We start from the raw sequence: 72089 nt of genomic DNA, 5'->3' as shown, positions 1-72089 counted from the left end.
GTCCCCAGAGCAATTCCCTTGAATCTATCTTTTCCTGGACGATGCGCTTCAGAGCATTGCATTCACTGGTAGGATGATGGATGAATCTGTGATAGTGGAAATATCTTGAATGTAACATCTCTTGATTAGTTGGTGGACGCCATACCTAGGGCAGTTGGACCACCCTCTCTCGTACCCAAATTTCCAGTAACTCCAGGACTCTTCTGATAGGCAATGAGAAGCGTGGATATTCTGGGTCTGGCTTCTCTCGCATCAGCGGTTTCTATGGTGGGAGTTCTAGCAGGCTTTGGTATAGAGATATTTTTGAAGGAGGAGTTGACACTTGAGAGATCATTGATTCATGAGTGGGGCGTTTATTTATACTGTATTGATGAAGGGTAATTTCTCTTGAGGGATCTGTGTCAGTGGCAGCAACACGAGGTGTCTGGGATGGATATTGTTCGTTTCCATGGGCGTCTTGGCAGATTTCCCCCTCTTCAGGTGCCTCCCTCTTAAGTAAAGAAGTCGTGGCCGCGGACTGTTGGACAACTCTTTGAACCTCTGTGAGGGTTTGGAGATAAATATTTTTCAACAAAGCTTCATAGGCCGGATCTTTACCCTTCTCATGTAGACACTGCGGCACACCTGGAAAGTCTCATTCCTTGGTCTTGTGAAACTGTCTTGGCTCTCTGTCGTTGGAAGAATCCAATTGGTTGTTCCTCTTCTGCTCTTGTATAACATGGCCACGTGATCCATCTGTATCTTCATTGGGAAGTACATGCATTGGCCAAAGGTTGAACGTCCTTCGTATCATTCTGAAAATTGGTGAAATCTTTCTGATAGGTACTCGATGATTCTTTCCACAATCGACTTATCATACTCTTCAGGATACGAAGTGTTTCATTTTTCCGCTTGATAATATCAACTTGGTTTGCAGCCATATCCTCTAGCATTTTTATCATACCCTCCATGGTGGATGGCTTCCAGCTATTCACTTCTCCTGAAAGGTTTGAATGACCCGAATATATATGGAAGTTGGAATCTTTGGTTGAAATGGGATTTAGTTAATGATTGAATTAGGCCTAAGACCAATTGGGGTATAAATGAAATTGAGAATTGAATTTGCAACCGAGAGATTTAATCTCCCACTGTGGTCGCCAATTGTTTGTGGGTAAAAACTGTTTCTGCTGGTTTTGGTGTGTGGATGAGAAACAAATCTAAACCTAAAACAAATGCACTGAACGAGAGTACTTTAGATTCGAGAGATCAATCTGAACAATCCTGGCCTAAACCAAGAAATGGTTGTTCCAGTCTTGCTTCGGTCACAAAGTGAAGGAGAAGGGTTGGTCTTATGGGGGGAAGCGAAAAAGGTGTTGAGACCAGAATGGTTAATTCTGAAGGTGTGGCTATTTTATGACTTGTATCAGAATTTGGAACTGGCTTGCGGAATGAAAGCTATCAGTTCTTTTGTATTTTTCTAGATACTGTGTTGTTGTTCTAACCAAAAACTTGTTTTTTGTTGAAATAGGTAAAACCTATTTATACAAGTCATATTGAACGCACCCTGATCTCGTAGAAAGTGGGAGTGATTGAGTAATGGAGAAATGGGGTTATGTGTAAATGCCAGAAACCACGTTCCCACTATGGAGGAAACTGGCTAGTTTACACCCGCTACTTCTTGCCGCCACTAACTGCCATGCTTTCTGGCACTTTCTTATAATGGGCGTATTGCACGCTGTAAACCGTCAGACCAATACCCTGATGAGCATCCCCTAGTTTGGGACATATTTGATGTCTCGAGTGTTTTCGTGGAAAACGTGTAGCAGATTGCTGTGTGTGGCAAGTCAAAGTCAGGATACTTTCCACGAGAAAATAACATGTGATGATATTAGGCTTGTCTTGACTGGTCGCCTAAAACTTGCCGCAGGCCTGTCAATTCTGTGTCGAATTTGGAAGGCTGAGATTGTGACCTGTGAGAAAGGGTGGTCGTTGATTATAGCTACATTCCATTGGCATCTGATAATATAAAAATGGCGTCATTGGCATATGCCGATGTATGATGGCATATTTAACGCATGCCAGTGGCATAGTGGCGGCTGGCGTAGCCGCGACAACTATCTTGGCATATTGGTGTTAGACCCAAATGTGGCTCTGGAAACATTGGCCCCTGTTGCTATATCAAACTTAGGGCCTTAGGAGAATTATTTGGCTTGGTTGGCGTGGCAACCTTAGCTAAATTAGGGTTCAGCATATCGAAACCCTAATTAGCGCGTGTGGCGTGGCCGCGATACAGTGGCGTTTTCATGCAATTGGTGCCATGGCCACATTAAAGGAATTATGGCGGGCCATAATATGGGTATAACCACAGGCGCAAGGATGGTCATGGGTGATTATAGTATGGCGCCGTTTTTAGGGTTTGTCGGGTCCCACATGGATCGTGGCATGTTGTGGGGGCCAAAGTGGCGTAATTTGGGTCACAATTGGAAATTAGGTTTTCGACTAATGCCATTAAAGCAAAGTCGTGTTTCTGATTAGGCCTGTTATGGCGCTGTCCACGAACAAAAGGTTGGGTAGCACGTAGGCGCGCTATTTATGGCATGCTGACACGTTCGGCATGTTGTTGCGGCAGAGTGGCACGTTTGGCATGTTTGGCATGCCAATTAGCGTATTGGCGCGGCGTGGCATGTTTGGCATGCCACTAGCACGCCGGAGCGGAATGGCACTGTTGATGGTGGATTTTAGTTCAGGGATGAAATTGTAAAACCAAATTTATGCGCTGACATCCTGCAAAGGATAATGCCACTGATAAGTGATGAATACTTCTTCACTTTACTAATTCACCTAGAATGGAGCATGTGGCAGCAATCCCAGTATTATGTGAATTAAATACACAAAATTCATCCAGGTTGGAGCATGTAGCAACAATCCCATATACCCTGTGAATTTATAGCATTATTAATTAATGCGCGATTAGCCTTGTATTTCATGTGTTGTTCCCGCACAACTCTCATTATTGATACGGCATGACGACTGAGTGTTGCTCTCAGTAGAGTAACACGAATCTCCAAGTGTCAATAATGAGGCATGCACGAAATACCCGTACAGGCGACATCTCTTGGTGTGTTATACTAGCCCTATTGAGCATACATCTCTCGGTGTGTTATACTAGCCCGATTGATCATATTCGAATCTGGACTGTCCATATCAGTCTCAGAAACAATCACGACCACGAAAATTGGCCGCATGATTTAACCACCCTAGACGATCCTCAGCAGGAGTAGGCTATCACCACAATGACCACCAGTGGGCCCGTTTATGCCCTGGTCGGTCGAACACATGCCATACTCCCAAAAGCCACCAAATAACAGCCTGGAAAAGGGTGGTCGAATTGGTATGGAGCAGCTTGGAGGAATCTCATACGAGCAAGACCGCCAACGGCAGTCTCAAAACCAGCCACGACCGTCCAACTTCGCCGGCATGATTGGACGGCGTGGATTATCCAATGACCGGTCAGACAAGTTTGTCCTGCACACCGCGCGAGCCCCCTCTCTACCTACCTGGTCGACCATCTCCTGACCTAGCCATAGAGAAACGTGTGTTTGCCCAAAGTATGGCCGACGTGATGTTCAAAGGTCGCGGGAAATTCCTCTAAGGTCTTAAATCGATCACGACCATCCAACTTCACCGGCATGTTTGGATGGCTTAGATCAGGCATGTAGCCGTCGAACAGGAATCACCATGTTCACCACCGGCCCAACGTTGGCCCCGCATGATCGGCCTCCCCAAAGGAGGAACATTGCATTCAAAACCGATTGGTTGAAGTTGCACGGGCGTGAACTGTGTAAAACCCTAATTAGGGTTTGCGGCATGTTACATGTGTCGCAAATTGATCACGAGCGTTCATCTTCGCAAGCTTGGACGGAGGGTGTAGATGTAGATTTAAAAGGGCCCGAGCATGTCAATATGATCACTTGGGCCCGTCTACATGCATGACCGATCGGCCAAGACCGACATGGCTGGACGCCTCGGTTCGTGTTCCCAAAATGAGCATGACGCGCGGATTCCCATACCTTTGCGGCATGGGATTTCTGTTGCAAACCGATCTCGACCACTCAACTTTATCGGAAAAATTGATTGGCTTAGATCACATCTTCATGGGACAGTGAGGTACGGACATGTACACCGGAAAGCCGTCTACACGCATGCCCGGTCGGTCTTGTCAAAAACGTCTCCCATGCTTGGATTCGACCAAGCTGACGAGTGATGCTTGCGCACCTCTTCAAAACCCTAAAATTTCATCAACGGTCGCATATGAGCGTCATATATCATCTCGTCCGTCTAACTCTACCAGCTTGGTTAGGTAGCCGAGGCTAGGAGTTAAATGGCCAATAAAGTGTCGTGGTGGTCACCATCCGTCACTCTACCACATCATGTGATCGGTCAAGGGAGGGATTGCCTATGCAGCCTCCAAACGATCACTTGAAGGTAGCTATGTATGCAGCTGTTTTAAGACGCTTAATCCGCGGCTTACTCCGATAAGCTTTAAAACAGCGACGCTTCATGCATATTGAATATATTCAACGCATTACATGCATAGAATACACACGATATTTCTTAAATATCGATTTCCCAAATAACTTAGTTATTTAACCTAGCACTGTATGCTACTTTCTGTGGGTCCCACGACCCACACAATCGAGACATCAAGCATGTCACAAACTGGGGGATACATGCTGGGGTATTGGTCTGGCGGTTTACAGCGTGCAACGCGCCATCACAAGAACGTGTCAGGAAGACATGGACGGTTAGTGATGATGGGATAAGTGGGCAAAGACTGATCGTGTGACACTAACATGACTCCACTACTCCATCAATCCACTTCCTCCACTTTCCACGAGAGACGAGGGTTGTGCTTTATGACTTGTATAAATAGGTTCTCCTCCCTGTTTCCACAAGAGACAAGGACAGAAATCAAGTGTTGATACAACGTATTCAAACACCCAGAGCTGATTGCTTACATTATTGCAATCCAGTTCGATATTCTGATACAAATCATAAACAACCAACATCTTCACAATCTCAACACCTTCTTCGCTTTCCTCCCTAAGATCAACCCCATCTCCTTCACTTTGTGACCGAAGCAAGTCTGGAACGGCCATTTCTTGGTTTAGGCCAGAATTGTACAGATTGATCTCTCGAATCAGAAAGCACTACCGTGCAGTGCATTTGTTTAGGGTTTAGATTCGTTTCTCATCCACACACACCCAAATTTACCGAAAACCGCAGAAACAGTTTTCACCCATAAATAATTGGCGACCACAGTGGGATCTCTCGGTTGTGAAGTCAATTTCTTCAATACCAATTCAATTTTACTGATTTCGAAAATGGTAGATCTTAGGTCTGGATCAGCAACCAATCCTGACCGTATTAGCGCTGACAACACTCTCGGTGTTGATATCCCAATCAGTGGTGTCACCGTGCAGCCAGTCAATACCATCCATGTATCTCGTGGAATTACTTCATATACTACCAGCACCAGCGGAGCAGGAGCAGATATTCCATTGGGCATGACACCTCCTATCACCAGAGCCAGAGCAGCCGCAAACCCTAGAATCTCTTCAAGTGTAACGCCTCCAGCTGTCACCAGAGCAACTGCCACTCCTCCATCGGGACGAGGAGCTGGAGGAGCTAGAGGAGGAAAACCCCCTATTACCATGGTGGATTTGATGGAGAGACAAGAAGTTCTCGCTAGGACCCAAACGGATATGCCTACAACTCAGAAAGAGGTACTCACTTTTCTTAAGACATTAACTGATCGATTTCCACAAGAGACGCGACATCCCCTGGATCCAACAAGAAACGCATTCAACGCACCCGGAGAAGGTACTTCAGCGGCAGGGGCCTACATGGACCTGATCAAAGAAGCGATAAATGGCATACTCGATCTCCTCATCAAGATGACATCAGATATGAGCGGTCCTGTCATGGAGACTCCTACACCGTGGACTGATCCTCACAACGATCCTCCTCAAGTCAATAGTTTCACTATGAACCAGAGGCCGGTGGATTAGGAAGCGGCTTCAGTGGAAAGTTTATGCGAACTTTTACACCTCTCGAAGAATCAGCGGGCGGAGATGTTTGCTGCAATCAACCAGAGAAAGGTCACAATTGTGCCATACCTGTTACCGCACGCATCAAGGATTCAGAGTTCAAGAGGGCCCTTATCGACACAGGAGCGTCTTCGAATGTGATTGATCTCAAGACTCTCAGGACAGCTAAGGTTCGCCTGGGAAAGATCGTACGGAAGCCTACTACAATGACAGACTTCGAGGGAAACCAAACCAACACGTACGGGTATGTCAACCTGAATTTATTTCTAGGGCCCGTCCAGTTAAAGGTGAAATTCGAAATCATAGAAAGAGAGCCAGACTACCACATGATATTGGGGAGACCAAGGCTTCATGACAGTAGGATTGTCCCTTCGACATATCACCAGTGCCTGAAGACTATGCTGAATAAAGAAGTCGTTCGTATCCCTGCATCGCTGTCTCCCTATGCACCGATATGTGGAGTGGAATTATTTGAACCAAGATAAGCTCCGCAGGAAGGATCATACAAAGTTCATTGCATCCCACTCCCCACGTGGGAGTCAATTCAGGAGGAGGACCGACTCGCATCATTGAGGGCTAAGCCCCACGATGCATCTTTGCTGACAAGGAGTTCTTCTTCATCCGGTGAAGCCGCAACCCACGCTCACGCTAAGAGGGAACAAACTTTTGTGGAAAGTCGTGACCAGAAAAGGAAAACTGTATATTGACGCCGCCGCTGTTAGCAATGAGCAGGAGAGACTGTTACCCAGTCTCCCCGTCCAACGGAATGCTACAACAACGACGATCCACAGGAAGAGGTGCTGGATGCTTCACCACAGCTGCAAGACGGCACCAACTCCATAACTGATGAGCTCGAAATCGTTAACATCGGGAATGAGTAATCTCCTAGGCCTATCTCCACCAGCTCAACCTAGTGTACGGATGAACGCACTAAGCTTGTACAACTTCTCAAAGAATACCAGGACATATTCGCTTGGACGTATGAAGAAATTCCCGGTCCAGATGAAAAATTGGTCACCCACCATCTACATGTCATACCTGGAGCCAAGATGATCAAGAAATCTCCGAGGAAATTCAGGCACTAGTCAGAAGAGCAAATCAAGACTGAGATTCATAAGTTGCTTGTTGCTGGCTTCCTTAAGCTCATCCATCATCCGACCTGGTTGGCTAATGTGGTCCCGGTAAAAAGAAAAACGGATAGATCAGGTGTTGCGTGGATTTCAGAGACTTGAACAAATGCTTCCCCAAAGACGATTTTCCTCTACCTAACACTGCATGTTAGTAGACTCCATCAGCGGACACGACATGTTCTTCTTCATGGATGGATATAGCGGGTACAATCAGATAAGGATGTACGAGCATGACGCAAGTAAGACAGCTTTTCGAACTCCTCTCGGAAATTTTTATTATACTGTAATGCCATTTGGTTTAAAGAATGCCGGTGCAACGTATCAACGCTCTATGACGGCAATCTTCCACTGGAGCCGATACCTCAAGGGATCAGCCTCAAGAAGATAACGATGTATGCGCGTCATGTCGAGAAAGATTCGGGCGAATCACGCTATCAGACGATGGTGCATGTCTATCGTGCTATGTTGGAGAATCTGCGCTTTTGGTCATCCTCTGGACTCCATGAAGTTGTTGAATGCTCATCTACAACAGCATCTGCCCTGCTAGAAAGAACCAGGTTTGCCAGTAATTAAGAGCCTCATGATGTTCGTTACTCATCATATATCTCGCCAACAGGCAATACAACCTTCAGTTCCGTAAGTCGTTTCGCTGAAGCAGCAAGAGGAAAGCCACCGAGATACAACATCATGCGCGTCCAAAATTGCCAACTTCAACTCTAGTACCACATGCACGACTGCCACAATGATGAAACAACGTCCAAGATATTCCATATCTGGATCAGAGGTAACTACATCAATGAGAGACGCTTTCAGAATTTGTCTCCCGTAGAAGAAGTAATTGCATTACCAAAGGAGTATGACCGGGGACTGCTTAGCACTGCCCATCTCAAAGATGGTGAATTTAGAGAGATGCAAGCACGCTATCATTATGATTCCAAGATGTCCAAAGACGAGGATATACTCAAGTGAGCAGACGTAAAGACGGCCTCATGAACCTAGCGTGACAACATCTATCAAGTCGAAAGCTCAGTAGATACTCGTGGGCAGGGGACTATCTTCCTCTTCTCTATTCCATGAAGAAACATCAAGAAAGCCATCGGTTCCAGCTTCTCCCTCTAATAACGAGACGATCTCTACCATTGTATGAAGGGTTCCAAGTTCGTGCAAGTTGCCACCACGCCTCTCCCTGCCAGTCTCTTCTGATCACAGCTGTTGCCAAGAACCCTTGTTGCTCGTCGATTGATGTCATCCAGAGCTTCACCATATCAACGACCACTACGTACAAAAGTCAAGAACTTCTTCAACACAAGAGAGATGGTAAATCATCGCAAGTGGAAACCAAACTGAAGAAGAAGCCGCTTTAACGCTCTCCAGAAGAAGCCGCTTCAATGCCCTCTCTCTAGAAGAAACTGCTTCAACGCTCTCCAGGACCTGCTCGCTCCAGAAGCTGCTTCAACGCTCTCCAGGACCTGCTCGCTCCAGAAGCTGCTTCAACGCTCTCCAGGACCTGCTCGCTCCAGAAGCTGCTTCAACGCTCTCCGGGACCTGCTCGCTCCAGAAGATGCTTCAACGCTCTCCGCATGACCCACAGTCACATTTGAGCGCACAGGGTTCATATTTGAGCAAAGCAAGCATGCGGTGGGTCTCACGTTCTAGCGAAGAAGGAAGCAAGGCCGATGTTTGGTCAAGGAAGCAAGGCCGGTATTTGGTCAAGATAGCAAAGTCGGTGTTTGGTCGAAGTAGCAAGGATGACACTCGAGCAAGCACATCAACCGTACGGGCAAAGCAGGCACATGACAGGGCCGACGTTTGAAACATGTACACGGTGTACCCATATTTGATCGAAGCATGCACAACTGCCCATGTTCGAAGCAAGCATGCTCACATCGGGTCCCACGTTCGACCGAAGCAGACACGCAGTGGACCCACGTTTAACCGAAGCAGGCACGCAGTGGACCCACGTTTAACCTAAGCAGGCACACCAAGCCCACGTTCGATCAAGCAGGCGCATGATGAGTCCCACGGTTGAGCAAAGTAAGTGGGCCCACATGCCTATCAAACAGGTGCAACAGGGTGACGTTTGGTCGAAGCATATACATGGTGGGGTCCACATTCTTCCAAGGTTACATGCACGGTTTTCTATGGGAAGAGAAGCATACAAGTTCTATTCCCTTCTTGGCTCAAATACCCGAAGGAGGAAACCGGTCCCACCAAGGTCGTGGTCGCACCTGGCGTACTCACACGGACGATTGCCAACACGGCCGGCCAGAGTCCCTCCAGGTAAGCTCCCTTCATCTCGTTTTTCTCACGTGTATTTCTCACCATCTCATGCCTACCCCACAATAATGCAACCATTATGTGCTAGGCAGGGGATTAATGTTGATGGTGGATTTTAGTTCAGGGCTGAAATTGTAAAACCAAATTTATGCGTTGACATCCTGCAAAGGATAAAGCCACTTATAAGTGATGAATACTTCTTCACTTTACTAATTCACCTAGAATGGCATGTGGCAACAATCCCAGTATTCTGTGAATCAAAATATACAAAATTCATCCAGGTTGGAGCATGTAGCAACAATCCCATATACCCCGTGAATTTATAGCATTATTAATTAATGCGCGATTAGCCTTGTATTTCCTGTGTTGTTCCAACATAACTCTCATTATTGGTACGACATGACGACTAAGTGTTGCTCTCAGTAGAGTAACACGAATCTCCAAGTGTCAATAATGAGGCACGCACGAAATACCCGTACAGGCTACATCTCTCGGTGTGTTATACTCGCCCGATTGAGCATACATCTCTCGGTGTGTTATACTAGCCCAATTGAGCATATTCGAATCTGGACTGTCCATATCAGTCTCAGAAACAATCACGACCACGCAAATTGGCCGCATGATTAACCAGCCTAGACGATCCTCAACAGGAGCAGGCTATCACCACAATGACTACCAGTGGGCCCGTTTATGTCCTGGTCGGTCGAACGCATGCCATACTCCCAAAAGCCACCAAATACCAGCCTGGAAAAGAGTGATCGAATTGGTATGGAGCAGCTTGGAGGAAGATCATACGAGCAAGACCTCCAACGACAGTCCCAAAACCATCCACGGCCGTCCAACTTCGCCGGCATGATTGGACGTCGTGGATTATCCCATGACCGGTCAGACAAGCTTGTCCTTCACACCGGCGGGCCCCCTCTAAACCTGCCTGGTCGACCATCTCCTGGCCTAGCCATAGAGCAACATTCGTTTGCCCAAAGTATGGCCGGCGTGATGCTCAAAGGTCACGGGAAATTCCACTAAGGTCTTAATCGATCACGACCATCCAACTTCACCGGCATTTTTGGATGGCTTAGATCAGACCTATAGTCGTCGAACAGGTATCACCATGTTCACCACCGGACCAATGTGGGCCCCACATGATCGGCCTCCCCAAAGGAGGAGCATTACATGCAAAACCAATTGGTTGAAGTTGCACGGGCGTGAACTGTGTAAAACCCTAATTAGGGTTTGCGGCATGTTACAAGTGTCGCAAATTGATCACGAGCGTCCATCTTCGCAAGCTTGGACGGAGGGTGTATATATAGATTTAAAAGGGACCGAGCATGTCAACATGATCACCGTGGGCCCGTCTACATGCATGACCGATCGGCCAAGATCGGCCATGGCCGGACGCCTCGGTTCGAGCGCCCAAAGTGAGCATGACACGCAGATTCCCATTTCTTTGCGGCATGGGATTTATGTTGCAAACCGATCTCGACCGCTCAACTTTATCGGACAAATTGATTGGCTTAAATCATATCTTCACGGGACAATGAGGTACGGACGTGTACACCGGCAATCCGTCTACACGCATGCCCGGTCGGTCTTGTCAAAAACGTCTCCCATGCTTGTATTCGACCAAGATGAAGAGTGATGCTTGCGCACCTCTTCAAAACCCTAAAATTTCATCATCGGTCGCAGATGAGCATCATATATCATCTCGTCCGTCTAACTCTACCAGCTTGGTTAGGTAGCCCAGGCTAGGAGTTAAATGGCCAATAAAGTGTCTTGTTGATCACCATCCGTCACTCTACCATATCATGTGATCGGTCAAGGGAGGGCTTGCCTATGCAGCCTCCAAACGATCACTTGAAGGTAGCTATGCATGCAGCTATTTTAAGACGCTTAATCCACGACTTACTCCGATAAGCTTTAAAACAGCGACGCTTCATGCATATTGAATATATTCGATGCATTACATGCATATTGAATATATTCGATGCATTACATGCATAGAATACACACTATATTTCATAAATATCGATTTCCCAAATAACTAGGTTATTTAACCTAGCACTGTATGCTACTTTCTGTGGGTCCCACGATCCACACAATCGAGACATCAAGCATGTCACAAACTGGGGTATTGGTCTGGCGGTTTACAGCGTGCAGCGTGCAACGCTCCATCACAAGAACGTGTCAGGAAGACATGGACGGTTAGTGATGATGGGAGAAGTGGGCAAAGACTGATCGTGTGACACTAACATGACTCCACTACTCCATCACTCCACTTACTCCACTTCCTACGAGAGACGAGGGTTGTGCTTTATGACTTGTATAAATAGGTTCTCCACCCTATTTCCACAAGAGACAAGGACAAAAATCAAGTGTTGATACAACGTATTCAAACACCCAGAGCTGATTGCTTACATTATTGCAAGCCAGTTCGATATTCTGATACAAGTCATAAACAGCCAACACTTTCACAATCTTAACACCTTCTTCGATTCCCTCTTTAAGATCAACCCCATCTCCTTCACTTTGTGACCGAAGCAAGTCTGGAACGACCATTTCTTGGTTTAGGACATAATTGTACAGATTGATCTCTCGAATCAGAAAGCACTCCCATGCAGTGCATTTGTTTAGGGTTTAGATTCGTTTCTCATCCACACACACCCAAATTTACCAAAAACCGCAGAAACAGTTTTCACCCATAAACAGGCACATTTGGCATGCCATTAGCATGTTGGCGCGGTTTTTGGAAAGCCAATTGGCTTTGTGACCATCTGGCGCCATTTTCCTTTTTTAACACTGTGGCAGGTTTAGAGCGACCTGATTGGTCAATCGAAAGAGGGGACGGCCAAGCATGGGCGTGGACACACATCCACCGCGCGTGGCGGATTTAAAACGACCTGATTGGTCGATGGGAAATAGGGCCGGCAAGTATGGGCCCATCCATAGCTCATGTGCGTGTGGCGGGTTTAAGGCGAGCTGATTGGTCGACAGGAAACAGGGGCTAGTCGGGCAGCATGGTGTGCGTCCACTTGCAAGCGGCGCCGGCTGGCCTATGGCATGACCACACCTCCTTTTGTTGCTGCTCCTATTCCGCGGCTCCTTGTTTTCTGATTTTGGGTAGGATTTTGCACCCACTAATCCATGGCGGATTAATTGCGTAGTTTACCTAAGCTTGGTTTCGACCAACGGAGTCTAATATGCTGCGCAGGCGCAAAACCCTAATTTTTACAAATCAGGTTAATATTTGAATCTTGTGAATGTTGATGGTGGTTTTTAGCTTAGGGTTAAAATCATAAAACTGCACATCTGACATGACGTCACTATGACCACTAGCGCATTTATTGAATCATTCAACATGCCTACGTAAGAATTACCAGGGTACCTTTTTTTTATATACGTGTGTCATGTTCCACGACAGAACCCATAGTATTTTCCGACATCACCTTCGTATATGCCAAACCCTAATTCTCATACCACCGTGCCAATGGAAAACCATGCAAGCCACGTCTCCGCGCCAAGGCATGTCAGCACGCCAGCCGCACCACCGTTCCAATGACAAACCATGCCAGTCACGTCACCGTGCCAAGGCATGCCAGACGCACCACCGTGACCATGCTAGCCACGTCTCCGCGCCAAGGCATGCCAGCCGCACCACCGTGGCAATGGCAAACCATGCCAGCCACGTCTCCGCGCCAAGGCACGCCAGCATGCCAGCCGCACCACCATGCCAGCCACGCCTTCATACCAAAGCCATGGCGTCCCTAAACCATGCCGTTGGCTGCCAAAACGAAGGGTTGCAACGATCAACGGCCACCCTTCCATCTGAGACGCAGATCTTAGCCGTCCAAGGTCACTAACCAACGGATGGTAACCTTTGGCCCAACGCCAAAAACCTAGTTTAGGCCACGCCTAAACCGCTCCAAGGAATGCCGACCATGCCACATGAGCCAATAGCATGCCGTTCCATCCACCTTGTCGTGCCTAAACCATGCCATGTCGGCCTTTCCTTTACGGCTGCCAAAAGGAAGGGTTGCAACAATCAACGGCCACCCTTCCATCTGAGACGCATATCTTACCCGTCCAAGGTCACCAACCAATGCATGGTAACCTTTGGCCCAACGCCAAAACCCTAGTTTTGGCCACGCCTAAACTGCGCCAAGGCATGCCGACCATGCCACATGTGCCAATGGCATGCCGTGCCAGCCACCTTGCCGCGCCTAAACCTTGCTATGTCGGCCTTCCCTTTACGGCTGCCAAAACAAAGGGTTGCAACGATCAACGACCACCCTTCCATCTGAGACACAGATCTTAGCCGTCCAAGGTCACCAACCAACGCATGGTAACCTTTGGTCCAACTCCAAACCCTAGTTTTGGCCACGCCTAAACCGCGCCAAGGCATGCCGACCATGCCACATATGCCAATGGCATGCCGTGCCAGCCACCTTGCCGCGCCTAAACCATGCCATGCCGGCCTTCCTTTTACGGCTGCCAAAATGAAGGGTTGCAACGATCAACGGTCACCCTTCCATCTGAGACGCAGATCTTAGCCGTCCAAGGTCACCAACCAACGCATGGTAACCTTTGACCCAATGCCAAAAGCCTAGTTTTGGTCGCGCCTAAACCACGCCAAGGCATGCCAACCATGCCACATGTGCCAATGGCATGCCGTGCCAACCACATCTCCACGCCAGGGTATGCCAACCATGCCACATGTGCCAATGGCATGTTGTGCCAGCCACATCTCTGCGACAAGGCATGCCAACCATACCAGTCGCACTACTGTGCCAAAACCATGCCATCCTTTCCTTCACGACGTTGGCTTCCAAAACGAAGGGTTGCAACAATCGACATCCACCTTTCCATCTAAGATGCGGATCTTAGCCGTCGAAGGTTACTAGCTAACGCATGGAAACCTTTGGCCCGACGCTAAGCCCTAATTTAGTCGCGCCCAAACAATACCAAAACCCTAGTTTTTGGCCGCACCTAAACTATGCCAAAATCCTAGCTTGGCCATGCCTAACCATGCCGTCCATGCTTTCATGCCACTGGCTACCAAACGAAAGGTTGCAATAATCAACGACTACCCTTCCTCTCAAGATGCAAAATCTCGACCGTCGAAGGTCACCACCGAGCCGGCAAGTCTCCCAAGCTCAACTTGCCAAACAACAGCAACATGCTACATGTTTTCCACGAAAACACTCGAGACATCAACACATGTCACAAACTGGGGGATGCTCATTGGGGTATTGGTTTGGCGGTTTACAGCGTGCGGCGTACACTATGTCCGTTACAAGACAGTTTCATAAGGATGAGGCGGTTAGTAAATACAGGGAGTATGATGAAACGCTTTCCTTCATTATGGAACATCAATTCCAGGCGTTACCGGTTACCACCTCCTCCCATTTACTCATTTGTTTCCATTTCTTACGAGACCAGAGTACGTTTCACTTCGACTTGTATAAATAGGTCTTACCTATTTCCACCGAATAACAGGTTCTGGTCAGGAGCATACAACACCGAGAAAACATTTTGCTAGCTTTTCCATCTGTTATCTTCCCACTTTATGATACAAGTCGTCAAACAACTACTCTTCCGGAATCAACTATTCTGGTCTCAACATTCTCTTTCCCCAAAACCAACCCTTCTCCTCCACTTTGTGACCGAAGCAAGTCTGGAACGACCATTTCTTGGTTTAGGCCGGATTTGTACAGATTGATCTCTCAAATCTAAAGTACTTCCTTGCAGTACATTGTTTAAGGTTTAAACTTGTTTCTCACCCACACACCCGAAATTACCGAAATCAGCAGAAACCGTTTTCACTTTCAAACAGTGAATTATCACAAAATTGATTGAATCATGTGTGTTGACACAGAGTTCTTTAAGTTTATTGTCAGAGAGCAGTATGCTTTCTGATTAAATACTTTTATGCATAAACCTTAACTTTGATATTTTCGGGAAATTTGTGCTACTCTGCCACGAGTGAACACAAATTGTCATGCCATATAAATATTAAGGGTTCGGTCGGGGAACATAGCACAGAAAGTATTCAAAGAAACTTATATTAATTGAATAATACAGGCAAGGTGACGAAATTTATAGAATATTTGGGATTGTTGCTACATGCACCATTCTGGATAAATTTCATGCGGAAATATTGAGTTACTCAATAAATCCGCCAGTGGAGAGGTTGAACACTCATCACTTTTACATGGGTCTGTCTCTTTTCAGAGTGACGATATATTAAATGCAAAGTTTTACAAATTTAGCCCTGAACTAAAAACCACCATCAACAAGCCCAATTTTCGACATCTTAGTTTATTCATCATGGTTGTGGAGGTTTTGCCACTAATGATAAAGAGAACAACTTCCATGAAATTGATTGTTGGCTTCAAGCCTTCTTCAGATGCAGTTTTGATTATCATCTATAATTTGCAGATGATCTTATTGCCTTTATTGATGATAATGATGACACAATATCTAATTTAAATAATATCATTATAGCTTTTGATCTCATTTCTGATTTAAAGGTAAATTATATATAAAAAAATGCATTGGTGGCAGAAGATGATGCTGAAAATGGTAATAAATGTTGAAAAAGCGGGGGTCTAACAACCACACCCAATATTCCGTTTAGGCAATCTGTATAGACTAACTTAAATATATTTCCAAGAGAATCAACTAGAGATTCAGACTCAATCAAGGAAAATACATCCAAGAGTTATATCTCAATTTCTCAAATCAATCTGCAATCGATCAGATATAAATCTGTGAGCCGGATTAATACGAGACATAACTTGAACGGTACCAAAGACCAATGTTCAAGTGTTAATCAATTTATATCGACAACCAAAAGTTGTATTATCTAATTGATTGAACTACGCACAACCTGTGATATTTCAATTACATAAAAATATAATGTCGAAAAGAACACAGATACCAGAAATTTTGTTAACGAGGAAACCACAAATACAGAAAAGTCCCGGGACCTAGTCCAGATTTGAACACCACACTGTATTAAGCCGCTACAGACTCTAGGCTACTACAAGTTAACTTCGGACTGGAATGTATTTGAGCTCTATCCAATCTAACACTGATTAAGGTACAATCACGTTCCTTACGCCTCTTGAACCAAGCCAGATTCTGCACACTTGATTCCCTTAGCTGATCTCATCCAAAATTAAGAGTTGCTACGACCCAAAGTCGAAGACTTGGTAAACAAATTTGTCTCACACAGAAAAGTCTATTGAATAGATAAATCTATCCCCCACAAAAATACCTACGAGTTTTCGTTCCATCTTTTAATAAATCAAGGTGAACATGAACCAATTGATACACCAGACTTATATTCCTGAAGAACGTTCTAATAATATCAATCACCTCACAATGATCTTAATCGTATAGTAGCGAAACAAGATATTGTGTAATCACAAACGATGAGACAAAGATGTTTGTGACTACTTTTTATCTTACCTATCGGAGATTAAATCTCGAGAAAATCTTAGAGAAGATAGTACTCAATACGATAAAACAAAGTAAGATCAGAACACCCAATTAACTACAGAGAAAATAGTTGGGTTTGGCTTCAGAATCCCAATGAAGTCTTCAAGTCGTTAACTTATAAGGGTTTTAGGAAAAACCTAGGTTAAAGGAGAATCGACTCTAGTCGCAACTAGTATCACACCGGAGGTATGGGGATTAGGTTTCCCAGTTGCTAGAGTTCTCCCTTATATAGTCTTCAAATCAGGGTTTGCAATCAATGTTACCTTGGTAACAAAGCATTCAATATTCACCGTTAGATGAAAACCTGATTAGACTCAAGCTAATATCTTTCAACCGTTAGATCGAACTTAACTTGTTATACACAAATGAAATGTGTTTTCATTTAGATATGAGTAATTGTGCCTAAACGTGTACATATAGTTGGCACAAAAATAGTTAACCAAAGTTAGCCATGTGAACACTTTCATATCAACCTTGTTCATCTTAATCACAACTAGTTCAAATGACTCAAATGAAACTAGTTTTAGAGTTGTTCAATTGTTTATATTCTCATATAAGTATACAAGATACAATTGAAGCAAAATCGATTTTGGTTCACTCGAATAAATTCATGAACATCATATCCATGGTTTGCAAAAGATTGCATTCCTTATTTTATAAACGTATTTGTTCATTGACAAACCGATTTTATAACTTAACCCACTCAAGTATGCAAACGGGTACGCATAACTAAGTATCCGGACTTAGTCTGGGTTCTCCAATATACGAACGGGCATGCATACTGTCGTACATAATCAAACTCAGTCGAATTCACGGACTTGAACTTTTAAGCCGGTACGCATACGGGTATGCATACTAAGTTCTCGGACTTCAACTATCAAACCAGTACGCATACGAGTATGCATACTATGGTTCCCGGACATGGAATAACTTGCAACAGTTAGCATACAAGTACGCATATTATGATGTATCCAATCAATGGTTAATCTTCTAAACTCCATGTTAATTATTGAAACATTCTTGGAAGATGGGAATAGCTGTCTCACACAAACTATTAGCTTCAAAGTAATTTTCAAGTGATCAATAGATCAATACGAAACATTCTGAGTCTACATCAAATGACCGTCTCACATGAATCATGTAAGATGTTACCAGGCGATTTTCACATGATCATCTTTTGACTTTCGTCAAGGATAAAGATGAACTTGGTTAAAGCGATAGCTTACCAACACATATTTCGATAAATATGTAAGCGAGTTTATTTTGGGGTAAAAACTCTGCTGTTTTTGGAAAATTTGGGTGTGTTGATGAGAAACGAATTCAAACCCTAAACAAATGTACTCACATGAGTACTTTTAGATTCGAGAGATCAATCTGTAATACTCTGGCCTAAACCAAGAAATGGTTGTTCCAGATTCAATTCGGTCACAAAGTGAAGGAGAAGGGGTTGATCTCAGGGAGGGAAGCGAAGAAGGTGTTTGAGATCAGAATGTTGAATTTTGAAGGTATGGATGTTTTATGACTTGTATCATAATGTAAAACTCGCTTGCAGAATGTAAGATATCAGTTCTCGGTGTTTTCTGGATACTTGTGTTGATCACTTCTGTTTTTTGCCTAAATAGGTTAAAACTTATTTATGCAAGTCATGATTGAGCGCACACCTTGATCTCGTAGGAAGTGGGGGCAGTTAAGTAGTGGAGAAGTGAGGATTGTGTAAAAGTGGCACCTATCGTGTCTCCATCATGGGGAGGACCGGTCAGCCTTGCTCCCACTACTCCTTTACTTTTATTAACCGTCTGCATTTCCTGATACCTTCTCGTAATGGGCGCGTTGCACGCCGCACGCCGTAAACCACCATACCAATACCCCAGTAAGTATCCCCCAGTTTGTGACATCTTTGATGTCTCGAGTAAGCGGGCCAAGTCGTGTGACTTGCCGCTTAAAGCAGCACATAGTTCTTTTAGGTCAAATGACAAAAATATTTTGTGGAATCAATATTTATAAATATTGTTTTGTAGTCGATGCATATAAAGCATCTCTTTTAAACAAGCAGATGAAAATGATCGATGTTCATGAAGCATCGTTGTTTCAAAGCTCGTCTGAGTTAGTCGCGGAGCTTAGTGTCTTAAAAGGAGCGTGACCGCCCTCTTTCAGGGAGTTGGTAGGAGATACGAACGCATCCCAGGGAGTGGTCGATCAGTCCCTATAGAGAGTGGAGACTGGTATACATTCTAAAATTCTATCGGTCGATCCAGGTTAGATCTGGACCGCTTAAATCGGCTAGCCAAGTTGAGTGGATGAGACTATTAGCGGCAGTTAACGACTGTTGTTGAATCATACAAGTAGCGTGAATGGCCACTTTTTAGTGATCGTTTGGGAACCCTATGAACAAGCCATGACTTTGACGATCGTTCCTTGTGAAGAAGGGATGGCAGGTGATCGCGGCATTACCCTGTCGGCCTCCTGAAAATAAATCTAGACCATCCGACTAGGCTAGCGAAGTTGGATGGACGAGATAATTTGTGGAAGTTGTTTATTTCCACTGATTCAAATTAGGGTTTAGAAGCCGTGTGACCAACCCTATTTTGGCTAAATGATTTGGATGTTTGTCGCTGATTTGGACAAGTCGATTTAGTACACATAAATATGGGTTGCCGACGAGCATGTCATCACCTCATTGGCCACCTGAAATTAGATCTATGTCGTACAACTAGGCTGGCGAAGATGGACGACCGTGATCGATTTGTGGCAGTTGTGTAATGTCGGTGACTCAATTTAGGGTTTAAAGAACACGCGGTCACCCTATTTTGGGCAAGCGGTTTGACGCGCTCCTGGATTGCTATGTGTAGTTCGACCGACCAGGGTTGAAGGCGAATCTCCGATGATCATAATTATACCTCTTTGATCGTTTGAAAGAAGATCTAAACCATCCAACTAGGCCGGCTAAGTTGGACGGATGTGATGAGTTTGAGACCATTATGGTCGGTCTTAGTTCGTTGAGCTTCTTTTTTAATAACGCAACTAGCCTAGTTATGGCTAGCGATTAGGGATGTTGCGTGTGAACTAAAGGGATTCCGATCAGCTGGGGTGTTAGTGGGCCCGCCGATAGAAACCATGGAGATTGCCTAGTTCCGCTGGGAAAAGGTTAAGCTTGTTGAATCGACTGGCCAAATCGTGTGGCCGTGATTTCTTTTTAAGACTGACATGGACAATCTAGGTTTTCCTTGAGGAATTTAAGCGCGTCGATCGTGCTAACTTTTTAATTAAAATCACGTTGACACGGAAATCTCTTTATCATAGAGTGGTGCAGCTCGCGTGAGTGTTTTCATGCAGATCTCAATACTGACATTTCGGGAGACTCGTGCTACTGCGTTGCGAGTGAACACTAATCGTCATGTCATGCCAATATTGAGAGTTCAGCTGGGGAACATAGCATAGGAAAATACTAGACGGGTAATGCATTAGTGAATAATGTCGGTGAAAGATAAAATTCATAGAATATTTGGGATTGGTGTTGTATGCACAATTCTGAGTGAATTATATATATATATATACAAATTTATTGAATTTATCAATACATATGTGAGAGAAGAGGTTTATGCACTCACCACTTTCAGATGGCTTATGTTCCTTTGCAGGATGACAACGCATTAAAAACAGGGCTTCACAATTTTGACCCTGAACCGAAAACCACCATCAACATTAAGTCCCCTGCTTAGCACGTAATGGTGACGCTATTGCTGGGTAAGCAATTCATGGTGATATAAAAAACGCAAAACAGAGAAGAAAGGTGAGGTTTACCAAGAGGAGTCTGATCGATCACCAACAATAGGTCCTTGCGGCGGACGACAACGGACCGATCATTGTGTGTCAGCGGGCGTGGCTGCCTTTCTCCGTGTTCGAACCAAAAAGGGAATCCTTCCTTCATTAGGACTCTGCAAAGTGTGTGGGTATAAAAGGGCGTCGAGCCTTCCCCTCTTTTTTATTTGCTCATCCTTCTTCCGTCTGTAGCAGCTGGTGTTCGTCCATTTCCGCTTTTAGCAACTCCATTCCAATCGTCCACCAGCAGCAAGGTAAGAGTTTCTTCATTCTTTTCTCTTCTTTTACCCTTTGCGAGCATGAACTCCAACCGCTTGTGTTTCTCCCATAGTTTTGGAATTTTGTTCAATTCTGAATGAATCTCCTTTTGTTGATAGCATTAAAGCGAGGATAATCATCGTTAGTAGAGGTGATAACAACAACAGGATCATAGTAGGGTCAGCAGAAGCGTTTGTGGTAAGTGCCGATGCTCGTTACTCTTCCTTTTTTTTTTTTTTTTTTTTTTGCAAAAACCTATCTTTAGGTTGTGACCGTGGGTGTAATACTCACGGTAATGTTTTTGTTCGAAGGGCGTGACTCCCTACTCGATCGGCTGTAGGCGCAACCCAGCCGTGGGGGCATATCCCGCGGCTAAAGCAAAATTTGTGCGGCCTCTTCCATCGTTCTTGCTAGTTTGTTATCCACATAATTTCCATCTTTGAGCTTCGACTATTAGTGATTATATCAAATTCGATAAGAAGTTATGTGCATTATTCCTCTTTTAGCATGAAGTAGTGACTTTTTTCCGTTTTGCTTCATTATAGTTATTTGAAAGTGAACGTAAGGAATTCTCGTTAAGATGTCACCTGGAAATATTTCTGTCGCTAAGCTGAGACGTGTTAATAACTCCAAAGCTATGTGAAACATAAATGATAAGCTTTTCGCCGTGCCTTATCCGAATGTTAGAACTCATCACGGTCATAAGATAACCCTCCTCACAGGTTCAGAGAATGAAGAGGCTCCTCTGTCAGTTTCTCTAGTGTGTGTGATGAAGTTCTGTCTTCAAAAAAAAATATTTCCCAGCTTCTCATATTGATTTCAAAATTTGCCATAATCCGTTGCGCTCTTATGAAAGATGGATGAGGCATATGTTGGGCAATGAGCACATCAAAAATTACCTGACCAAAGCACAAGTTGTTGAAGCTGTCATGGCGTATACAACACTTCGCATTAGGAAAGATGCCGCAGGTTTGATCACTTTTATCTCTCGATGGTGTCCTTCCACACACACGGCCATATGTAGGTGGGGAGAAATGACCATCACTTTAGAAAGTGTGGTGGTTTTGCTGAGTCTTCCAGTTACAGGGAATCTTGATTTCAAGTTGTCTAATGAAGAAGAAGTGATGTTCTCCACTTTAGTTAAGAAAGCGGAAGGATATAATCAGAAGGAAAATGACGAGAAATGTTTCTATACTTGGTGGGTGTCTGAATGGTTTGGCTATGAAACCGAAAACGGGTCAGGTGTTGGATGATGTACTCAGCGTTGCCGCGTTTTTATCCTTGTGGCTGTCTAGAGATGTTTTTGATGATGGCTCGGGTAAGAATACTATAAGACGGAAGCTCGTTATGTTTGCTATTAAGCTGGCGCAAGGCGCAGTCCTCCCTCTAGGCAGGTTGTTCCATGGGTCTTTGTATTCTCACCTGGATTCCTTGGCAGGCGGATATGCATGCTTCCAAGTTCCAACGAATATATGAAGGTAGAGTCGCACGTTCCCATCGCTTTTCTTCAAGCATGCTTATGGGATCACTTTAAAGGTTATGCTTCTAATCCTGCAACTTCGTTCTCCAGTATATATGGGGGTTCCAGAGTACTGTGTTCGCAAAAGAGGCATCCAAAGCCTGGGTTGAATCTTATTGACTTCTTCGACATCGTATATGCCATATATTTTCTTCCGTGGGTGCCGGTTCATTCTTCTGTAGTTCAGCCAAAAACCTTTGTCGTCGTTTCTGATATAGTGTTGCACACTGAATAAAAGGATATGAGTCTTGAAGAGACTATATTTATGCGAAGCTGCACGCCAGGATATATTCCATCTTTCTTTAATGAATCCTTTATTATGGTTCCGTATAACATTGACAGGGCCGCTCGTCAGATGGGATTTGATCAGGAAATCCCGTTTTGTCTCCCCACAACGCCTTCAGTGGATCTTTTGGCATCTGTTTTCGATACTATCATCTTCGTAACAAAGAAGAGCCTACCATTCTTTCTCCCAAGAAGAAAACCGGTGGTGACTGATAAGTACAAGGAATTCTAGAAAGAAGAGCTCTTATCTTTTCAAAAATTCGTGGAACAAGTTGTGACAGTTCCGCGCGACAAGTCTTCTTCTGAAACTTTGAAACAACATAAGCTGTTGAAGCCGCTTCCTTCGGGAAAACGGACTAAGGCTAGTATTTCTCGCAGTCCCCGGGAGAAAGAGGCGAGGTCGAAGAGGCGTGCAAGCGGCAATCGAACGACTTCAAAAAGCTCCGGTAATTTTTAATTCTTCCAATATGCAGGTACATACGTGATTCCTCTTAACCAACCGATCTTAGTTATTTTGAAGCAACCTCACTAAACATCTCCCTTCTTTAAAATTAGGGTTTCGGGAATGTGAACGCTTTTGCTAGACTCGCACGTAGTCACAACATGGCGTCCCTAGAAGAGAAATCCGGCGATACTGAGTCTCTCGAAGATGAAGATGAGGCTGAAGATGAAGAAGGTTCAGAATCCGGCAGTGATGAAATAAGTACTTCTAAGCGTAGTAGAGAATCTAACTGTTCCAGCAAGCCGGAAGATGAAATGGTACGTCTTCTACATATTTTCTGAAAAATGCTTCGTTCTTTGACGTGAAATAAACATTAACCAGTGATATTGCAGGACGAAACTGTAATGGAAAACAATCTTGAGGTGGAGAAGGATGATGATGCAGGGAATATTGCCTCCCCTTATGATGAGAATGGAGATGATGCGTCCATGGCTGTAGATGTAACTGCCTCCAAAGAACCTCCCGGAAATGGTACATACATAGTTGTGCATTCCGTTGTAGGAGCCACTTTTGATCCCCCTTTTGACGTCCCTTTCATAGACCATGTGCTGGTTGGAGGATTTAGCGTGTCGGCTAGGTATGCGGAGTTGTACACCAGGATATGGAAGAAGCATGGTCACATTGCCACTTTTAAGAAGATTAAGAGTCGTTTTTCACTGGTTAAACATATCGAAGAAGCTCTATCTTCCATTCATGACATGTGCAGCACAACTGGGTGCGTCGTTTCTGAGGAAATAGTTCAAACTGGGAGTTCTAACGGGATATGTTTGTGAACTTTGAGTTTAACGCCTCCTGGTTCTGTAAAGGATTTTCCAAAATCCAAAAGCTGCAGACTGAAATGGCTAAAGTACCTTCCGCGGATTTTATTAACCACCAAGAGGCAGAAGTTGAGAAGTTATCCCAGGAGTGGAGGTTGAAACAGGCTGCTCTCCAAAATATGAAGGAAGATTTCGCCAAGAAGAATGAGCCATTGTTGGACGATTCCCCTTGAATGCTTTTACTTCATGAACTTTCTTTTCTTAGGTTTTTTTTTTAAAAGGCAAAAGACGCCTCTTTTATAGTTTTGATTTTCTGGTTATAAACTAGTAGGTGATTGCTCTATAAGGATTTTTGAATTGATTTACTCTTAAAATGATTTTGTGAGTAATTTTCTAGAAGTGATAATATTTGGATGAACTAACAAGTTAGAATGCAAATAGCGCAACCTTTTTGGAGAAATTGTGAATGTTACATGAAAAAGGGAAATATTAGAGTAATATGGTATTTTTAGAATAATTGTATTATTGGCTCTATTCTCAACATGAGTTGATGCATGTGTCCTCTGTGAATTTCAAAACAATTGGTTGTGTATTGTTGTTTTGCGAAACTTACTTGTTCACGAGACCCAAAAATTGGCTTTCCTGGAGAATTGCTCTGAATTCAGGTTATGACGCGCCTCTCAACAATGGGAAGTCTCCAGCCAATTTGTTTTTGTTGACTGCACGTGTTGACTTGTAGATAAATGGAGGATCTCCAGTTCATAAACGTAACTCTCCAGAGTTAATCTTTTTTTGGACAATGTGCTTCATGTCGTTGCATTCACTGGTAGGATGATGGATGAACCTGTGGTAGTGGCAATACCTCGAATCTGTCATTTCTCTATCAGTTGGCGAGCGCCACGCAGGAGGTAGTTCAATTACTCTGTCTCGTACCCAATCTTCAAGCAACTCCAGGACTTTCCTCATTGGAAACAGGAAGCGCGGGTACCCTGAGTCTGGTTTTTCTCGTGTTAGTGGTTGTTGTCGTGAGAAATCTTGTGGGCCTTAATACGAAGCTCGTTTTGAGAGTGGAGTTGAGGCGCGAGTGTGCGTTGATATAGGCGCAGATCGCTTAGTTTTGGCGGTTTTGCTAAGTGCAACTTCTCTCGAAAGCCCTACATCGTTGACAATAACGCTATGAAGTGGTTGAACTGAGTACCGCTCGTCATCGCGATTCTTGTCTTCATGGAGGCCTTGGTAAATTTCCCCTTCTTCAGGCGCTTCTTTGTTTAGTGAAGTCAGAGCGGTCGTGGATGTGGATTGTTGAAAACTTTCTAAACTTCTGTGAGGGTCTTGAGATATAGATTTTCCAATAAATATTCATAAGCCGGTTCCTTACCCTTATCTTGAAGGTGTTGTGACATTCCTGGCGAGTCCCTCCCCTTGTGAAACTGTCTCGGCTCTTTGTCATTGGATGAATTTTGTTGATCGTTTCCTTTCGGCTCATTCCGATGTGGCTACGCATTCTGTCTGCATCGTCATTGACAGAGGCACAAACTTCAGATAAAGATTCAATATTTTTTGTGTGACTTCTAAACCTGGTGGCACTTCTAAAATTGGTGGCGTCTTCCGAGCAAATGTTTGTTGATTCTTGCCACAACTGGTTTGTCATACTCTTTAAGAGACAAAACGTCTCATTTTGCAGCTTGAAGATATCGGCATGATTCGCGACAACGTGCTCCAGCATTTTCGTCATATCTTCTATGGTGATTGGATTTCGAGCATTCGTTATTTTGGAAGAGTTTGCTGATCCGGCTACATCATAAAAGGGAAAGTTAGAATTGGTGATTGAAGTGAATTTTGGTTATTAGATCTAAGATCTACCCTCTTGTGATTGAGAAAATTGAAATGAAATTGAAAATTGATCTTGCAACCGAGAGATTAATCTCCCACTGTGGTCGCCAGTTATTTTGGGGTAAAAACTGATTCTGCTATTTTTGGTAAATTTTGGTGTGTTGATGAGAAACGAATTCAAACCATAAACAAATGTACCGCACATGAGTACTTTTAGATTCGAGAGATCAATCTGTAAGACTCTGGCCTAAACCAAGTAATGGTCGTTCCAGATTCACTTCTGTCACAAAGTGAAGGAGAAAGGGTTGATCTTAGGGAGGGAAGCGAAGAAGGTGTTTGAGATCAAAATGTTGAATTATGAAGGTATGGTTGTTTTATGACTTGTATCATAATATGAAACTGACTTGCAAAATATAAGCTACAATTCTCGGTGTTTTCTGGATACTTGTGTTGATCACTTCTGTTTTTTGTCGAAATAGGTTAAAACCTAATTATACAAGTCTTGATTAAGCGCACACCCTAATATCGTAGGAAGTGGAGGCAGTTAAGTAGTGGAGAAGTGAGGATTGTGTAAAAGTGGTGAAAATCGTGTCTCCATCATGGGGAGGACCGGTCAACCTTACTCCCGCTACTCCTTTACTTCTATTAACCGTCTTCCTTCCATGACACTTTCACGTAATGGACGTGTTGCATTCCGCACGCTGTAAACCACCATACCAATACCCCAGTAAGCATCCCCCAGTTTGTGACATGTTTGATGTCTCGAGTAAGTGGGCCAAGTCGTGTGACTTGCCGCTTAAAGCAGCACATAATACTTTTAGGTCAAATGACAAAATATTTGTGGAATCAATATTTATAAAACGTCGTTTTTTAGTCGATGCATATAAAGCATCGCTTTTAAACAAGCAGCTGAAAATGATTGATATTTATGAAGCATCGTTGATTCAGAGCTCATCTGAGTTAGTCACGGAGCTTAGTATCTTAAAAAGGAGCGTAACCGCCCTCTTTCAGGGAGTTGGTAAGAGCTACGCACGCATCCCAGGGAATGGTCGTTCAGTCCCTATAGGAGAGTGGCGACTGGTAGTCATTCTAAAATCCTATCGGTCGATCCAGATTAGATCTGGACCGCTTATACCGGCTAGCCAAGTTGAGTGGTTGAGACGATTTGCGGCAGTTAATGTCTGTTGTTGAATCATACAAGTAGCGCGAATAGCCACTTTTGAGTGATCGTTTGGGAACACTATGAACGATCCATGACTTGGCCGAGCCGGTGATCGCGGTATTACCCTGTCGGCCTCCTAAAAATAAATCTAGACCATCCGACTAGGCTAGCGAAGTTGGATGGATGAGATGATTTGCGTCAGTTGTTTATTGCCATTGATTCAAATTAGGGTTTAGAAGCCGTGTGACCAACCTTATTTTGGCTAAATGATTTGGGGTGTTTATCGCTGATTTGGACAAGTCAATTGAGTACACATAAAGATGGGTTGCCGGCGAGCATGCCAGCACCTCATTGGCCACCTGAAATTAGATCTATGTCGTACGACTAGGCTGGCGAAGATGGACGACCGTGATCGATTTGCGGCAGTTGTGTAATGCCGCTGACTCATTTTAGGGTTTAAAGAACGCGCGATCACCCTACTTTGGGAAAGCGGTTTGACGCGCTCCTGGATTGCTATGTGTAGTTCGACCGACCAGGGATGAAGGCAAGTTGTCGGTGATCATAATTATACCTCTTTGATCGTTTGAAAGAAGAGCTAAACCGTCCAACTATGAAGGCTAAGTTGGACGGATGTGATGGGTTTGGTCGGTCTTAGTTCATTGAGCTTCTCTTTTAATAGCGCAACTAGCCTAGTTCTGGCTAGGGATGTTGCGTGTGAACTAAAGAGATTTCGATCGGCTGTGGTGTTAGTGGGCCTGTCGGTGGACACCATGGAGATTGCCTAGTTCCACTGGGAAGAGGCTAAGCTTGTTAAATCGACTGGACAAATCGTGTGGCTGTGATTGCTTTTTAAGACTGACATGGATAGTCTAGGTTTTCCTTAAGGAATTTAAGCGCGTCGATCTTGCTAACTTTTTAATTAAAAGCGCGTTGACACGAAAATCTCTTTATTAGAGAGTGGTGTAGCTCGCGTGAGCGTTTTCATGCAGATCTCAATAGTGATATTTCGGGACACTCGTGCTACTCCGCTGTGAGTGAACACTAATCGTCATGTCATGCCAATATTTAGAGTTCAGCTGGGGAACATAGCATAGGAAAATATTAGACGGGCAATGCATTAGTGAATAATGTCGGTGAAAGATAAAATTCATAGAATATTTGGGATTGTTGTTGTATGCACCATTTTGAGTGAATTATATATATATATATATATACAAATATATTGAATTGCTCAATATATATGTGAGCGAAGAGGTTTATGCACTCATTACTTTCAAATGGATTTTGTTCCTTTGCAGGATGACATCGCATTGAATACAGGTTTTCACAATTTTAGCCCTGAACTGAAAACCACCATAGAGAGGTTTATGCACTCATCACTTTCAGATGGCTTTTGTTCCTTTGCAGGATGACATCGCATTAAAAATAGGGTTTCACAATTTTGACCCTGAACCAAAACCACCATCAAGAGAGTTAAACTCAACTCGAAATATCAAATGTGTATAATATAAAGTCTATATAGCTATACGACTTTTGTATCAATAGGAGATAAAATAAAAATAGACTTCTGAGTGATAGATGAGTTCAAGTGTCCACATACCTTTTGTTAATGAAGTTCTACAAGCTCCCCTTAGTAGTTCTTCGTCTTCAATATATGAACGCCGTGAGGTCTAAAGCTCAACTACATATTCTATCCTAATATGATACATAGCTATAAGTAGATTAGAAATCAAGACTTATAGTTTTGGCAACTAAACTTGACAAACAAGCTTGAGATAGCAACGCTTGCGAGTTCGACCGAGAAGTGCTCTAACACATCTGCTAGAATCTTTGGTTGTGATTTAGCCAATTTATGAATGACATATTTGGGCATTTCATAAGAAAGTAAATCTAAGACAATGGGTGTTAGGAAGTGATACTTCACCTTTTCAGAAACAATTAAAAAGTTGGTTGTGATGATATTTTCAAAATTGATAGCTCATTCAAGTATTTTTTCTAGTTTCCATATGTATCATCTTTCTTTTTCGACTCCTTATAGATATGTTTAAAATCATATGGAAAAAATTATGAGGCATTTTTTTGTGTGTACCTCGAATTCTAAGCCTAAAAAGACACAGGTTGGTTTAAATATCGGTTGTTTGCCTAAGGATACAGGGGATTAAGGATTAAACAAAATTGAGACAGATGACGCTAGATGCTAAGCGGCTCGAAAGATATAGTTTGGGGGACAAGGTTTTACGAAAAATTTCGATAATCAATATAGTGTTTAGTGGAAACACTAAAACTTTTTATCCTAATACTTATAAGAATACATCAGTTCGGAGTCTCTATTATGGTATGCCAGAGAGTAGATATCTCATGGAGAACAACTCAATTATGCATGCATTTTTCTGAAAAATGCTTGGTTAAATGGTCAATTTCCTATGAGTTGTTCCCTAGATCTTTTCAAGATCAATAGTGGTAAATATGTTATAATCCAAGAGATGATAGTGCATAATAGTGAATATATTGATCAGAACTTCAATTTTAGCATAATTTTGAGACATTGAAAGTTGTTGACATAGCTCAGCTACTTTTTCTGCTTTCTTTTATTAACAATACGGATATTGGTAAAGATATAAGAGTTTGGTTTGGAAGCAATAATTCTTTTTATGTTTCATATTGTTATAAAGCGCTTGAGGATGATGGACTAATCTCATTCTGAAATAAAAGTTATTAAAAACTTAAAATTTCTTATAAAGTGAATTTGTTATTCGGACATTGAGTTGTAATGGAGATGATACGTATGCTATTTGTACCTTGGTGAATATTATTATAGAGGCAAAATTCAGAATAATAATAGAAAACAAGATTTAAAGAAAATTATCTTCTCTAGATTATGAACAAGAAAACTACTAAAATTCTCTTTTTGTTACGTTCACAATCTCTCAAGGTAAATAACTTTAAACTATTTGTTATGCTTGCTTTTACAATAGTTAATTGTCTCACAAACTTCTCCTTGGGTGATTTGTCTCACAAATCTGCCTCTCTAGGTGTGTCTGTATCACAATACACACTATCTAGATGTCCTTATCTATGAGCTAAAAATCTATATCTATATATCTTTGGTTTGGTTCCCAAACCTTGTAGAAATCTATTTCCTTTTTTAAGAATAATGCCTTATCTAGGAATAATTCATTTTCTAGGTGTAGATGGTGGATTTTCGAGAAAGGATAAATTTGTAAACTCATAATTATACAAAGCTCTGATTCAACAATCAGACGCGAGTATCGAGACACGAGTCTCTCATCGAATTCTCAATGGAGAGTACCTTCTCTCAGAGTACATGTAGATATGTAGTCTCATGACTGGACAACGACATATCTCATGAATACTGAATACTTTCAGTGATTATTTCTATATAGCATCACGAGATGGACGGCTCCTAGACAGCTTGCTCTGCTAGTATAGAGCGATAATGTCTTCATGAACAAACAACGAGTTTACCCTGACTATATAAAGGATATGACTTACCGACAATCTCATATCGGGATAATTAATGCTCCTAGACAGCTTGCTCTGCTAGTATAGAGCCACAAAGTTAATTATACCTAATTGCTCCTATTCCATGGTCAAATCCACGACTGGTCCCATGGAATGGCAATGACAATTGTTCTGATTCTATGATCGAATCCACTGCTTGATCTCATAGAATAGCAATAACTATATTATCTCATTACTCTGATTTCATGATCGAATCCACAACTGGTCTCATAAATGGTAATGTAGATGGGGAAAAACGATTTGTTGGTTTTTAAGGAATTGAGGAGACGACCGTATGGAGGAGACTCCTAGAACCGAGCGAAATGTTAAACCTCACACAGATGCACCGCTGCAAAGGGGGTGCTTTAGATTCGAGAGATCAATCTGTAGTACTCCGGCCTAAATCAAGACAATGACCGTTCCAAAGTAAATTCGGTCACAAGAGAGGATGGGTTGATCTGTAGGAGGGAAGTTGGGAAATGTGTGGAATCAATGGTAATCAAAGATTGTGGGTGTGTGAATTATGAATATGATAAGCTCTGAATGATTAAAATTTCTCAATTGAGAGTAGTTGCTCAATTGATGAGTTGATGATCTCGTGTTGTTGATGAGACGTGAGATTGATGATACTGTTGATGCTTCAATCATGATTCAGAGACTTATTTATATTGCTGGAATTGTAGACACCATGATTCCATGAAGTGTGACAGTTGATGGAATCAAGGAGTGGGGAAGTGGAGATCGTGTTTGAAACCAGTTTCTCAACGTGTGGATACTTGGTCGATTTTCCACCCACTACCTCGTGAATTCCTTCAACTGATTGCACAACTTGCTCACATTCCATCGTGTGTTTGAACACACATGCCGTAGACCGCCAGACCAAAACCTTAAGTGATATCCCCCCAAAGTGACACGATTGACGTCTCGTGGTATGTTAGTCAATTGATAACTTTGTGGTTTGATGGGACGATGAGTCCATGTAGTTTCTGAGTTGAACATGATGTTCTGAAACTCATGAATTGAACATGTCATGAGACAGAGGTATAGTTCTTACGATGAAGTGAGCAAGTATTTCTCATTCGATGGATCGTTGAATATTTATTTTTGAACCAATATTCCTTGGTTTGAGCAAATATTTATCATTTGAGCAAGTGTTGCTCATGTGATGAATTGTTAAATATTTGATCGTCCGAGCATGTGTTGCTCATCTGATGGATTATTGGCAGCGTACCAAAAATATTAATTAGAATACTGGTCGTTAAACCGATCATAATTAATAATATTAATGACCATGAGGTCGTCGTAAAATTATTAAGGTTGGAATCTGGAATGATCCTTGGATTCAGAAACCCTAATTTGATCAATTGATGATCATTTCATGGTTCGGCAGAAGTTTAACCATGGGACGAAGGAGGGAGCAACTACATGGGACCGTGGATCAACCATGTAGTGTCCATATGCTCACGTGAGCAAATACAAAGAACTCCTGAAGAGTTGACGATTTGTTGGTGAAAGAATGATTAAATGCTGGTTTAATCATTTATTCGAAAATGCTCGTCTGAGCCTTAGGTGAGAAAACCTAATTAATTATGACGGAGTGAGGGACCGACCATGGGGTCATGAAACCGTCCCTGGGTAGTCACGTTACCGCCTGATGATCACTTCATGAAAATCCAAAGTGTTTGGAAGAGTCTTGGACCTAATACGTGCAATTGTGCAAATTAGGTCAAAACTGTGAAACTTAATCTGACCGGTTTCTGTAAGCCAAAGAGCCAATCTTGGTCGGTCAAGATAGCGCGCTCGTATCCCCAAGGCGTCTGCGTCTCAGTCCTGAGAATTTTGATATTTTCTGGCGTGCAATTGAGCATCCATTCGAGAAAATATGCCAAAATTAGGGTTTCGACGAAACTGAGGAAAACACCATGAGATGATGGAAAATAATTATAAAATAAGGAAAAAGGAGGCATGGGACCTCCGAGGCCAAGGTATGGGCGGCCGGTCGTGACCACGGTCCCGTGGTGCCGTTTTCCTTAATTTTATAATAATATTGATGATTTTATGAAGAATTCATGAATTTTAAGAAATTTGATGAATTTAGGGAGTTTCCATGAATTGAAGGAGTTTTCATGAGTTCAAGGAAGCAAAAAATATTAAAATAATAAAACACGGGTGTGTGGGACCATGGGGGCGTGGCCGGCCCGCTAGGGGACCGGTCCCACGAGTTTTCATAATGTTTTTATATTTTGTAAGTATTTTTCATGATTTGAGGGAATTTTTCCTAATTTGAGAGAAATACCATGAAATCAAGGAATTTGATGAATTCAAGGAAAAATAAAATAAAATAATAAAACAAGGGGCGTCTGGTACCGGCTAGGGCATGGCCGGCCGGCTAGTGGCCCGGTCCCACAAGTTTTCATAATTTTATTTATTATTTGATGATTTGTTCAAAATACCATGAAATCAAGGAGTTTTTTCATGAAATTAGAGAAATAATAATAATAAAAAAATAATGAGGAACCGTGAGGTATGGGGCCGGCTGGGACCAAGGCATGGACGGTTGGCCAACGGTCACGCCTCACACTTCTTTCCTTAATTTTATATTATTTTTTACGAATTTATGAAAATACCATGAAACCGAGGAGTTTCCTCGAGACGAAGGAGATTTGATAAAAATGAGAGAATTTTCATCAAATCATGGAAAATAATAAAAATGCATTAAAAATATAAAACTGGCGTGGGATTGACCATGACACTGTCGGTCGGTCGTGTGTCCGTGCTCCTAGCACCCTGATCAATATTTTTAATTATTTATTATTTTCTTCCCTATTTTGCATAGGTTCATCGTTTCGTTGTATTTTGAAATACTCGTTCATGCGGTGACTGTTAGTGTATCGTTGTTGAATACACCTTCACCATTTGAATCGGGGCTTACTTAGAGGAAGCTCAAACGCCCGGTTGTTGATTCGCTGGAGAATAATTTACAAAACTGAGTAATAAGATGTTTATTATTAATTCATAAGATCAACTGAGGATTCGACTACGAATTCAGAATAATAAAGTGAGCATTACCATTCCATGGGATCGTAGATTCGACCATAGAATCAGAGTAATTAAGATTTATCTATTACCATTTATGAGACCCGTTGTGGGTTCGATCATGAAATCGTAGTAATGAGATAATATAGTTATTGTTATTCTATGAGATCAAGCCGTGGATTCGATCATAGAATCAGAACAATTGTTTATTGCCATTCCATGGGACCAATAGTGGATTCGACCATGGAATAAGAGCAATTGTTATTGCCATTCCATGGGACTAGTCGTGGATTCGACCATGGAATAGGAGCAATAATAGATTATTCCGGGAATTCAGTAGTGAATGTCACAGCAGAATTAATCCTAATTAGGAATAATTAACTTTGTGGCTCTATACTAGCAGAGCAAGTTGTCTAGGAGCATTAATTATCCCGATATGATCTTGTCGGTAAGTCATATCCTTTATATAGTCAGGGTAAACTCGTTGTTTGTTTATGAAGACGTTATCGCTCTATACTAGCAGAGCGAGCTGTCTAGGAGCCGTCCATCTCGTGATACTATATAGAAATAATCACTGAAAGTGTTCAGTATTCATGAGATATGTCGTTGTCCAGTCGTGAGACTACATATCTACATGTACTTTGAGAGAAAGTACTCCCCGTTGAGAATTCGATGAGAGACCCATGTATCAATACTCACGTCTGATTGCTGGATCAGAGCTTCGTATAATTATGAGTTTACAATTTTATCCCTTGTCGAAAATCCACCATCTACATTAAGTCCCCTGCTTACTGAGGAAAGCTGTGTTCCTCAGTCAGCATTAAATGGTGATTTTCCGGCCATAAATAATAATACCAATAATTGAACTTAGTCGTAAGTTGAGACGTTACCGGATTTAGAGAGAATGAGCAAACCACGACTTGATGAAGGCTTCATTGTCATGACTGGGGCATCGTTTGATGAGCATAAAGTGGTAGCACCGCTGATTTGGTGATGGAACCTTGGTCGTTTAGGATTCGCGGGTCGGGCCCAAGAAAGGAATCCGTTTTAGCACGGACGCTCGTTCGTTCGTTAGTTTAAGAAACAACAAAATAGACCTGAGTCTAATGATAAAAAATTTGTCTATGAGCTTTCACGTAAAAAAAAATTTATTTTTTAAATATGTGAGATTTCACAAAGTGGAATAAACTCTCGTTTCAAAGGTGGATGCTCATACGAGAGAAAAGTTTTTTTTTTTTTTTTTAATAGACGTGCGTCTGTTAATAATAAAATTTTGTTTATGAGCTTTCATGAAATTTTTTTATCTCGAGCTTTCAGAAATCTTTGAGAATATACTCTCGCTTTAGAGACAGATGCTCGTGCGAGGGAGCAAAAATATATAGATATATTTTACAAATTTACGTGAGTTTCACGTTAAATATTTATATAGTTTGTAAAATCATGTTTTGATTTTGAACAACTGTTTAATGTATACCATTATACATGGTAAAATAATGTCTATATGTGAGTTTTCACAATCGTAGAATGGACGTCTGTCCAGATTTTGAGAAACCAGTGAATGTTCACATTGTGAAATAGTTCACGGTTTTATGAAAATCATGTCAGAATTTTGCTCGTCTTAGCAGGTTTGAAGGAACGAGCAAGATTTGAAGTATTAACTCATGTACTGTTAGTGGAATCGTAAACAGGTAAGAGTTGAAAGTTACCATTTTTGCAGACGCTGATGTGAGCATCTTTATTCCATGATTCGTTGTTTTGTTGAATCCTGCGCTTTGAATAATGCGCTGAATGTTATGCATCTGTCACAGCCACTTTGCAACAATGACTGACTCCCATGATGACACTTTCAAAGACGTTTTTTTCAGGGATGACATCTCCGCGGGTGCAACTTCAAGAAATGGTACTTTTGGGACCTCTGAGTGATGGTGAGAGATCCTTCATACAGAGTTGTACTCCTGGTTATTTCATCAACTATACCACAGGTTGATCGTATAGTGAGGGTTCAGATCAATGTAGACTCCTCGGAAATGGAAGAAAGTCTTCGGGGCGGAGCACCCAGAAGTAAGGACTACGGGATGTTAGCAAATGACGTGCAGTCCCCGACCGTTTCTTTGGTGAGTTGTTAGCGCTCCTTGTGCCATGACTTTTTCCTGCCCGTGCAATTAGGATCACGAGACCAAGGTTTTGTTATTTATTTTCAGACCTTTTCTCTATCGATTGACGGTCTTCAACTTGTTCCCAGGCGAACAATTCAGGAATCCAGTACTGATGAAGAAGTCGATGTAAATATCTCTTTCATGCAGGTGATCACGGCATCTCCTTGAATGAAATAATAATAATTTTTGTTGATGAATCCAGGAAGAAACCATTGTAGATAAGAAGCATGTTGATGAAGTGCACTCTTCTTTGGGACATGAGAATATGGAGAAATCCCGGAGTCCCGAATCGAATGGAGATAGTGGTGTTGTCAACGGAGATTTTGGCATTGTCGAGGCTTCAAATGATTTAGAGACTCCCTTAGTAAGTATATCTCCTGTAATTTCTTCAAAGAAGTATGATATTGCTGATTCGTGAATGAATGAATGAAAATCCATGTGAATTTATGGATAACTTTGCCGAAATACGTCACCAGAAAATTTCAGACTTCAGATTTTACTAGAAACGTTGTAGTTATCTCGTCCGAAGACAGATTTTCTCGGTTTGCATATGTATCTTCAAGCCCAGGAAATTTCCAAGCTTTGTCAAAGAAGATCTTTGAAGTTTGAGCATGTTTAGGGCCTGAAAAAGGCGAAATAGTGAACTTCCAGGAGACCTTCAGAACTTTTCCAGATTGCATGTTGTCCGATGTTTTGGCCACATCTGTTAGATCGTTCATCCGATTTCTATGAAATTTTGATATGTTGTAGTAAACACCCATACGAAGATAACGGTATACGACCCAACCTTAAATTCCTTATAAATTTCTCCCAGTTCTCCGTTGAATACATGGCAGTGTAAAATCTCTTCAGTTGAGCTTGTTTGAAAACGTGTTTCATGACTTCTACACTATTTGCGCATGTCTTGGGTGCATAATAAGGAAATTAGATGATGTTAGTTTACTTACATTCTGAATTTTATGGTTGTGTTGGGTTTCCACGCTTGAATCATTCTAATCCCATGTAATCTTCACATTAGGTGCCAAATGGTGAAGTTGGGAATAATGGATCCAACAATGATGACTTGAGCAACTATGGAGCCGTTGATAATGAGACCTCCATCCCTGTACCTCAAGGTCTTGGAAAGATTGTTGTTGATGCCGTGGAGGTGACTGAAACTCCAATTTTGCGTGGGATAGTGGAACCCGAATCGAGAATGGAAGAAGCTGCTTCAACCGAAGTTGTTCCTATGATTGCTGACGCTGCTCCAGCGACTGAGAACCGGATAATAGTGCATGAGTATACCAACGTAGGGACTTCTTTTACTACTTCATTTGGTGAGATACTCCCATATCGCAGGTTTGTTGGTGGATTTAGCGTTCCCATTAGATATGCTGCTATGTACAAGAAACCGTGGAAGACGTATGGGCACATCGTCGTTACCAAGGATCCGGAGCATAGTTATTTCTTGACGAGGCAAGTAGAAGCCATCTTGCATGTTATAAATGATATCCGCATCACTGCTGGAAATACTGTCACCAGGGATGTACTCTTTGATTGGGAGTACAACTTGAAGAAAGCTGAAGAACTTGGCTTCAATCTGAAATGGCTTCGTCAAAAGATTGATGCTATCAGGAAAGCAGTGGAAGGTGACAATTCTTTCACCACCAGTGATGCCTTGTTGAAGAAGATGGATGAAGTTGCTGAGTTGACCAAGAAGTTGGAGGCGGAGAAAGCTGCTTTGCAAGTCTTGGAGGATGCAGAAAAGCAGAAATCTTATTTTGCTGACTTTCTTTAGTTTTCTTTCCATGATATCTTGAACCTTGGACTTCTAAGAGATGTGAGGTTTTATTATGGTCTTGATTTCTTGGTTGGTTTTGGATTGTAAAATCGATCGTCTTGACCAGTGGACCATCAATCCCCGGCATTTTGTTGAATCTCTCTCTTTCGTTTTCCCTTCTTCTGACGGGACCTAAATAGAGGATCCGGGTAGAAAAATTAATGTAAAGACCCAGGTAGTCGAAATTGGAGGTACCTTGATGAAGGACTTAGCGAAAAGACCTGGTGGACACCGATCGACTGAGCGCGGAACCTCTTGATGAATGTCTATGCATATTTTGCAGGTTCTTGCTTCAACCTCGTCGAAATTACTCAAAGTACTCTGATGAAGGAATGTCAGTCAAATCTTCTGGATTAAAACTTTCTTCGTTGGAGAGATGTGTAACCAAAGGCGCTTTGTAAGTACTCATCTTTTCAGCATGGATCCACGCTCGTCTGAAGGACATGTCATATCTTCTTGATTGATTATGTGAAACTTGGTTTCTGTCCAGGTTGAACTTATGTTCACTTTGAGAATGATGTATCCATAAGTATTTCCGAGCGCTCCTTCAAGGTCTCTGATTGAGATGGAGCATGAGTATCTTCTTGTCGATTGATGCATGTGGATCCGATGGTTTTCAGTGGAATTTTGTTGATGGAGGTTTCAGCATCGATCAACGTTCTTCCAAATTCGTTTCTTCTGAGATTGACTGTGGTAAGCAGTCCCCAGTCGTACATATCTTGGTCTGTGGTTGGAGGCTCAAGAAGTATTTTCGGAATGGACTTCTTGACACGATGTGGTTCAGTACTGTGAACATATCTCTCCTTTGTCCCTTCGACAGATAACACAATTCATGTTCGACCAAGGATTGAACTGCCTCTTTGATAGGTTGTTCAGAGAGTGTGAGGTTTTAACTGGGAGAGGATTCTTGTGTATTCCTTCGGTCCCCAGTTAAAGCTATTGTGGATCAACCTTCTCTTTGAAAATGTGCTTCAAAACTCCGCAGTCGGTTGTGGGATGATTGAAGAACCTGTGGAAGCGGCAGTAATGAAGACTTTCCATGTCTTCTTCAGTTGGTTCTTTCTTGACATATGGCAACTTGATTTCACCATATTGGACCCAGACATCCAGGAGTTCGATCACCTCTTCAATGGAAAAAGGAAATTCAGATGCTTCTTGATCAGGAACTCTTGTGCGTTGGTCAGAGGCTTGTGCATCTTGCTTATCCTTTCTTTGTGCTTTTGAAGGAGCTGAGGTATGCTTGCGCGGCGGTTTTGCTTTCCGTTTGCTCCCCAACAGTGTTTGTGGAAGGCTGGAGGTTTTACTGCTTCTTGATCAAACGTCTGCTACCTCGAGTGTCTCGCGGTTCTTCAGCCTTTGTAGCTTTTATTCTTTCCAGTAAAGCGGATGCAGTAGTTGACGATCTCTTCACCGCTTCATGAATCTCTGAGAAGGTTTGGAAACGGATATTTTCCAATAAATATCTGTAGACCGGGATCATGTCGTTGATACACAAGTCTACCAGTTTCTGCTCTGTGACATTCGGATCATGGCAATTCAACGTTCGAACTCTGAACCTTTTCACATAATCGTTAAGATGTTCGTTGTTCCTTTGAAACATCCTTCCGATATCAGAGAGGGTAATTTGCTCTGAAACGAAGAAATACTTCCTATAGAAAGCATTAACCATTTCTCCCCAACCGTTGATAGTTCCTGGTGCGATGTTGTTGTACCAGGTGTATGCTCTCCCTTTTAAAGATTTTGAAAATTCTTTGAGGCGAACAACATGGTTATGCTCATGTTCACCCAAAGCTTCCAGGAACCGAGAAACATGTTCCCGAGCATTGCTGGTTCCGTCGTACAAAGTATAGGTTGGAGAGATATAACCTTTTGGAAGAGGAATCCTCTGCATAGCAGCAGGGTATGGAGGCTGGTGACGATGGACATGTGGGGTCTTGTCCTTTCCACGGTTCTCCAGAAGGCGTTCCAAATCCCCCCGAGTGATGAAGTTTGATGACTCCTTCGCCGATGGATCGTTTGCAGCTTTGCGTACTTCATCATCATCTACTGTATGAATCGAAATTACCTCAGGATCAGCGTCTGAGGATTTTTCCTTCTCTTTTCCTTTTCCTTGGGTCTTCCCTGACATTGTATCAGTGAGAGCCTTCAGTTGATTAAATAGTTCCTTCTGTGTTGTAGCCATATCGGTTTGATTCTTTGTAAGAGTCTCTTGCACTTTGATGAGATCAGCAATGGTAGGTGGGTTTTCTCTGATTTCCTCAGGGGAATGACCAAACATGGGATGTGCTCCAGTCTGATGAGGAGTGACGCCACCGTGATAATGTTTTTTGATGATGTTGTAGTAATGAGGTTCAAACTCTCGGACTTGTGAAGATTAAATTTAAAGATTTAATAAAATTATATACAAAAATATTAACAAAGTGGGCGAGAGGTATGAGAAAATAACCAATACAATGATTCCACTATTACACATGAATTAATGATGGTAAATAATCCAAACTCTAATTATCTTTTAAGTCCTTTATATCTTAACTCACTAATAATCAAGCAAATTCTCAAACATCAATTGTATCCCTTAAGCATAGATTATCTAAACAAAGCATAACCTATCTAATTGAATTACAACTGATTAGGAAAATTACGCAAACAATTTAAAACTCTGCAAAAGCAGTGATGAGTGAATTATAATTAAATATTAGAGAAAATAAAATAGTTACCAATTATTCATGCGTAAATAGCTTCCTCATTGCCTTGGTTGTGGGAGAATTAGCCGCTCATCATGTTGGAAACACACTCAAAAATCATTATTATTGCTCAAAGGGTGTTTACAAATGATGAAAATGGAGAAATAATTCAAAACCGGGTTTGTAACAATTATATTTGTTACAAACCAGAGAACTACGACCCACAGTATGTGTCACTGATACTGTTGCTCTAAGACCCACGGCTCTGTGTCGCAAACGCTGACAAATAAGTCTGCCTCTGATGTACGACCCACGGCTGTGAGTCGTTGTTACTGTTGGAAAACGACGGTCTTGGATGATCCGTTCTTCGTGTTCTTCGTGTTCATCAGCAGCAGCAGAAACCGAGTTTGGGAAAACTCGAATTTCTCCTTCTCTGGCTCTCCTCAAACCCCAGACTCTCGACACCCCTTCTCTGTGGTGCTAGAAGCCTATATATACCCATTCTGGCCGAGAATATGTTCTCATAACTCCAAATAATTCCCGACATTTAATAACAAATATTCCCATGCAAGATACGGAGATTTCTTCCTTATTTTGAATCTTCACGTGTCTTTGCACATCTGACACACTCCAATTAGTCTGAAACCCGTTCCAGAAGTAGTTAAACATACATCCATCTTACGCCATGCACAGAAAACACGTACAATCCCGTGAAAAACTCTTCTCAAGTACGCACTCCCCTGTTTTCTTCTCACCGAGAATCTAGCCAAATATAGCTGACGAAATCGACCATACCACGCCTGTTACCACCATTCAAGTCATCCCAACAATTCCCAGTCGTTGAGTCTCCTTCATTCTCGTCCAAACTGCCAACCCTAATTCTGGTTCTTTGAAACCAGATTTTCCCGCCAAAAACAGATTTGAAAGGTAGAAGATGGTGTCCCCCTAACCAAACTGGGGGTGCGAATAGCAGGTGCCCAACTGAGGTGCCCCTTATCCAAATTGAGGGTGCCTTTAGTACTTTTCTCCGGGAGTCCAAATAGCACTTTTTGAGCAACTTTTTCCACACAAGTGTATTTCTCAAAAGACACCTACAAACACACAAAACATCAAAATTAGTACAAAAATCGAGCACTAACAATAGAGACATTGAGTACAATTTAGACACAAAAATGTGTCTATGACACCGCCATTGTTGGAAGCAGGAATGGTTTCTGGAATATCATCATTAGTGTCGTTGCTAGTGTTAGCATCATTTATGTTAGGATCTGCGATCGTGCGTGACCTAAGATCAACCATCTTGTGAAAGCTTGAGATTTCAACCGAGAGATTAATCTCCCACTGTGGTCGCCAATCTGTAGATGTGGAAAAACGATTTGCTGGTTTTTAAGGAATTGAGGAGACGACCGTACGGAGGAGACTCCTCGAACCGAGCGAAATGTTAAACCTCACACAGATGCACCGCTGCAAAGGGGGTGCTTTAGATTCGAGAGATCAATCTGTAGTACTCCGGCCTAAATCAAGACAATGACCGTTCCAGAGTAAATTCGGTCACAAGAGAGGATGGTTTGATCTGTAGGAGGGAAGCTGGGAAATGTGTGGAATCAATGGTAATCAAAGATTGTGGGTGTGTGAATTCTGAATATGATATGCTCTGAATGATTAAAATTGCTCAATTGAGAGTAGTTATTCAATTGATGAGTTGATGATCTCGTGTTGTCGATGAGACGTGAGATTGATGATACTGTTGATGCTGATACCTCAATCATGATTCAGAGACTTATTTATATTGCTGGAATTTTAGATACCATGACCCCATGAAGTGTGACAGTTGATGGAATCAAGGAGTGGGGAAGTGGAGATCGTGTTTGAAACCAGTTTCTCAACGTGTGGAGACTTGGTCGATTTTCCACCCACTACCTCGTGAATTCCTTCAACTGATTGCACAACTTGCTCACATTCCATCGTGTGTTTGAACACACGTGTCGTAGACCGCCAGACCAAAACCCTAAGTGATATCCCCCCAAAGTGACACGATTGACGTCTCGTGGTATGTTAGTCAATTGATGACTTTGTGGTTTGATGGGACGATGAGTCTATGTAGTTTCTGAGTTGAACATGATGTTCTGAAACTCATGAATTGAACATGTCATGAGACAGAGGTATAGTTCTTACGATGAAGTGAGCAAGTATTGCTCATTCGATGGATCGTTGAATATTGATTGTTGAACCAATATTCCTTGGTTGAGCAAATATTTATCATTTGAGCAAGTGTTGCTCATGTGATGAATTGTTAAATATTTGATCGTCCGAGCATGTGTTGTTAATTAGAATGCTGGTCGTTAAACCGAGCATAATTAATAAAATTAATGACCATGAGGTCGTCGTAAAATTATTAAGGTTGTAATTTGGAATGATCCTTGGATTCAGAAACCCTAATTTGATCAATTGATGATCAATTCATGGTTCGTCAGAAGTTTAACCATGGGACGAAGGAGGGAGAACCTACATGGGACCGTGGATCAACCATGTAGTTTCCATATGCTCAAGTGAGCAAATACAAAGAACTCCTAAAGAGTTGACGATTTGTTGGTGAAAGAATGATTAAATGATGGTTTAATCATTTATTTGAAAATGCTCGTCTGAGCCTTAGGTGAGAAAACCTAATTAATTATGACGGAGTGAGGGCCCGACCATGGGGTCATGAAACCGTCCCTGGGTAGTCACGTGACCGCCTGATGATCACTTCATGAAAATCCAAAGTGTTTGGAAGAGTCTTGGACCTAATACGTGCAATTGTGCAAATTAGGTCAAAACTGTGAAACTTGATGGGACCGGCTTCTGTAAGCCAAAGAGCCAATCTTGGTCGGTCAAGATAGCATGCTCGTGTCCCCAAGGCATCCGCGTCTCAGTTCTGAGAATTTTTATATTTTCTGGCGTGCAATTGAGCATCCATTCGAGAAAATATGCCAAAGTTAGGGTTTCGACGAAACTGAGGAAAACACCATGAGATGATGGAAAATAATTATAAAATAAGGAATAAGGAGGCGTGGGACCGCCGATGCCAAGGCATGGTCGGCCGGTCGTGACCACGGTCCCGTGGTTCCATTTTCCTTAATTTTATAATATTTTTGATGATTTTATGAAGAATTCATGAATTTTAAGAAATTTGATGAATTTAGGGAGTTTCCATGAATTGAAGGAGTTTTCATGAGTTCAAGGAAGCAAAAAATATTAAAATAATAAAACACGGGCATGTGAGACCATAGGGGCGTGGCCGGCCGGCTAGGGGCCCGGTCCCACGAGTTTTCATAATGTTTTTATATTTTTTAAGTATTTTTCATGATTTGAGGGAATTTTTCCTAATTTGAGAGAAATACCATGAAATCAAGGAATTTGATGAATTCAAGGAAAAATAAAATAAAATAATAAAACAAGGGGCGTGTGGGACCGGCTAGGGCATGGCCAGCCGGCTAGTGGCCCAGTCCCACAAGTTTTCATAATTTTATTTATTATTTGATGATTTGTGCAAAATACCATGAAAGCAAGGAGTTTTTTCATGAAATTAGAGAAATAATAATTATAATAAAATAATGAGGAACCGTGAGGTGTGGGGTCGGCTGGGACCAAGGCATGGCCGGTTGGCCAACGGTCACGCCCCACACTTCTTTCCTTAATTTTATATTATTTTTTACGAATTTATGAAAATACCATGAAACCGAGGAGTTTCCTCGAGACGAAGGAGATTTGATAAAAATGAGAGAATTTTCATCAAATCATGGAAAATAATAAAAATGCATTAAAAATATAAAACTGGCGTGGGATTGACCATGACACTGTGGATCGGTCGTGTGTCCGTGCTCCTAGCACCCTGATCAATATTTTTAATTATTTATTATTTTCTTCCCTATTTTGCATAGGTTCATCGTTTCGTTGTATTTTGAAATACTCGTTCATGCGGTGACTGTTAGTGTATCGTCGTTGAATACACCTTCACCATTTGAATCGGGGCTTACTTAGAGGAAGCTCAAACGCCCGGTTGTTGATTCGCTGGAGAATAATTTACAAAACTGAGTAATAAGATGTTTATTATTAATTCATAAGATCAGCTGAGGATTCGACTACGAATTCAGAATAATAAAGTGAGCATTACCATTCCATGGGATCGTAGATTCGACCATAGAATCAGAGTAATTAAGATTTATCTATTACCATTTATGAGACCCGTTGTGGGTTCGATCATAAAATCGTAGTAATGAGATAATATAGTTATTGCTATTCTATGAGATCAAGCCATGAATTCGATCATAGAATCAGAACAATTGTTTATTGCCATTCCATGGGACCAGTCGTGGATTCGACCATGGAATAAGAGCAATTGTTATTGCCATTCCATGGGACCAGTCGTGGATTCGACCATGGAATAGGAGCAATAATAGATTATTCCGGAATTCAGTAGTGAATGTCACGGCAGAATTAATCTTAATTAGGAATAATTAACTTTGTGGCTCTATACTAGCAGAGCAAGCTGTCTAGGGGCATTAATTATCCCGATATAAGCTTGTCGGTAAGTCATATCCTTTATATAGTCAGGGTAAACTCGTTGTTTGTTCCTGAAGACGTTATCGCTCTATACTAGCACATCAAGCTGTCTAGGAGCCGTCCATCCCGTGATACTATATAGAAATAATCACTGAAAGTGTTCAGTATTCATGAGATATGTCGTTGTCCAGTCGTGAGACTGCATATCTCCATGTACTCTGAGAGAAAGTACTCCCCGTTGAGAATTCGATGAGAGACCCGTGTCTCAATACTCACGTCTGATTGCTGGATCAGAGCTTCGTATAATTATGAGTTTACGATTTTAGCCCTTGTCGAAAATCCACCATCTACAGGTAATAGATAAATCTTAATTACTTCGATTCTATGGTCGAATCTCCGATCCCATGGAATGGTAATGCTCACTTCATTATTATGAATTCATAGTCGAATCCTCAGCTGATCCTATGAATTAATAATAAACATCTCATTACTCAGTTTTGTGAATTATTCTCCACTGAATTCCACAATTAGTAATAAATAATCAACAACCGGGCATCTGAGCTACCTCTAAGTAAGCCCCGATTCAAATGGTGAAGGTGTATTCAACGATGATACACTAACCGCCACCTCACGAACGAGTATTTCAAAAATACAACGAAATGATGAACCTATGCAAAATAGAGAAGAAAATAATAAATAATTAAAAATATTTACCAGGGTGCTGAGAGCACGGACACACGACCGACCGACCGTGTCGTGGTCAATCCCACGCTAGTTTTATATTTTTAACGCATTTTTATTATTTTCCATGATTTGATGAAAATTCTCTCATTTTATCAAATCTCCTTCGTCTCAAGGAAACTCCTCGGTTTCATGGTACTTTCATAAATCCATAAAAAATAATATAGAATTAAGGAAAGAAGTGTGGGGCGTAACCATTGGCCAACCGGCCATGCCTTGGTCCCAACCGGCCCCACACCCCACGGTTCCTTATTATTTTATTTTTATTATTTCTCTAATTTCATGAAAAAACTCCTTGATTTCATGGTATTTTGCACAAATCATCAAATAATAATAAAAAAATAAAATAAATTATGAAAACTTATGGGACCGGGCCTTGGACGGCCGGCCATGCCCTAGCCGGTCCCACACGCCCTTTTGTTTTATTGTTTTATTATTAGTTTTCCTTGAATTCATAAAATTCCTTGATTTCATGGTATTTCTCTCAAATTAGGAAAAATTCCCTCAAATCATCAAAAATACCTAAAAAATATTAAAAAATTATGAAAACTTGTGGGATCGGGCCCAAGCCAGCCGGCCATGCCTCCACGGTCCCAGAGCCCTTGTTTTTATTATTTTAATATTTTTTGCTTCCCTGAACTCATGAAAACTCCTTTAATTCATGGAAACTCCCTAAATTCATCAAATTTCTCAAAATTCATGAATTTTCATAAAATCATCAAAATATTATAAAATTAAGGAAAAGGCACCACGTGACTGTGGTCACGACCGTCCGACCATGCCTTGACCACGGAGGTCCCACGCCTCCTCATTCTTTATTTTATAATTATTTTTCATCATCTCATGGTGTTTTCCTCAGTTTCGTCGAAACCCTAATTTTGGCATATTTTCTCGAATGGATGCTCAATTGCACGCCAGAAAATATCAAAATTCTTAGGACTGAGACGCGAACGCCTTGGGGACATGAGCACGCTATCTTGACCGACCAATATTGACTCTTTGGCTCACGGAAGCCGGTCCCAACAATTTTCACAGTTTTGACCTAATTTGCACAATTGCTCGTATTAGGTCCAATACTCTTCCAAACACTTTGGATTTTCATGAAGTGATCGTCAGGCGGTCACATGACAACCCAGGGCCGGTTTCATGACTCCATGGTCGGTCCCTCGCTTCTTCATAATTAATTAGGTTTTCTCACCTAAGGCTCATACGAGCATTTTTGAATAAATGATTAAGCCAACATTTAACCATTCCTCCACCAACAAATCGTCAACTCTTCAGGAGTTCTTCTTATTTGCTCACGTGAGAATATGGACATTACATGGTTGATCCACGGTCCCATGTAGTCGCACCCTCCTTCATCCCATGGTTAAACTTCTGACGAATCATGAATTGATCATCAATTGATCAAATTAGGGTTTCTGAATCCAAGGATCATCATTCCAGATTCCAACCTTAATAATTTTACGACGACCTCATGGTCATTAATTTTATTAATTATGCTCGGTTCAACGACCAGTATTCTAATTAATATTTTTGGTACACTGCCAATAATCCATTAGATGAGCAACACATGCTCCGAGATCAAATATTCAACAATTCATCACATGAGAAACACTTGCTCAGATGATAAATATTTGCTCAAACCAAGGAATATTGGTTCAACAATCAATATTCAACGATCCATCGAATGAGCAATACTTGCTCACTTCATCGTAAGAACTATATGATGAGGACGAAAGTGCGACGCATTTTCATCCATAAATACATTAACTGAGACTCATTTTATCACTAATAAACTTGTTTGTCGGTATTCTTGTGAAATAAGCTCTTTTGGAGAAAGTTGCTCGAAAAGTGGTTTTTGTACCCCGGAGGACACGTGTTATTCGGACTCTCACCGTTGGATAAGGGGCACCTCAATTACTAAGGGGCACCCCAGGTCTCCCCAAAAGGCATTTGTTATTCGCATCCCAGTTCATATTAGGGGCACTTCATCTTCAACAATTCAAATTTTGAGTTTTGGCGGGAAAAATAGCAGCAGATTTAGGGTTTCGGTTCTGGAGGTGATCAAGTGAGACTAAATGGCTGAAATCAAATGGGTTTATTCCTAGGACCCAAACAGAGATGGTAAATGTCTTGGATTCGTCCAGAATCGGATGGAATGTCAATATTTGAACAAAACAGTGTTTATGGATTTTGGCGGGAAACTTTCTCAGGCGACTAGCAGAATTAGGGTTCCCCTTTTGGACGTGATTTCATGAGATTCAATAGCTCATTTTTGTTGGATCGGCTCATTTCAGAGAGACAGGGGTGGTATGCTCTTTGGAATCAGCTAAAATTTGCTAGATAATCCATTACAGATCAATACAGTGGAGGTTGATACTCACGGGATTTTTTAACATGATTTGGTCGGACTCTGCGTTGTGACTTGGTCGGTTTTGTTGCCTGCTTGGGATTGATACCACCCTATTACGACTAAACAGGATTGGTAAGAGCTTTAAACTCGCGTTAATGAGAAGATTTTGTCATATCTCAACAACACAGGGAAAGAGGAAGTCTCGGGTCTTTGGGTTAAAAACAGAAAGTATGTGGAGTATAAAATAGGATATCTTCCCTTCGAGATACATGCTATATTTGGTAGGTTTTCTAACCGAACAGAAGGAAGATTAAATAAACAAAAATCATGAGTCTTTAATTGAAAGAAAACAGAGTTATTGTGGAAGATATTCTCGGGATAAGAAGATGCGTGTGGATCCAACGAGCTTAACTCAATATTCTATGTACAATCAACATTCTGGAGTGTTCTTTTGTGAGAATAACCCGTGAAGAAGATTAGAAAGGCGCGCGTGGAAGAGAAAAAGGGGAAAAATATTCCCGTATCTGCAAAGAATTGAAGAGAGGATTATATGGAATTATTGCGAAAGATTTGAGACCTGTCGAGTATATAAAGGGAGCTGGGATCACACAGAATGGGTATCGAGTGATTGGGGAGGCTACAGAGTCGAGAGAATTGCTGCAGATAAATCTGCAGCAGCAGCAGAAAAACAGTGAGGAACGAAGAACAGACTTGCAAAGACAGTCATTTTCCAACAGTGACAACGACACTTAGGCGTGGGTCGTATATCTACAGTGGTTGCGACACATAGTGACAGTCGTAGAAGCTACAGCGTCAGCAACAGTTTATTGTTGTATCTGTAACAATTATAACTGTTACAAAAGCCCTGTTTTATACCTTTTCTCCTTGTAAACACCTTTTTGAGCAATGAAATATTATTTTGAGAGTGTTTTCACCATGTGGAGCTAAACCCCAACACTGGGTCGACGGAGGAAGCCGGACTTCATACTTGGGTGAATTTGTTTTATTTTCTATTTGACTTTGCACTTAATTAAAATAGAATTATGATTTGAAAAAATTAGTTATTATTTTATTAGATGGGTCATACTTGCTTAGATGTTTGATGTCCCATGCTTACGATTTATAATTAATGTTTGGAGAATCTACCTTGGCAAGAATAAGAGTCGATGTTGTTTTATTTGTCGAGCGATAATTGTTTGAGAATGAATAATTGAACCTAATGATATGAGTTTGGCCGAATCCTAGACCCAGTAACTCTATATTTTATTCCTTTAAAATTAATCTTAACAAGTCTTAGAGTTTGAATTCCTATTTACTACAACTACAATCAATAATCCTAATCATTTTGGCGCCGCCGACGCGGATTTGTTTTTAGATTAATTTTTAGGTTTATTTTTTATTTATTTTGTATAGTATTTTCTTTTTCCTTTTTATGCATTTCTTTTTGTATTTCTTTCCAGGGACTTTTTGAGGATGATGACTTCTTCTGAGGAGACGTCACCTACGATGACGTTGGCGGAATATATGCGTAGAAAATCAAATTATCAGGAAACCTCATCTGAGATGACGCTTGTTGAATATATGCGTAGGCAATGGTATGGAGTTTCTGCTCCACATGAGGTAAGTGAAGAATCTCCTTTAGAGATATACGAGAAGTATTATAAACACACACCACCTAGTTTGGAACAAAAATTGAGAGTTCTTGAATGTCAAAGATTATTTGCTGATGATGATGATGAATTATGTAGTGATTATATGTCCCATACTGAATATATAGATGACCCTGTGAATGATTGTGTAGATGATTCGTCTAATTTATTAGAAGAACCTATCTCGCAAGATCTTTCACCCAACTTAGAGGTTGTTTCTAGTCCCCTAGACTTCCAAAAGTTACCTAATTTAGGGTTAGAATTATGTGCTTCAAAAAATTTGTTGGAATACTTTGCATCCAAATACCCAGAGGACGTCCCTGTTTCTAATACCGTGCATGAGCCAATTGACAATTTCTCAGTCCCATATTTTGTTCTTTACGCACTTCCTTGTGCAGTAAAAACTTGGTTTAGGGGTAAATCTTTGTTTTTGATAGTTTCAGTGTCTCTGCATCGTTATAACATAAGTGTGAAGCTGTCATTTACAAATGTTGTATTTTGGGTCGATCCCCAAATTTTCAGGTTGTTAATTTTTGGGGATCCTTTTTTGTACATTCCAGTAGGTGTATTTTATTTTATTTTTATTTTTATATTTTCGTTTACTTTTTTTTTCATCTTATGGATTTCCCATCTTAAATTTTGCATTGGATGACTCAATTACATTGAGGACAATGTAATGTTTAAGTGCGGGGGAGTGGTTAACGTTTTACTTTTCTTTTTCAGGAATTTCCTTCATTTTATGACCAGCTGTGTAGCGGGTCTCCAAAAAAAAATAATAATAATAATAATGATCAGCTGTGTAGCGGGTCCTAAAAAAAATTATTATGATTATTAGGGTTATGACCAGCTGTGTAGCGGGTCTTTTCTTTTTTCTTGCGTTTTATGACCAGCTGTGTAGCGGGTCTTCAAAAAAAAAAAAACTAATTATGACCAGCTGTGTAGGGGGTCTCTCTCTGTCTCTTATTATATGACCAGCTGTGTAGCGGGTCAGTTTGCTGTTTTTGCTCGAGGACTAGCAAAATGTAAGTGTGGGGAATTTGATGAGCACGAAAGTGCGACGCATTTTCACCCATAAATACATTAACTGGGACTCATTTTATCACTAATAAACTTGTTTGTCGGTATTCTTGTGAAATAAGCTCTTATGGAGAAAGTTGCTCGAAAAGTGGTTTTTGTACCCCGGATGACACGTGTTATTCGGACTCTCACCGTTGGATAAGGGGCACCTCAATTACTAAGGGGCACCCCAGGTCTCCCCAAAAGGCATCTTCTATTCGCATCCCACTTCAGATTAGGGGCACTTCATCTTCAACAATTCAAATTTTGAGTTTTGGCGGGAAAAATAGCAGCAGATTTAGGGTTTCGGTTCTGGGTGTGATCGAGTGAGACTAAATGGCTGAAATCAAATGGGTTTATTCCTAGGACCCAAACAAAGATGGTAAAGGTCTTGGATTCGTCCAGAATTGGCTGGAATGTCAATATTTGAACAAAACAGTGTTTATGGATTTTGGCGGGAAACTTTTGCAGGCGACTAGCAGAATTAGGGTTCCCCTTTTGGACGTGATTTCATGAGATTCAATAGCTCATTTTTGTTGGATCGGCTCAGTTCAGAGGGACAGGGGTGGTATGGTCTTTGGAATCAGCTAAAATTGGCTAGATAATCCATTACAGAGCAATACAGTGGAGATTGATACTCACAAGATTTTTCAACATGATTTGGTCGGACTCTGCGTTGTGACTTGGTCGGTTTTTTGCCTGCTTGGGATTGATACCACCCTATTACGACTAAACAGGATTGGTAAGAGCTTTAAACTCGCGTTAATGAGAAGATTTTTTCATATCTCGACAACACAGGGAAAGAGGAAGTCTCGGGTCTTTGGGTTAAAAACAGAAAGTATGTGGAGTATAAAATAGGATATCTTCCCTGCGAGATACATGCTATATTTGGTAGGGTTTCTAACCGAACAGAAGGAAGATTAAATAAACAAAAATCATGAGTCTTTACTTGAAAGAAATCAGAGTTATTGTGGAAGATATTCTCGGGATAAGAAGATGCGTGTGGATTCAACGAGCTTAACTCAATATTCTACGTACAATCAACATGCTGGAGTGTTCTTTTGTGAGAATAACTCGTGAAGAAGATTGGAAAGGCGCGTGTGGAAGATAAAAAGGGGGAAAATATTCACGTATTTGCAAAGAATTGAAGAGAGGATTATATGGAATTATTGCAAAAGATTTGAGACCTGTCGAGTATATAAAGGGGGATGGGATCACATAGAATGGGTATCGAGTGATTGGGGAGGCTACAGAGTCGAAAGAATTGCTGCAGAGAAATCTGCAGCAGCAGCAGAAAAACAGTGAAGAACGAAGAACAGACCTGCAAAGACAGTCGTTTTCCAACAGTGACAACGACACTTAGGCGTGGGTCGTATATCTACAGTGGTTGCGACACATAGTGACAGTCGTAGAAGCTACAACGTCAGTAACAATTTATTGTTATATCTGTAACAATTATAACTGTTACAAAAGTCCTGTTTTATACCTTTTCTCCTTGTAAACACCTTTTTGAGCAATGAAATATTATTTTTAGAGTGTTTTCACCATGTGGAGCTAAACCCCAACACTGGGTCGACGGAAGAAGCCGAACTTCATACTTGGGTGAATTTGTTTTATTTTCTATTTGACTTTTGCACTTAATTAAAATAGAATTATGTTTTGAAAAAAAATAGTTATTATTTTATTAGATGGGTCATGCTTGCTTAGATGTTTGATGTCCCATGCTTACGATTTATAATTAATGTTTGGAGAATCTACCTTGGCAAGAATAAGAGTCGATGTTGTTTTATTTGTCGAGCGATAATTGTTTGGGAATGAATAATTGAACCTATTGATATGAGTTTGGCCGAATCCTAGACCCAGTAACTCTCTATTTTATTCCTTTAAAATGAATCTTAACAAGTCTTAGAGTTCGAATTCCTATTTACTAAAACTACAATCAATAATCCTAATCACTATACCTCTGTCTCATGACATGTTCAATTCATGAGTTTCAGAACATCATGTTCATCTCAGCAACTACATGGACTCATCGTCCCATCAAACCACAAAGTCATCAATTGACTAACAAACTACGAGACGTCAATCGTGTCACTTTGGGGGATATCACTTAGGGTTTTGGTCTGGAGGTCTACGGCACGTGTGTTCAAACACACGATGGAATGTGAGCAAGTCGTGCAATCAGTTGAAGGAATTCACGAGGTAGTGGGTGGAAAATCGACCAAGTCTCCACACGTTGAGCAACTGGTTTCAAACACGATCTCCACTACCCCACTCCTTGATTCCATCAACTGTCACACTTCATGGAATCATGGTGTATACATTTCCAGTAATATAAATAAGTCTCTGAATCATGATTGAATCATCAACAACAGTATCATCAATCTCACGTCTCATCGACAACACGAGATCATCAACTCATCAATTGAGCAACTACTCTCAATTGAGCAATTTCAATCACTCAGAGCTTATCGTATTCGGAATTCACACACCCACAATCTTTGGTTACCATTGATTTCACACATTTCTCAGCTTCCCTCCTACAGATCAACCCATCCTCTCTTGTGACCGAATTTACTCTGGAACAGTCATTGTCTTGATTTAGACCGGAGTACTACAGATTGATCTCTCGAATCTAAAGCACCCCCTTTGCAGCGGTGCATCTGTGTGAGGTTTAACATTTCGCTCGGTTCGAGGAGTCTCCTCCATATGGTCGTCTCCTCAATTCCTCAAAAACCAGCAAATCATTTTCCCCATCTACAGATTGGCGACCACAGTGGGAGATCATTCTATCGGTTGCAATATCACAATTTCACAAGATGGTTGATCTCAGGTCAGGTTCAGTTACGAATCCTAACACAAACCGTGCTAGCACTAGCAACAACAACAATCAGAATATCCCGGAGACAATTCCGACCTCCAACATTGATGGTGGTGACACTACTCCTCCTCACGCCGAAGGTCATCCACTATCCGGACGACACCCTGAAGAAGACAGAGGAGATACACCGCCTACCATTGCTGATCTTATCAAAGCGCAGGAGACTCTTGCAAAGAACCAGACTGACATGGCTGCTACACAGAAGGAGCTGTGTAATTATCTCAAAACTCTTAATGACAAGATGTCAGAGAAGACTCAAGAGAAGGTAAAGGAGAAGGAGAAATCCTCAGACGACGAACCTGAAGTAATTCCAATCCAACAGTAGAAGACGACGAAGTCCACAAAACTACTGCAGACAACTCATCAGCGAAGGGATCATCGAATTTCATCACTCGCGAGGATCTGGAGTACCTTTTGGAGAACCGTGGAAAAGACAAAACATCGCATGTCCATCGTCATCAACCTCTTTATCCTTCCGCTACGCAGAGGACTCTACTCCCCAAAGGTTACGTTTCTCCAACCTTCACCTTATATGATGGAACTGGAAATGCTAGGGAACATGTCTCTCGTTTTCTCGAATCCCTGGGAGAACATGAACACAATCATGTCGTCCGTCTCAAGGAATTCTCAAAATCTCTGAAAGGAAGAACATACACCTGGTATAACAACATCGCACCAGGGACTATCAACAATTGGGGAGAAATGGTTAACGCATTCTACAGGAAATACTTCTTCGTGTCAGAACAAGTCACCCTCTCCTACCTTGGAAGAATGTTTCAGAGGGTCAGTGAAAATCCCAATGATTATGTGAAAGATTAAGAGTCCAAGCCCTGGATTGTCATGACCCAAACGTCACGGAGCAACAACTGGTGGACTTGTGCATCAATGGAATGCTCCCGGTCTACAGGGTCTTGCTAGAAAACCTTCGATTCCAGACTTTCTCAGAGCTTCACGAAACTGCGAAGAGGTCGGAAACCACTGCACCCGCTCTTTTGGAAAGAGCAAAGTCTATAAAGACTGAAGATTCAAAAGACACTCGAGGAAGCAGGCATCTAATCAACAAGCAGTATAACCTACAACCTTCAACAAATGTTGTCGCGGAAGGAAGTAAGCGAAAAGAAGAACCACAACACAAGCAGACTTCCTCCACCCCTTCAAAGACACACAAGAAGGAGAATTCGAAAATCCCTCCTCAACATACGGAAGATCCAGAAGCACCTGATTTTACCTCTTCAATAGAAGAAGTTAATGAACTACTCGATGCTTGGATTCAAGAAGGCGCAATCAAATTGCCTTATGTTAAGAAGGAACCAACTGAAGAGGCCATGGAAAATCCTCGGTATTGTCGCTTCCATAGATACGTCAGCCATCCCACGAGTGATTGCAAAATTTTGAAGCGCATATTCAAAGAAAAGGTCGAATCAGGAGAGCTCAACCTGGGGACTAAGGGGGTGCACAAAAACCCCTCCCAGTCAGAACTTTTACCATCTCCGAACCTCCTGTCAAGGAAACGGTCCAATCTCTGATCGAGCATGTCTGCGAGCTGTTGTATCTTTCGAAAGCTCAAAGGAAAGACATGATTGTTGCACTGAACCACATAGTGTCCGGAAGACGTCCGCTGATCCAAGAGACTACCACCGGACCTTCAGCCACCGACACAGAAATGTATGACTGGGGACTGCTCACTATAGTGTACATTAAAGGAAATGAGTTCAAGAGTGCGTTCATCGATGTTGGTACCGCCGTCAACATCATCCCTTTGAAAACTCTCAGAGCTGCTGGTATTACTCGACGGGAAGCCACCCACGCTCCCATAGCAATCAGGGAACACGAAGGAATCTCCAGAAATGCATACGGCTTCATCACTCTCAAAGTTACGGAAAGATCGATCTGCACTGAGGCCAAGTTTTTCATAATCCGGGAAGACCCTGGATACGACATGGTCCTTGGGAGAACTTGGATTCATGCTGAAAGGAAAACGATGCCTTCAACACATCTTGTCATCGACAAGGATTCCGAGTCGGAAGACAAAGCAGAGGACGCACCACCGTTTGAGCATCTGGAAATAGTAAAAACTCTGATGGGACTTACGCAGGAGCTTGGAGATAATCCGCACACCTTTGTCAGAAGGTTTCGAGCTCAGGCAAGTCTTATTGCTCCTCTTGCTCCAATATTACCAATGTTCAAATACGCTACTATGGTCCAGGGACTTCTCCCCATGAATAATTTAGCAGTCATCAAAATCTATGAGTGGGTAACTTCACCTCAGAAATATTACACTCAATGGTTGGGCTCAGAACTTCTTAAAATCGGTCACTCCATAGAGAGGTTTATTGCTGAATACTTGGCTAAGCATGATCAACAATATACTGGATACTCTCTTCTGAGCGAGTGTCCATACGGGCCACAATCGAGGAATTCCATCAAACAGGGAATTCCGAATCAGAGGAAGATATTTAAGGCACGATCGATCAAGCCTAACAAGTTTCATAAAGGGGACCTGGTTCTCAAAGCAGTTCAGCGCGATCTTCATTCTACAAGGAACTCCAATTGGGAAGGACCATTCATGGTCGCTGAATCCGTGTCCGGAGGATACTACAAATTGACCAACACATATGGCAGAACCCTGCCAGTAATTCACGAAAATTGGCTCAAGGCGTTTATCTGAAATTATTGGACATTTAAGGTATTGGGCGTTTGAAGCACTCATGGTGTTGGGATTTAACATTTAGGATTTTCTTTCATTTTTATTTCCATTCCTCCAAAACATTTGCAATACTTGCAATCAGTATTTGAATTCAGCAATTTATCAAAATTCAGTTCATGTTTGGTAAAAGAAAATCTCTATCAAATCTACAAGAAAATCCTTAACCATCAGTCGATCCAAAAACATCTAAATATCAAATCCCAAGTATAAACCTCACATCTCTCAGAAGTTCAAAAGATCAGCAAGAAAAGGCTTTCGCTCATCAGCATCCTTCAAGATTTGCAAAGTCGCCCTCTCCTTGTTCAACTCCTCGGTCATCTTGGCAATCTTGTCCTCCTTCTCCTCCACATCGTCATTGGGAAAGGGTATGTTCTTTTCACATGAATCCTTGATAACGTTTATTTTCTTACGAAGCCATTTCACGTTAAGGCCAAGTCTTTCTGAATTCTCCAAGTTAAACTCCCAATCAAAGAGTATATCTGGAGTCACGGTATTCCTGGGTCTCGTATGCATATCACTCACGGCACGCAAGATAACCCCTACTTGCATGGTTAAAGCATAAACACGCCCAGGGTTCCTATCAACGATCATGTGGCCAAACTTCTTCCATATCGTCTCGTACAAGCGTGCATATCCAATGGGAACGCTGAATCCACCGACCAGTTCATGATACGGGAGTGAAGTGTTAAAGGGAGGATCGAAAGAAACCCCTGCGGTTGGATATTCATACACTATTATACGGTTCTCAGTCACTGGAGCAGCTTCCACGACCAAAGCAACAGTTCCTTCGGTATTCTCCGATGCTATCTCGGTTTCTTCTATCACTGAAGCAGCAACCATCTGGTTTTCCATAACATCAGCAACGACCATCTCATCGCCTCGAAGTGCGGGGATGGTTGTCTCTTCATCAATAACTTCGGAAAGGTTAGAGTTGTCATCATGGGCTCCAGTATCCTCGACTTCGGTATTTAGCACCTAATACGAAGATTACATGAAGTTAGAATCACGAATCCAAAGGAGATTATGAAACACAGTATACCAGCAAGGCAACATCATCGATGTTCATCATACTACATTCAAAGCACGAGCAAATAACATGAAAGTCATGAAAACACATTTTACGATGAGTCCGTCTGAGGAAACTGAACTCTTCCCTGTACTAGGAGAATAATTGGGAGCAATCTACAAGGAATCTGAAGATGGGTCATTCCATTCTCTTTGTATGGATGTCCTCTATGACATGTCAAAATTTCATGACAATCCGATGAACGAGTGAGTAGATGTGGCCAAAATATCAAGTGATGTGCGATCTGAAAAAGTTCTAGAAGTCTCCTGGAAGTTTACTATTTCGCCTTTTTCAAGCTCTGAACGTACTCAAAACTTAAAAATCTTCTCTAATAAAGCTTGGAAATTTTCCGGGCTTGAATTTGCACATGCATATCATCAAAATCCGACTCCGGACGAGGATTCTACAGCATTTTTACTAAAAAGCTGGGTTCTGAATTTTCTGACGACGAAATTTGACTAAGTTTTCATATATTCACATAGGTTCTCATTCATTCATTCACAAGTCAAAACTTTTGTACTTCTATAAAGAATATACAGGATATATACTTACTTGGAGAGTCCTCGAAGTGTCCAAGGGGTTGGAATTGTCCACATCAACGACAAGAGGAACATCACTTCCCCATCCGGCTCCGAATCTTGGGAATTACCTCCATTTCCCTTCCCAGAGGATGATTGAGTTCCATAATTCTCCATCTCCATGATGACATCCTGCTGTACACGTCCTTTACAATCAATTTTTTCATCTATGAAGCACCACATTTGAACATGTGAAGAAATACTTATAGTTTCTTCGTCACTCAAATCAGCGATTGCTTGTTCAGTAGCAGAAAATTGAAGACCTTCAAGACTCGATCGAGTAAAATTCTGCAACAAAATTAACAACATTGGCTTCATGATTCTAATGTTAATAGAAATGAAAGTCACGGTGAGTAATATTGGGAACTCACCAAAGCACCAACTGGGGACTTTACGGTATTGGGTAACAGCTTATAACCTTTATGCATGCCTTCTCCGCCATGAATAACCGCCTCAGTCTGTGAGAAATCTACACCGATTCGAGGTCGTATATTACGACTGTCCTGTGATGAAATCCAGTAACATAATCAGAATATAGTTCTTATAATTTCGTGAAGATTATATGAAGAAACATACCCGAGAGCATCCTGGAGACGACTTTCGTTTATCACCAGAAAGATACTTCAATCTTGGTCGACTGGAAATCATCTCAGCCGAAGGAAGATCCTTGAATGGAGGTCTGGGAAATCTTACAAAGCCACGCAAACGTCCAAGTTGCTGATCCCAGAATTCTAAATAACCTGGGGTTACATAGGCGAATCTATCAGAACCAGGAAACCAGTAGCTACTCCCATCCACGTGAGTATGATCCAAATGAGTCCTGAGTTGCTCAGTTGATGGCTTCCTTCTCCGTATGGTTGGAACACACTGATCCATACCTGGTGTGACAGGCAAAGACACACAGAAGCTTGCAAGTATACAAGGCCAAGTTATGATATAGAAGGTAAGCAGGGGAAAGTCCACAGGGAGTGGGAGCAAACTAGAGAGTTTTCCTAAGCTAGCAAATGATGTAAAACAAGGTACAATTTCACAATGTTATAGTGGCAGTGAAACAAAGAAGGCAGATGGCATGAACCAAGGATGCAAGGTAAAGCAAAGGAAACAGCTAAGAAAACAGCAAGGTAAAGCAGCAAAGAACCAAGGCTTGGAAGCCAAGGGCAAGGTGAGGATTGTGCACTGATTTCAGTGCACAACAGCTACAAATTGCAGGAATTTAAACAAGAAAAACAGGCAAGGAGAATAACTGATCAGGAAGCAAAATAGAACTGAATAGAGGTGACTGCAAAGAGATTGGTGGTTAAGCCAAGGCTTAGGATCCACCTTGTGTCCTAATCAAATGACATGTTTCTAGGTTGAGTTTGATCCTATGCATACATCTAGAAATAGAAGAATACTAAATTGCTCAATAGTTTGCCCCTAGCATTGGCTGTCTTTTGACAGCACAGCCAATCACAGGCACTATGTGCATTGGTATCTCCCATTTGCTCAAGCAAAACAGAGCATGGAAGTAACTATCCTAGCTTCTAGTCACTTGACAGTGCACAAGGATTCAGCTGAGCCTTGGCCTGATGCTATTTAGCTCATGCTAAACATGGATAAAGCAATAACATTCATCATATGTGATAATTCAGATACAACTAGCAACATTTGAGATAACTAAAAACATATGCAACTTTCAACTGTCAACAGTTATGCAAAAATCAGAAATTGGAATTGCAAAATTAAAATTGTTCTAATTCTCTACTGGCTAGTCCAGAGAGATACACAGTGTCTTTCACACACTCCACATAACACCAATTTATACCCCCCCATCAGAATTAGGGTTCACAGCCCCTTTTCCCCAAAATCAGAAAATCAGGTGAAATTGATTTACCTAATGTTGATGAGATACTCGCTCCATCTCGTCGACCCATCCTTCTATTTCTCTTCCTGGGTCATCTCCTGCTCCAATTGCTGCTCTAACATCAACTTATATCTTCAATTTCTCACCTAGGGTTTCAGTCAGCAGAGATGAGAAATTGAGGAGATTAGTTGATGTAAAACGTGATAGTGATGATGGGTTTTTGGTTATAGGTAGAGTAGAGTGATTTGGTGGCGTAGATGGTGGAGTGATTTGGGGAGAAGATGGTGGTGATGGAGACGGACATGGTGGTACTGTTGCAGAGAGGGGGGGGAAAGATGGTGTCGATGGGGTTTGAGGAAGGGTGTGTTTGGCAATGGGTATAGGTATTAGGTACTAGGGTGTTGAGCAGGTGTAGAGGATTTTGATGTTTCGCGAAGCTGGACCGATGGATGGGAAGATGGTAGGTGGATCTGACGGCGATGCGGAGGCAGGCGATGAGCGACCGTCGGATGAAGAGATACAACGAAACGAACGGTACTTGATGGAGTTAGGTACTGTAGTGTAAGGCGGAGATATCAAACTTCGATGCACAGCAAGGGAGCGACCGTCGGATGCTTTTGAGAACTGATCTGACGGCTGAAGACGCAAGCGGGTATGGATTTGGGTTTTAGGCTTTTGGGTATAGAATATGGGTTTGGGAAATGAGTTTGGGCTTGGAAAACCTTGAGCCCACTTCTTCTTTAAGAACAACTTTCTTCTTCTTGAGCCCATTTCCAGCTTTTTGGACGTGCGCTCCATTCTTTGCGGCTTCCTTGCGTAATTTCTCCCGGCTTTTCACCACTTTTCTGCTCTTTTTGCTCCGCAACTCATCCAATCTTTATTTATTACCTAAAAATGCAAAATTAAGTAAGAAAAATATTTATTCTTGAAAACAATGAAAATACAGAATATGGGATAAAATGTAGAATTAATGCACAAAAGATGAGTTAAAATGCCAACAAAAAGGGATAAATATATACAATATTAGGCACTCATCAATACCCATTTGTCGAGCTGCTCTATCAATGTTATACTCCTCCACTGAAAGCACTCCAAACGTGACTGATAGCAAATGACCAGGAGTGCAACTCAACATGAAAGATCTTTCGCCATCACTCGGATGCGCACCAGACGTCAAACTCGTGCCTTCTCCAGTATTGAAAGTCATCGGCTGAGAAACATAATCAGGGACTGACACCCACGGGATAAAATTGAACTCAGATTCTTCATCTAACACATCAATAAAACATATTTTAGAACGAGGCTGCTTGGTAGACCAACGCATGATCCTAGCATTATCTTTCTCAGGGAAAGTATGGCGCGCATCAGTATTCGGTCCTTGCAGAACATTACGTGGAGTAGGTGCATAATTCTTGAAATGCTCCCACATCAAAGCTTGAACAAACATCGTGTTGGCATAACACTCAATCTTCATAGAGCCGTTAGACACACTGGAGTCTATAATCAAGGAGTCCAGGTTGTAACACAAGGAGCCTAAGAATAAACTACCTATCGGAAGTTGCTCACCTTGATCCATCTTAATAGCAAAGGGAATCACAAAAGGCTTCAACAGGTTTCCACTGTCTTCAAAAACGTCTCTGGACAACCATAAACATAAGAAAGCAGCAATGGGTAACATACCGTCGATGGGCCACCAGTGTGTCAACCAAGAAGCATAGCATCCTTTACTACCAGCCTTATTCGCTTTCTCCATTGCAGCCGTCATGACATGAGAAACAGCGGTCTCCTCATCTGAAAGATCCCCATGAAGATTGCCCGTGATCGGGAGATGCATCAGAGCCACCACGTCTTCAAAGGTAATGGTAAACTCTCCCCATCTACATATGAAAGTGTGAGTGGGAATGCACCAGCGAGCAAACAGAGCCACAATACCACTTGCGTCATGATAAATGAACAACTCTCCAGAAGCTTGAATAGCTCTCGTCACCTGCGCTTGGTCGAGCATAGTCCTCACACGAGGAAAACCCAACATATGCCTCGCCCAACCGGCAAATTTCTCCAAAGGTCGTCGAGAAAGCTTAAACTCTATGATTGATGAGGCAAAGACCCCTCGTTCAAGACAAAATAGGATCACTATCTTAGGAGTCACCAATTTCTTCTGAGTAACAGTTCTGGGATTTATCAAAAGACGATACACTGGGGATTTCAAATGTTGCTCAGCTCCTGGAATATCTTTTTCAAAGAATGCATCATCTATGTTCGGGACATTCTTAATCCCAGGGATTTCGTCTTCGTCTCCCCCAACGGAAGTTTCATCCATACATGTCTCATCTCTGGAGATACCGTCATCAACGCACGTCTCTTCCCTCGAGGCGCCGTCAGCCTGGGAATCGGACATCTTTGCTAAGTAGATGAAAAGGTTCACACTACATTCTACTTCAGTATGCCGTCCAGATATAAATCAAGGAAATACAAGCAAAAATGGTAACTCTTAACTCTTACCTTTTATACTTCCACTAACAATAGTGATAGTAATGCTAGAGTTAACACCCCAAAATCGTTCGTCTCTTCGAAAACTGCAAAAACGAACGAAACTTTATTTAATTTCCGAAACTGATTTTCATGAAATCATGGAAACAATTTTCATAATGTGAACATTCACACAACTGACCTATGAAGTTTACAATAATAAAGTATTTCATCATAAATATACTGTCTATCTTTGAAGGTTCCTCAAAACCCACGTTTCTGATTTTTCGAAAAAAAAACAGCAATTAATGCAACATTGCTTACATAAATTCTCGAGAATTTTATCTAATAAAAACAAATTCATGCAAATAAAATATACCATCATATTTTACACAATATATGTCACGGCTGCATATATACATATAAACTATTTTTCCTTCGTATCGTCATTATTTGTCTTTAAAACGAAGGTTTATTTCAAAAAATATTATGAAAGCTCACATCTCATACATATGATAAATTTTTGTATTTACATGAAAGCTCATAAGCAAAATTTTATCACTGGACACAAGTTTATCATACATATTTTCCTTCGTGTCATCGTTATTTGTCTTTAAAACGAAGGATTATTCCGATTTCATGAAAATTCACTTCTTTTATGATAAAACCTTGGTACACATGAAAACTCATAAACTAAGTTTTATCACTGAACCTAGGTTCATATACTAAAAAAAATCTCTCCTAAATCAGGGATTATAGTTAGTTTGCAAAACTAACGATCGAACGAACATACGTTTTCAAAAGACGAGGGTTTTTTCATAAAACTCATACTAATATACACACATGTATATAAATTCATCATGATCAAAGCATGAACAACTCATGAGGATCATAAACATCAGCAAAAAAAAAAATACACGTACCTGGTCGGCCAGAATTTGGTCGGCGGCAAACGGACGGCGGCGACGGCGGCGGCGCTGGAACTCGGCGAATTCCTGCTGCTGGCGTGATGAAGGTGAAGAGTTGATCAAGGTGATGGTCGTGTGAGGGAGGAATAAAAAAACGGATTAATCCCTTTTATATCAATTTTATTTCCAAAACCTAATTTTCTAAGGATTTCCTTATTGTGCCCGACCCGCGAATCCTAACCGACCACGGACTTGTCGTCCAAACCAGCGATTCAACACCAATTTATGCTCATCAAACGACGCTTCTATCATGACATTGAAGCCTTCATCAAGTCGCCGCTTGCTCATGCTCTCTAAATTCGGTAACGTCTCAACTTACAACTAAGTTCAATTACTAATATTATTATTTATGGCCGGAAAATCACCATTTAATGCTTACCGAAGAACACAGCTTTCCTCAGTAAGCAGGGGACTTAATGTAGATGGTGGATTTTCTACAAATGCTAAATTTGTAAACTCATAATTATACAAACCTCTAATTCAACAATCAGACGCGAGTATCGAGACACGGGTCTCTCATCGAATTATCTACGGAGAGTACCTTCTCTCAGAGTACATGTAGATATGTAGTCTCACGACTGGACAACGGCATATCTCATGAATACTGAATACTTTCAGTGATTATTTCTATATAGCATCACGAGATGGACGGCTCCTAGACAGCTTGCTCTGCTAGTATAGAGCGATAACGTCTTCAGGAACAAACAAGGAGTTTACCCTGACTATATAAAGGATATGACTTACCGACAAGCTCATATCGGGATAATTAATTCTCCTAGAAAGCTTGCTCTGCTAGTATAGAGCCACAAAGTTAATTATTCCTAATTGCTCTTATTCCATGGTCGAATCCACGACTGGTCCCATGGAATCGCAATGACAATTGTTCTGATTCTATGATGGAATCCACGGCTTGATCTCATAGAATAGCAATAACTATATTATCTCATTACTCTAATTTCATGATCGAATCCACAACTGGTCTCATAAATGGTAATAAATAAATCTTAAATACTTCGATTCTATGGTCGAATCTACGATCCCATGGAATGGTAATGCTCACTTCATTATTATGGATTCGTAGTCGAATCCTCGGCTGATCCTATGAATTAATAATAAACATCTCATTATTCAGTTTTGTGAATTATTCTCCACTGAATTCCACAATTATTAATAAATAATCAACAACCGGGCATCTGAGCTACCTCTAAGTAAGCCGCGATTCAAATGGTGAAGGTGTATTCAACGATGATACACTAACAGCCACCGCACGAACGAGTATTTCAAAAATACAACGAAACGATGAACCTATGCAAAATAGAGAAGAAAATAATAAATAATTAAAAATATTGACCACAGTGCTGGGAGCATGGACACACGACCGATCGACCGTGTCATGGTCAATCCCACACCAGTTTTATATTTTTAACGCATTTTTATTATTTTCCATGATTTGATGAAAATTCTCTCATTTTATCAAATCTCCTTCGTCTCAAGGAAACTCGGTTTCAGGGTACTTTCATAAATCCATAAAAAATAATATAAAATTAAGGAAAGGAGTGTGGGGCGTAACCATTGGCCAACCGGCCATGCCTTGGTCCCAACCGACCCCACACCCCATGGTTCCTTATTATTATTTTTTTATTATTTCTCTAATTTCATGAAAAAACTCCTTGACTTCATGGTATTTTGCACAAATCATCAAATAATAATAATAAAATAAAATAAATTATGAAAACTTGTGGGACCGGGCCTTGGCCGGCCGGCCGTGCCCTAGCCGGTCCCACACGCCCCTTTGTTTTATTATTTTATTATTAGTTTTCCTTGAATTCATCAAATTCCTTGAGTTCATGGTATTTCTCTCAAATTAGGAAAAATTCCCTCAAATCATCAAAAATACCTAAAAAATATTAAAAAATTATGAAAACTCGTGGGACCAGGCCCAATCCGGCCGGCCATGCCTCCACGGTCCCACACGCCCTTGTTTTTATTATTTTAGTATTTTTTGCTTCCCTGAACTCATGAAAACTCCTTCAATTCATGGAAACTCCCTAAATTCATCAAATTGAGCATCCATTTAGGGAGGCGTCCTGAGAATTTTTATATTTTCTGGCATGCAATTGAGCATCCATTCGAGAAAATATGCCAAAATTAGGGTTTGGACGAAACTGAGGAAAAACACCATGAGATGATGGAAAATAATTATAAAATAAGGAATAAGGAGGCGTGGGACCGCCGAGGCTAAGGCATGGTCGTCCGGTCGTGGCCACGGTTCCGTGGTGCGTTTTCCTTAATTTCATAATATTTTGATGATTTTATAAAAAAAAATCATGGATTTAAAGAGTTTTGATGAATTTAGGGAGTTTCCCTGAAGTGAAGGAGTTGCATGAGTTCAAGGAAGCCAAAAATATTAAAATAATAAAAACAAGGGCGTGTGGGGCTGTGGGAGGCATGGTCGGCTGGCTAGGGCCCGGTCCCACAAGTTTTCATAATTTTTAATATTTTTTAGGTATTTTTTCATGATTTGAGGGAATTTTTCCTAATTTGAGAGAAATACCATGAAATCAAGGAATTTGATAAATTCAAGGAAGATAAAATAATAATAAAATAAAGGGGCGTGTGGGACCGGCTAGGGCATGGCCGGACGGCTAGGGCCCGGTCCCACAAGTTTTTCATAATTTTATATTATTTATTTCCTAATTTTTGCAATTTACCATGAAATCAAGGAGTTTTTTCATGAAATCAAAGAAATAATAATAATAATAACTTGGGTAATAATAATAATAACTTGGGTAGTTCTCTCTTCCATAGATTAGGTATTATTATTCAAAAAGGTGCGGGAGCACAACTTGTTGCTCGACTCCCTGCCAAATCTTTGTAATTAACTCTTTTTTCTTCAATATAGCCTTAGTGGCATATTTTATAATAATAATAATAATAAAATAATGAGGAACCATAAGGTGTGGGGCCGGCTGGGACCAAGGCATGGCCGGTTGGCCAATGGTCACGCCCCACACTATTTTTCCTTAATTTTATATTATTTTCATGGGTCTATGAAAACACCATGAAGCCGAGGAGTTTCCTCGAGACGAAGGAGATTTGATAAAATGAGAGAATTTCATCAAATCATGGAAAATAATAAAAATGCATTAAAATATGAAACTGGCGTGGGATTGACCACGATACGGTCGGTCGGTCGTGTGTCCGTGCTCCCAGCACCCTGGTCAATATTTTTAATTATTTATTATTTTCTTCCCTATTTTGCATAGGTTCATCGTTTCGTCATATTTTGAAATACTCGTTCGTGCGGTGATTGTTAGTGTATCATCGTTGAGTACACTTTCACCATTTGGATCGGGGCTTACTTAGAGGTAGCTCAGACACCCGGTTGTTGATTATTTATTACTAATTGTGGAATTCAGTGGAGAATAATTCACAAAACTGAGTAATAAGATGTTTATTATTAATCATAGGATCAGCTGAGGATTCGACTACGAATTCAGAATAATAAAGTGAGCATTACCATTCCATGGGATCGTAGATTCGACCACAGAATCGGAGTAATTAAGTTTTATCTATTACCATTTATGAGACCAGTTGTGGATTTGATCATGAAATCAGAGTAATGAGATAATATAGTTATTGTTATTCTATGACATCAAGCCATGGATTCGATCGTAGAATCAGAATAATTGTTATTGCCATTCCATGGGACCAGTCGTGGATTCGACCATGGAATAGGAGCAATAATAGATTATTCTGGGAATTCAGTAGTGAATGTCACGGTAGAATTAATCTTAATTAGGAATAATTAACTTTGTTGCTCTATACTAGTAGAGCAAGCTGTCTAGGAGCATTAATTATCCCGATATGAGCTTGTCGGTAAGTCATATCCTTTATATAGTCAGGGTAAACTCATTGTTTGTTCATGAAGACGTTATCGCTCTATACTAGCAGAGCAAGCTGTCTAGGAGCCGTCCATCTCGTGATACTATATAGAAATAATCACTGAAAGTGTTCAGTATTCATGAGATATGTCGTTGTCCAGTCGTGAGACTACATATCTACATGTACTCCGAGAGAAAGTACTCTTCGTTGAGAATTCGATGAGAGACCCGTGTCTCAATACTCACGTCTGATTGCTGGATCAGAGCTTCGTATAATTATGAGTTTACGATTTTATCCCTTGTCGAAAATCCACCATCTACACCATAATGCAATTATCCTCGATTGGTTCTTTTCGATCAAACCACAAGTCTTCTACACGTGGTAAGATTATCTTCTCATCATCATTATCATGTTGTAACGGTGGATCAAACAACTTCAATTGTTCGGCATTAATAATAACCGAGAAAATTCCTAAATAAGGTTTTAAATCAAGACTAAAGGCATTGTTACCAATTTGATCGAAAATACGAAACGATCCACATCTCAATGGATTTAACTTCATACCTTACACATCCAATATTTCTTTATCTAACTTAAATAATATCATGGTCATCTTGTTCTTATAACGTATTCCAATTTTCGAGTAACTCACCAAGTTGTTTGTAGGGATATCTAGTGAAGACCATAAACCACAAGAATTTTCCCTAAAATAAACGAAACTTGCTCTTGATACATATAATCTATGTACCTTGGTGACTATTATTATGGAGGCGGAATTCGAAATAATAATAGAAGAAAAGTAGAAAACAGAAAACCATATTCGAAGAAAAATATCTTCTCTAGATTATGAACAAGAAAACTATCACGATTCTCTCTTTGTTATGTTTACAATCTCTCTAGGTAAATAACATTATATTGTTTGATAAGCTTGCTTTAATTTACAATAAGTAATTGTCTCACAAACTTCTCCTTAGGAATTTTTTCTCACAAATCTCCCTTTCTACGTATGTCTGTATCACAATCCACACTATGTAGATGTCTTTTTTTTTTTGTGAATCACATATTTATTAGTTGAAAAATGGAAGTGAAAGTTACAAATCAAAAACGGGAAAAATCAACAAAGAAGCCAACTACATAGGCTTTGATCAAAAAGAATGACTAACAGATCCTATAGTAATCCACATTTGGATATTCAACTCTAGTCAAAAAAACAGGCCTTCCAGTGTAAACCAGCCTCTGCCCTGCACTCATTTTTGCTCCTTTCTTAGCTGCAGTGTCAGCAACAAAGTTAATTTCTCTGTAATTGTGTAAGAAATGAATCTCCTGAATTTGATTTCTTGCCTTATTCCATCTCATTCTCACAAACCAGGGAACCTTATTGTGTTTCAAACTCTGTTATTACTGTTTTGGAATCAGAGCATATTATGATCTTTTGCAGTCCCCAGCTAACTGCCAGTTCTACTGCATTTATAACTGCATATACTTCTTGTAGATGGGGAAAAACGATTTGCTGGTTTTTAAGGAATTGAGGAGACGACCATACAGAGGAGACTTCTCGAACCAAGCGAATTGTTAAACCTCACACAGATGCACTGCTGCAAAGGGGGTGTTTTAGATTCGAGAGATCAATCTGTAGTACTCCGGCCTAAATCAAGACAATGACCGTTCCAGAGTAAATTCGGTCACAAGAGAGGATGGGTTGTTCTGTAGGAGGGAAGCTGAGAAATGTGTGAGATCAATGGTGATCGAGATTGTGGGTGTGTGAATTCTGAATATGATAAGCTCTGAATGATTGAAATTGCTCAATTGAAAATAGTTGCTCAATTGATGAGTTGATGATCTCGTGTTGTCGATGAGACGTGAGATTGATGATACTGTTGATGCTGATAATTCAATCATGATTCAGAGACTTATTTATATTGCTGGAATTTTAGACATCATGACCCCATGAAGTGTGCAGTTGATGGAATCAAGGAGTGGGGAAGTAGAGATCGTGTTTGAAACCAGTTGCTCAACATGTGGAGACTCGGTCGATTTTCCACCCACTACCTCGTGAATTCCTTCAACTGATTGCACGACTTGCTCACATTCCATTGTGTGTTTGAACACACGTGCCGTAGACCGCCAGACCAAAACCCTAAGTGATATCCCCCCAAAGTGACACGATTGACGTATCGTGGTATGTTAGTCAATTGATGACTTCGTGGTTTGATGGGACGATGAGTCCATGTAGTTGCTAAGTTGAACATGATGTTCTGAAACTCATGAATTGAACATGTCATGAGACAGAGGTATAGTTCTTACGATAAAGTGAGCGAGTATTGCTTATTCGATGGATCGTTGAATATTGATTGTTGAACCAATATTCCTTGGTTTGGAAAAATATTTATCATCTGAAAAAGTGTTGCTCATGTCATGAATTGTTGAATATTTGATCGTCCGAGCATGTGTTGCTCATCTGATGGATTATTGGCAGCGTACCAAAAATATTAATTAGAATACTGGTCGTTGAACCGAGCATAATTAATAAAATTAATGACCATGAGGTCGTCGTAAAATTATTAAGGTTGGAATCTGGAATGATGATCCTTGGATTCAGAAACCCTAATTTAATCAATTGATGATCATTTCATGGTTCGGCAGAAGTTTTACCATGGGACGAAGGAGGGAGCGACTACATGGGACCGTGGATCAACCATGTAGTGTCCATATGCTCACGTGAGAAAATACAAAGAACTCCTGAAGAGTTGACGATTTGTTGGTGAAAGAATGATTAAATTTTGGTTTAATCATTTATTCGAAAATGCTCGTCTGAGCCTTAGGTGAGAAAACCTAATTAATTATGACGGAGTGAGGGACCGACCATGTGATGTAGTTTTTAAGTGGTAGTAAAGTTCGTTCAACTCGGATTGTGTAAAGGTTTGATTTAAGAACTAAGAATAAAAATACTAAAAATATATTCACAAGGTTGTCACGAATATCGAGAGGTACTGATACTTAGGATTTTACCACTAATCACATTCAATTGGTTCATATGATGACTCATAACAATTCTAGCTCTTTTGTTGACTCTTTTCTTTGCCAAAAGTAGATTTTATAAAGCATTAGATGTAAATCACAAGCATGACGCATCAAAAGTTCCTAAAACCTAGCATGCGACATCAAACAAAATCACAACTAATCAAGAAAAATCATAAATCGATTAAAACAAGTGCAAAAGTCATAAAAAATCAATTATAGTTACCAAGTGATTGTGAAATAGGGCTTCCTCCATCATCCCAGTGTTGGGGTTTATCTCCTCATGTCAAAAACACGCTTAAAATATTTAATCATGGCTCAAATAGGTGTTTTTATTGAAGAAGTGAATCTGTAACAGATATAGTTGTTACAGAATCCACTGTTACGGAAGCTGCCCTTACAAATAAATTCTAACAGGAATAGTTGTTGCAAAGCTGTTACAAAGGTATTGGATTTGAAAGATTAGGTAACGGTTTCTTTCTAAGTTGCGAAGTGTTCTACGACGTTGTTCTTCAGCAGCAGAAACGTCTTCTCTGCAACTCTTGATTTTCACCTCTGCAGCTTCACCAAGCCCTCAGCTCGGTCCCCAAAAGTCTCGACTCCCTTCTACGAACTCCCAACAACTTATATATAGCCAACAGAGCGATTTAATCTCCCCAAAACTTCTCGAAATCTCTTCTTTTCTTTTCTTGGAAGTTACGGCATTAATCTTTTCTCTAAATTGTTCCACGCGTTTCTGAGCTTTCCCGATTGTCTCAAACTCTTCCTTAGATAGATATGTATCTTTGGGAAGAGTTTTAGGTCTTTAGTCTCTCTAAAACTTCTAAAAATAATCTCAATAGGGTCCGTGTAAAAACACTTTCCCTGTCTAGCTCCAACTTGGTTTCTAGCCCAATTCGATCCAAACAAACGACTATACCAGGCTTGTTTAGTTGAATCACGTCCAGCCCAATCAATTCTGGCGATTGAATCTCACTAAAACACCTTCGAAATCAATCCCCAACTCTGCCAGTTGCATGCACAAAATTTCCCACCAATTTCAGTTTTTAAAACGATGAAGATGACCTCCCCCTATCCTGTGCTGGTCTCCCTTTAGCAGATGCCTGGAAATGGGTCACCCCTTAGTAATTAGGTTACCCCTTATCCAAAGTGAGAGTCCATATAGTAATTTTCTCCCACGAGCGCAAAAACCACGTTTTTAGCCAATTTCGCCGCAAAAGCTTATTTCTCCAAAAATACCTACAGGGACATAAAAAGCCATAATAAATATAAAATCGAGCACTAATAATATCTACAATTGAGATTATATAAGACACAAAAATGTGCCTATCACCATGGGGTCATGAAACCGTCCCTGGGTAGTCACGTGACCGCCTGATGATCACTTCATGAAAATCCAAAGTGTTTGGAAGAGTTTTGGACCTAATACGTGCAATTGTGCAAATTAGGTCAAAACTGTGAAACTTGATGGGACCGAATTCTGTAAGCCAAAGAGCCAATATTGGTCGGTCAAAATAGCGTGCTCGTGTCCCCAAGGCGTCCGCATCTCAGTTCTGAGAATTTTGATATTTTCTGGCGTGCAATTGAGCATCCATTCGAGAAAATATGCCAAAATTAGGGTTTCGACGAAACTGAGGAAAACACCATGAGATGATGGAAAATAATTATAAAATAAGGAATAAAGAGGTGTGGGACCGCCAAGGCCAAGGTATGGTCGGCCGGTCGTGACCACGGTCCTGTGGTGCCATTTTCCTTAATTTTATAATATTTTTGATGATTTTATGAAGAATTCATGAATTTTAAGAAATTTGATGAATTTAGGGAGTTTCCATGAATTGAAGGAGTTTTAATGAGTTCAAGGAAGCAAAAAATATTAAAATAAAAACACGGGCGTGTGGGACCGTTGGGGCGTGGCCGTCCGGCTAGGGGCCCGGTCCCACGAGTTTTCATAATTTTTTTATATTTTTTAAGTATTTTTCAT

The sequence above is a fragment of the Papaver somniferum genome, chromosome 9 (assembly GCF_003573695.1).
Source record: "Papaver somniferum cultivar HN1 chromosome 9, ASM357369v1, whole genome shotgun sequence".
Classification (NCBI taxonomy): domain Eukaryota; kingdom Viridiplantae; phylum Streptophyta; class Magnoliopsida; order Ranunculales; family Papaveraceae; genus Papaver; species Papaver somniferum.
This window is presented reverse-complemented; position numbering follows the sequence as displayed.